General features: G+C 37.9%; 1 protein-coding gene and 1 pseudogene across 3 annotated transcripts; one reads left to right on the forward strand and one right to left on the reverse strand.

Annotated features, from left to right (window-relative positions):
- Positions 1-18,636: 18,636 nt before the first annotated feature.
- On the reverse strand, positions 18,637-28,992 carry Gapdh-ps111 (Glyceraldehyde-3-phosphate dehydrogenase, pseudogene 111; annotated as a pseudogene).
- Positions 28,993-37,271: 8,279 nt separating this feature from the next.
- Vom2r30 (vomeronasal 2 receptor, 30) lies at positions 37,272-59,778 on the forward strand. Of its 3 annotated transcripts, none has more exons than NM_001099467.1 (6): positions 37,272-37,468; positions 40,798-41,080; positions 46,418-47,230; positions 53,922-54,149; positions 56,389-56,512; positions 58,874-59,778. In NM_001099467.1, exons 1-6 carry the CDS (start codon positions 37,272-37,274, stop codon positions 59,776-59,778), a joined length of 2,550 nt encoding a protein of 849 aa, NP_001092937.1. The 3 variants fall into 3 exon arrangements, with proteins under 3 accessions (NP_001092937.1, XP_087501074.1, XP_087501038.1); XM_087644948.1 differs by having other exon boundaries at positions 59,024-59,778; XM_087644912.1 differs by having other exon boundaries at positions 40,798-41,062.
- The last annotated feature ends 6,461 nt before the right edge of the window (positions 59,779-66,239 follow it).

Consider the following 66,239-nt stretch of genomic DNA (forward strand, 5'->3'; position numbering starts at 1 on the left):
GTGCACTCTGTTTTTCTTCTGTGTGCTCTTCCTTTCATGAACACCCCCAACTCCTACACCTGTATTCATTCCCCTTTCAGAGTCATGCCAAATATTCACACACATCTCCAACACATATCACACATACAACCTATACTCTCTGTTCACTCACTGACACACGCACTTCTCCACACACACCTCACATTCTCTCTGCTTTCACTCACACACACTTCTCCTAACACCTCCCATTCTTTATTCACTAAGTGTTCTCATTCTCTTCTCATGCTCTCTCACTTTTAATGCCCCAATTTTTTATTGATACTTTAAAAGCAGGTAGAAAAATGTCATTGCATAATCATTGCCAAGTGATATTCAAAAGAAAACAACCTCCCACAAAGAATCAAGAATTAAAACTGTTCTCTAAAATTTCAAGCTTCCTCTTTTCCCAGGCCTGTGGTCAAAATGATTGCAAACTTTTCATTATTTAAACTTTAACTTTTAACTAATTATACTTCAGAGCTCAGAGTTCTGATGTCAGTTACTTGCATTTTCCCATGAATCTCTAATGAAATGACATGGGCAAAGATGTCAGGCAATGGCAAGAAAGATGCAAGTTAACCCTTAACTCAGGAGTTCTATTAGCTTTCTGCTTCTGTTCATTGCATTTAATGACTATTCTGAGAGTCCCAGTGTTTTGAATTAGTTTTACTAGTAAAAGGTTTTATGCAATCTATACTTGCTTATTAAGGAACCACCCTCAAATTTTGTATAAAATTTATTTCATATCATCAATAGATTTTTTCTTTCTTGGGGTAACAATATTTGCTCTAATTCCTTTCCTTTCCTTTCCTTTCCTTTCTTTCTTTCTTTCTTTCTTTTTTCTTTTATCCTCTCTTTCTTTTTTCCTGATTGTAATAAGGTGGAATTTCACTATCATTGTGATTTGCATTTCTCTCAACACTAGGGACTTTCATCATTTCTTCAGGTGTTTCTCAGTCAATCAAGATACCTCTGTTGTTCTCAATTAAGATAGATGGAGAAACCAAAATATTCCATGACAAAATCAAATTTACACAATGTCTTTCTACAATTCCAGCCCTACAAAGGATAATAAATGGTAAAGCCCAACATAAGGAGGCAAGCTACACCCTAGAAAAAGCAAGAAACTAATCGTCTTGGCAACAAAACAAAGAGAAGAAAAGAACAAAAACATAATCTCACATCCAAATATGAATATAAGAGGAAGAAACAATCATTATTCCTTAATATCTCTCAACATAAATGGACTCACTTCCCAATAAAAAGACATAGATTAACAAACTGGATACGCAGTGAGGTCCCTGTATTCTGCTTCCTACAGGAAACACACCTCAGAGACAAAGACAGACACTATCTCCGAGTGAAAGGCTGGAAAACAACTTTCCAAGCAAATGGTATGAAGAAGCAAGCTGTAGTAGCCATTCTAATATCTAATAAAATTGACTTTCAACTACAATTCATCAAAAAAGATAAGGAAGGACAGTTCATATTCATCAAAGGAAAAATCCACCAAGATGAACTCTCAATCCAAAATATCTATGCTCCAAATAAAAGTGCAACTACATACATAAAAGAAAACTTACTAAAACTCAAAGCACACATTGCACCTCACACAATAATAGTAGGAGATTTCAACACCCCACTCTCATCAATGGACAGATAATGGAAACAGAAATTAAACGGAGACATAGACATAGAAAGAGTAGTCATGAACCAAATGGACTTAACAGATATTTATAGAACATTCTATCCTAAAACAAAATGATATACCTTCTTCTCACCACTTCCTGGTACTTCCTCCAAAATGGACCATATAATTGGTCATAAAACAGGTCTCAATAGATACAGAAAGATAGAAATAATCCCATGCATCCTATCAGACCACCACGGGCTAAATCTGGTCTTCAACAAAAATAAGGGAAAATGCCCACATATACATGGAACTTGAACAATGCTCTACTCAACGATAACCTGTTCAAGGAAGAAATAAAGAAAGAAATTAAAGATTTCTTAGAATTTCATGAAAATGAAGGTACAACATACCCAAACTTATGAGACACAATTAAAGCTATGGTAAGAGGAAAAATTATAGCTCTGAGTATCTGCAGAAAGAGACCGGAGAGAGCATATATCAGCAACTGGACAGCACACATCAAAGCTCTAGAACAAAAAGAAGCAAATACACCAAGGAGGAGTAGAAGGCAGAAAATAATCAAACTCAGAGGTGAAATAAATAAAGTAGAAACAGAAAGGACCATACAAAGAATCAACAGAACCAAAAGTTGGTTCTTTGAGAAAATCAACAAGACATATAAACACTTAGCCAGACTAATGAGAGGAAACTGAGTGTGTGTCCAAACAAACAAAATCAGAAATGAAAAGGGAGACATAAATACAAAATCAGAGGAAATTCAAAAAATCATCAGATCCTACTACAAAAGCCTATATTCTACAAAACTTGAAAATCTGCAGAAAATAGACAATTTCCTAGACATATACTAGGTACTGAAGTTAAATCAAGAACAGATAAACCATTTGAACAACCCCATAAGTCCTAAAGAAATAGAAGTAGTCATTAAAGGTCTCCCAACCAAAAAAAGGCCAGGTCCAGATGGGTTCAGTGCAGAATTATATCAGACCATCACAGAAGTCCACACACCAATACTATCCAAAAATTCCACACAATTGAAACAAATGGAGCACTATGGAATTCCTTCTATCAAGGAACAATTACTCTTATACTTAAACAACACATAGACCCAACAATGAAAGAGAACTTCAGACCAATTTCCCTTATGAATATCGACACAAAAATACTCAATTAAATTCTGGCAAACCTAATCCAAGAGCACATCAAAACAATCATCCACCATGATCAAGTAGACTTCATCTCAGGCATTCCGGAATGGATTCATGTATGGAAAACCATCAATGTAATCCATTATGTAAAGAAACTGAAAAATAAAAAACACATGATCATTTCATTAGATGCTTAGAAAACATTTGACAAAATTGACACACCTTCATGATAAAAGTTCTCGATAGAATAGAAATTCAAGGCCCATACCTAAACATAGTAAAAGCCATATATAGCAAACCAGTAGCTAACATTAAACTAAATGGAGAGAAACTTGAAAGAATCCCGCTAAAATCAGGGACTAGACAAGGCTGCCCACTCTCTCTCTACTTTTCAATTTAGTTCTTGAAGTTCTAGCCAGAGCAATCAGACAACAAAAGGAGATCAAAGGGATACCGATTAGAAAAGAAGAAGTCAAAATATAACTATTTGCAGATGATATGATAGTATAATTCAGTGTTCCCAAGAATTCTACCAGAGAACTACTAAACCTGAAAAACACCTTCACCAAAGTGGCTGGGTATAAAATTAACTCAAATAAATCCGTAGCCTTCCTCTACAAAAAAGAGAAAGAAGCCGAGATAGAAATTAGGGAAATGACACCCTTCATAATAGTCCCAAATAATACAAAATACCACTGTGTGACTTTAATCAAGCAAGTGAAAGATCTTTATGATAAGGTCCTCATGCTTCTTAAGAAAGAAATTGAAGAAGACCTCAGAATATGAAAAGATCTCCCATGCTCATGGATTGGCAGGATTAATATAGTATAAATGGCTATTTTACCAAAAGCAATCTACAGATTCAATGCAATCCCCCCCCAAATACCAACCCAATTCTTCAGAGAGTTAGACAGAAAAATTTCCAAATTCATCTGGAATTAGAAAAAACCCAGGACATCTAAAACTATCCTCAACAATAAAAGGACTTATGAGGGATCACTATCCCTGAACTCAAGCACTATTACAGAGCAATATTGACAAAAACTGCATGTATTGGTAAAGAGACAGACAGATAGACCAGTGGAATAGAATTGAAGACAAAGAAATGAGCCCACACACCTATGGTCACTTGTTTTTTTCACAAAGGAGCCAAAACCATCCAATGGAAAAAGTACAGCATTTTCAGAAAATAGTGCTGGTTCAACTGGACGTACGCATGTAGAAGAAGGCAGATCGATCCATGCTTATCACCCTGTACAAAACTTAAGTCCAAGTGGATTAAGGACCTCCACATCAAACCAGATCCAATCAAACAAATAGAAGCAAATGTGGGGAAGCATCTCAAACACATGGGCATTGGAGAAAATTTCCTGAACAAAACCCAATGGCTTATGCTCTAAGATCAAGAATAGACAAGTGGGATCTCATAAAACTGCAAAGCTCTGTAAGGCAAAGGACACTGTTGTTAGGACAAAACGGCAACCAACAGATTGGGAAAAGATCTTTACCAGTCCTACAAGTGATAGAGGGCTTATATCTAAAATATACAAAGAATTCAAGAAGTTAGACTGCAGACAGACAAATAATCATATTAGAAAAGGGGGTTCAGAGCTAAACAAAGAATTCACAGCTGAGGAATGTTGAATGGCTGAGAAACACCTAAAGAAATGTTCAATATCTTTAGTCATAAGGGAAAAGCAAATCAAAAGAACCCTGAGATTTCACCTCACACCAGTGAGAATGTCTAAGATGAAAATCTCAGATGACAGCGAATGCTGCTGAGGATGTGGAGAAAGAGGAACACTCCTCTATTGTTGGTGGCATTTCCGACTGCTACAACCATTCTGGAAATCAATCTGGAGATTCCTCAGAAAATTGGACATTGAACTACCTGAGGATCCAGCTATACCTCTCTTGGGCATAAACCCAAAGATGCCCCAACATATAACAAAGACACATGCTCCACTATGTTCATAGCAGCCTTATTTATAATAGCCAGAAGCTGGAAAGAACCCAGATGCCCTTCAACAGAGGAATAGATACAGAAAATATGGTACATCTCCACAATGGCATATTACTCAGCTATGAAAAACAATGACTTTATGAAATTCCTTCACAAATGGATGGAACTGGAAAATATCATTCTGAGTGAGGTAACTCAATTCCAGAAAAATCACACATATTATGAACTCAATGGCAAGTGGCTATTAGCCCAAATGCTTGAATTACTCTAGATGCACAGAATACATAAACTCAAGAAGGTTGACCAAATGTGAATGCTTCACTCCTTCTTTAAAAGGGAAATAAGAATACCCTTGAGAGGGAAAAGGGAGGCAATGTTTAGAACAGAGGCAGAGAGAACACCCATTAAAGCCTGCCCCACATGTGGCCCATACATATACAGCCACCAAACTAGATAAGATGAATGAAGCAAAGAAGTGCAGGCCAACAGGAACTGGATGTAGATCTCTCCTGAGAGACACAGCCGGAATACATCAAATACATAGGTGAATGCCATCATTAAACCACTGAACTGAGAACGGTACCCCCATTTAAGGCATCTTAGAAAGGACTAAAAGAGCTTGAAGGGGCGTGAGATCCCTTATGACCAACAATGCCAAATAACCAGAGCTTCCAGGGACTAAGCCACTACCCAAAGACTATACATGGACTGACCCTGGACTCTGACCTCATAGGTAGCAATGAATATCCTAGTAAGAGCACCAGTGGAAGGGGAAGCCCTTGGTCCCGCCAAGACTGAACACGCGGGGAATGTGATTTTTGGGGGGAGGCCGGTAATGGGAGGATGTGTGAGGAGCTGTCCTCACATACTCCATTACAAGATGGCACCGGCATCTGGCAGAACGCACCTAGTAAAAAGGGCAATACGCAGGCACCTGGTAACTTCCCTACTCAAAGGGATACGTACGCTTTGGTACGTCATCTGGCATAATTGGCAGCGACCAGTCAGAGAGTGACACGTCCTAGGCGAGGATAGTTTCCTATATAAGGGACGGTTATTCCTCACTCGGCGTCTCCGCATTGTAAGCTTATGCTCTCCCTCTCAAGACGCAGTAAAAGTTGTCTGCAGAAGGATCCTGTGTGTGCTGCGTCGTTCCTGCTGGCGAGACTTAGTGCAAGACATCTGGTGCCGAAAACCCGGGAAAGACCTCACCATCATCAGCACCTTCGGAGATCCCTTGGCGACAAGGAGGATTCAGAACTGCAGGTAGGTACGTTCGGAGAGGCAGGCCTCTCTTGGACTTTGGTCTGGGGTTGTCACCGCCTTGGGAAGGATTTGTTGAGGCTATAGTATTTGTCCTGGGAGCCACCTTACTCTTTCTTATTATTATGTTCTGTTTTCACCGTTTTCGCTGTTAAAAGGACGATCACAGCAGCTGAAGGCGCGTCTCAGTCTCTCGTATATAAGTGAGCTTCGCGCAGCTCCCTTTTACCTTCAGTTTTGACTGTTGAGGAGCAAGGACACGATAAGGCCGATGTAGATAAGCAGCACTGTCCGGGGAGGCGCATGTAAGACTCCCGTACATAAGAGAGCAGTGTGTCCGTCTCTACCCTTTCACCTCACGCCTTGTCAGAAGGACGTAGATAAGCCGCCGGCATTCCTGGCCCATCATGGGATCCTCACAGTCTGTGGTCATGGCCTTGGAAACAGTGTTAAAGCAGAGGGACATCAAAATTGGAGGAAGAACACTTAAAAACTTAGTGAAGGAGGTGGAGAGGGTGGCTCCTTGGTTTGCCTGTTCAGGCTCGTTTACAATTGCCTCATGGAACAAACTTGGAAAGGACCTTGACAGAAAATTGGCAGAAGAGGATCTGCGCCTAGGGACCAAAGCTATATGGAAGCTGGTTAAGAATTGTTTAATGGATGAAACGTGTAAGGCAGCAGTAGTAGAAGGACAGGCCACTCTCGAGGTAGTCTGGGACAGTATGTCAGAAACCGAACGTAGTGAGAGGTTGGGCGCGCGCAAGAAAAAGGACGTCCCAAGAAAGAAAAAAGGCCCTCCTAGTAAGTCCGTAGACAAGGGAGCGTTGAAATTTTCAGATTCCAGCACTTCCTCCTCTACACATAAACCAGGAGGGGGAGCCAGCCTATACCCTGTGAAAGAGCTAGAAGCGCTGAACCTCGACAGTTCTGAAAGCTCTGAAAATAAAACCTTAGACTCAGAGGAGGAGGCCGAGCTAGATGAGGAAGCAGCTAAATATGAGGAGGAAAGATATTACCCCAATGAATGTAGGGGAAGTAATAGAAGGCTTCTAGCGCGGCCGCCACCAACGGCGCCCCCTCCATATGAGACACGCTCACGCGATTTCTCACTAGTCCCCGAGAGGGTGAGAAGAAAGCTGAGTATGACATTTCCTGTCTTTGAGACTCCGGAGGGAGGACAGGTCCATGCCCCTGTTGAAAATAATCAGATTAAGGAATTAGTGGAATCAGTTAGAAAGTATGGAGTCACGGCCAACTTTACTCTAACAGAACTCGACAGGTTGGCCATGACGGCATTGACACCAGCTGATTGGCAGATGATTGCTAAGGCAGCCCTTGCCACCATGGGCCAATACATGGAATGGAAAGTGCTCTGGTATGAAGCAGTCCAAACACAGGCCAGAGCTAATGCTACACCCTCTATACCTGAGCAACAGGAATGGACTTTCGAACTCTTAACAGGACAGGGCCGCTTTGCAGCTGATCAGTCTGCTTACCACTGGGGCGCCTATGCTCAGGTCTCCAGCAGGGCTATTAGAGCCTGGAAGGCACTGTCCAGGAGAGGAGGGATCGATAATCAACTTACAAATATCATTCAGGGACCCCAGGAAAATTTCTCAGATTTTGTAGCTAGAGTGACAGAGGCTGCAGGACGAATCTTTGGTGATCCTGAACAAGAAGCACCGCTTATAGAACAGCTCGTTTTCAAGCAAGCCACCCAAGAGTGCCGAGCAGCCATAGTCCCCCGAAGAAATAAAGGGCTACAGGATTGGCTTAGAGTCTACAGGGAACTTGGAGGGCCCCTTACTAACTCAGGCCTGGCTGCCGCCATTCTCCAGTCCCAGCAACACCCCATTAAAGGGACGGATAAAAGATCATGCTTTCAATGTGGGAAAACAGGCCATCTAAAAAGAGACTGCAGGATGACAAAAGGAGACAGGGGGTCTGCAACCCTCTGTGTCCGATGTGGCAAAGGCTACCATAGGGCAGACCAGTGCCGATCAGTGAGAGACATTAAAGGCAAACTACTCCCTCCTTTGGAGACTCGGCCTAATGAGATGTCAAAAAACGGGCTGGTGGGCCCCCGGTCCCAGGGCCCTCAAAGATATGGGAACCGCTTTCATAGGGCCACGACCCCGGCAGAGGAGGTTCCCCAACAGGCGACACAAAATTGGACCTGCGTGCCGCCTCAGACTTCTTTCTAATGCCCCAGATGAGCATTCAGCCAATTCCTGCTCAGACTGTGGGGCCTCTACCCCCGGGAACCATAGGCCTTGTCCTTGGGAGAGGATCTCTCGCCCTACAAGGACTGATAATCCATCCAGTCCTTGTTGAAGCTCATTGCTCTCTTGATGCTCAGATTCTTTGTTCAAGTCCTGATGGGGTTTTTTTCCATAAGTAAAGGAGATAGAATAGCACAGTTATTACTCCTTCCGTGCTCCCAGGCCACGATACAGGATACCAAGGGACCCATGGGGTCCACTGGTCATGATTCGGCATATTTGGTGGTTCTCCTTAACAACTGCCCAAAATTGAGCTTAGAAATTAATGGAAAGAAATTCGAAGGCATACTGGATACTGGGGCTGATAAAAGTATAATTTCCTCAAAATGGTGGCCTCAATCATGGCCTACCACAAAATCTTCTCACTCGCTACAAGGATTAGGCTACCAGTCATGCCCTATGATCAGCTCTGCCACTCTAACTTGGACAACTGCCGATGGCCGACAGGGACAATTTATTCCTTATGTACTTCCCCTGCCTGTTAATCTTTGGGGGAGGGATGTTATGCAGACCATGGGACTGACCTTATCTAATGAATACCCCCCACAAGTGGCCCACATGATGTCAATGATGGGCTATAAGTAAGGGAAAGGCCTAGGGCGATTAGAACAGGGTCGTCTCACACCCATTGAACCGATCGCCAACCCCCATAAACAAGGCCTGGGTTTTTCCTAGGCGCCATTGGGGCAGCACGACCCATACCATGGAGGACAGAGGACGCGGTGTGGGTTCCCCAATGGCCACTAACCCCTGAGAAATTACAGGCAGCTACAGGACTGGTGGATGAACAATTAAGATTGGGACATTTGGAGCCCTCCACCTCTCCTTGGAACACCCCAATTTTTGTAATAAGGAAAAAAACCAGGAAAATGGCAACTACTCCATGACTTGAGGGCCATTAACGATCAGATGGAATCCCTTGGACCCATTCAGCGGGGCCTTCCTATACTCTCGGCCCTACAAAAAGTTTGGAATTTGGTAATAATAGATATCAAGGATTGTTTTTTCTCTATTCTGCTTTACCCCCCTGATAGTCCCAGGTTTGCTTTTACTGTCCCATCAATTAATCATACTGAACCTGATAAAAGATACCAGTGGAAGGTCCTACCTCAGGGCATGGCCAACAGCCCTACGATGTGTCAGTTATATGTTCAGGAAGCCCTCAAACCAGTGAGGGAGACCTATACAAATTTACTGTTAATCCATTACATGGATGATATATTGACGTATCATAAAGACTTTGAATTACTCAAACAAGCCTATTCCTTATTACAAAAAACCCTTAAACAATGGGACTTACATATTGCTACAGAAAAGGTCCAAATTGCTGACACAGGTCATTTTCTAGGATCCATTATTTTCCCTGATAAGATTATACCCCAGAAACTGGAAATCCGTAGAGACCACCTCCATACTCTTAATGACTTTCAGAAGCTCTTGGGAGATATCAACTGGTTGAGACCATTTTTGAAAATCCCTTCCGCAGAACTAAAACCTTTGTTCGAAATATTGGAAGGGGACGGCCACATCACCTCCCCTCGTGTGCTAACTCCCGCTGCAACCAAGGCCTTATTAAAAGTAGAAGATGCCATAAAACAGGCCCAATTGCAACGCATTGATTGGTCTCTACCTTTTTCACTCTGTGTACTAGATACCAAGGATTTACCCACTGCAGTTTTATGGCAACAAGGTCCACTGTTATGGATCCATCCACATGCTTCCCCTGTGAAGATTATTGATTGGTATCCAGCCGCAGTAGCACATCTGACTATTAAGGGCCTAAAAGCTGCCATCTGTCATTTTGGGACTCCACCCCAATCCTTGATTATCCCATATACACCCTACCAGGTCCAAACTCTAGCCGCTACCTCTGATGATTGGGCAGTGCTGCTCACATCCTTTACAGGGAAGATAGATAATCATTATCCTAAACACCCCCTATTGTGTTTTGCAAGATCACAACCTGTTGTTTTCCCTCGAGTCACATCCCACAGACCATTAAAGGAGGGGATAACAGTGTATACGGATGGGTCAAAAACAGGGGTGGGAGCATATGTGGTAAACTCCCAAGTATTCTCACGACAATATTTTGAAACCTCACCCCAAGTGGTAGAATGCCTAGTGGTCATGGAGGTCATTGAAAAATACCAGGTTCCTCTAAATATTGTTTCAGATTCCTCCTATGTGGTTAATGCTGTTAGTATTCTTGAAACCGCCGGTATAATTAAAACCACTACTAAGGTGGCAGATATTTTCCGAAAAATCCAAATTATCCTATTAAATAGAAGATTCCCTGTATACATTACTCATATACGGGCCCATTCTGGACTCCCTGGCCCAATGAGTTCAGAGAATGATTTGGCTGACAAAGCCACAAAAATGATAGCTGTGGCCCTGGCCTCTCCTTTAGAGGCCGCTGAAGCCTTTCATGGCAATTTCCATGTCACCTCAGAAACTTTACGCCGCCGCTTCTCTATAACTAGAAAAGAGGCACGTGATATAGTCACCCAATGCCAACAGTGCTGCCAGTTCCTCCCAGTTCCTCACATCGGGGTCAACCCGAGAGGAATACAGCCATTGCAAATCTGGCAAATGGATGTTACTCATAATTCTACTTTTGGAAAATTACAGTATGTGCATGTATCTATAGACACATGTTCTGGCATTCTACATGCCACCCCACTTACAGGAGAAAAAACAACACATGTCATTCAGCACTGCCTTGAAGCATGGAGTGCTTGGGGAAAGCCAAAATGTGTAAAAACTGACAAGGGCCCCGCCTACACATCTCAAAATTCCGTCAGTTTTGTGCTCAGATGCAGGTTACCCACCTGACGGGCCTGCCCTACAACCCTCAAGGACAGGGAATCATAGTGCGTGCTCATCGGATGCTCATCGGAGCGTGCTGGCAAGATGTAGCACAGGACACAGAAGCCTAGCATAACTACCCTCTGAGCAGCACAACAAGCAGGTGAATGAGCCAGAAACACATTAAGTACACTCAACCAAAGGACATTAGTGGTGAACACAATTAGGGAAAGGCTGGGAGATGCTTAGGGGGAGGGCACACACTTCGAAAGACTAGCCATCTCAGCTAACATGGACCCCTGAGATCTCCCAGAGACTGAGCTAACAAATAGGCAAAATACACGGCTAGTATGAAGCCCAAGAAATATATACAGCAGAGGGATCCCTATTCTGGCCTCAGTGAGAGAAGATGAACCTAAGTCTTGAGAGTCTTGAAGCCCCAGTCAGTGGTGAGGACTTCATCTTGGAGATGGGGAAGAAGAAATAGGATGAGGAACAGGGGGAAGTTGGACTGGAAAGAGATAAGATAGGACTCTAAAGGAAGGATTAAAGATAATTTATAACAACAACAACAATAACAACAACAACAACAACAACAACAACAACAAAAAGAGATGAGTCTTTGTTGAAGTATGAGTGTGCTTATGCTCAGATGAGTTTAGGAAGTGTTTCTTTTCCTATTTCCTGCCACGTTGTATGTAGCAAACTTGGCTCTTTTTCTAGAATGTTGCTGCCTTTGTTCCAGCATGCATCTTGCCATGATGAAAATGGAATGATTTTGTGAATCTGTAAGCCAACCCCAAATAAACGTTTTCTTTTAAAATTATTGCCATTGTCATAGTATGTCTTCACAACAATAGAGACTCTAAATAATCCCAAGACACAGTTTACTGAGCTTCTCTGGATGATGGGATGTTTCAATCACAGAAGAAACTACTACACAGTAACAGGAGTAGATTTTTGTTAAAATTCATAACCTCAGCATTCCAGGTATTCTGCAACACATATCTAATATTGCTCACAGGATAGCTTAAGAGAGTTTGTGCCAAATACTATCTTCTGAGAAGTCAAGTCTGTTAATACAATTGATCATATAATAAATGGCTTGATTGTGGTATTTGAAGACAAAGATGCTATGGCACTGATGAGGTCAATTGTGCCAGGAAGCATCCATTAGTCATGTCTTCAGTACAACTAATCAGGTTATAAAAGTAATCTTCTTTGATTGTCCCCTGAAAGCCAGATGCTTTATTGTGCCTAGAGTTTAGAGGCATGTAGACTGCTGGATTTGTAATGGCATTATGTTTTCAACAGTGTCTATTATTTCCTAACAGAATCAAAATCCAAAAGTCTTATGATGCACGAGGCAAAATATCTAAGGAAACCAGTGTTATTGGACCTGTATTGAGAACTGTTTTCATTCATTCACTCATTCAATCATTCAATTTCCCCTCCAATCTTCTTCATTCTCCTGTCAGATTGAGTTATAGTCTGATCCATATATATATATCATCCATAATTCTGACCATAACTCAAAGTTCCCCTTTTTTGTTTTCTTTTTCTGTTTCTCACAAATCATCTTTAAATGCTCACCTGAAAGGTCTTCCACAATCCAATTAACACTGTTTTATTCTCCAAATGTGGTATCCCATGACAGATTCTTGGTTTTCTCAAAGTTAGCAGGAAGTTTCTACTGAGTGTATATGTTACAACAACTGTTTGAGGTTCATGGAACTGATTACTCAACAGATTTTGATATCCACAGAGACCCATAATGAGCAGAAATTCTAAGTCATTTATCCTGTAATATCTGCAGTGAATTATAAATGTTTAAAGACAACTAAATACCTCAAATTCCCCTCCTGAGCCAATCATCTTTATTCATCATAATTTTAGTTTGTGTGTTCCACGTCACATTTCCACTACCTTGAGTTCATTCCTTTGCAATATTTCCTTCATGTAAAGACAATTCCCTGGTGACATATGATTTACTTTTTTAATACTGAGAGATATTTCACACTTATAAACAACTCAGCACCCCCAGACTGAACACATTTAATGAGAGTGGAGGAACACAACTGTGTATCTCAGTGTACTGGCTTGCTATGGTAGACTTAGAGTGACTGAGTCTATGGAATGCACATTGAGATAAACAGGAGTTTTGGGACCAATTTGATCTCTTTTCATATTTATGTACTTCAAAATTTTAGGAAGAGTAAATGTCTGGGTGTTAGTCTCTATGTAGTAGGCAGAGATATATCAAATTTGTTTTTCTGTACTCAGTTGCAATTTCATTACAGGCACAATCACAAGTGACAGAGGTAGCATTGTGGTTTCAGATTGCTTACGAATGTTCTCCAGTTGATAAAAAATAAAAGTATACAAGAGGTTTTTGTGAACATTTACAAAAACACAAGGATTTGAGAAGGAACTACGTTTTTTATCTCTTAAAGCTGAGCTAGTGTCTTTTGAAAGATGCTAAAAACTTTGAGTCAGATTTGTAAGAAAGTGAGGGAACCCTCTATGTTTCACTGGTACAAAGTTTTAGTGACCATTTCCAACAAAAAGTACATAGAATAGTTATTTTTTAAATGTTTTTATAATATTTTATATTTGGATATGTGTTTTACTCATTAGCCTTAAGTTGTTACTTTTCCAATCTCTTTCTTATCCACTACCACTATGTCCTCCAGACATCATGTGTCTGAAGAAGAGGGAAAAACACTTGTGCTACTTAGTGAAGTGAAATGAAATATGACTAGATTTGAGACATAAATTAAGGTATGGACCAATCTTGGCCAGTAGATATTCATTGTTGTGAAATTTCCTGACACCTTCAAGTCTACTCAGATTTTTTCTAGATTGATTTTGGAAAGGTTTAGTTCATATTGTTAAAACAAATGAATTATTCACTGGAAGTATCCTATTCTGTCTGAACAAAATTTTACTTGGTATCATATGCTACCTCTGGATTTAATACATTTTGAGTCATCTTCCAGGATGATTCCTGACTCTTGAAATGAATGCTGTGATACAGATAATTGATTTTAGCTGGACATTCCAACATTTATTCCTCTCACCAATTTGAATGATCATGAATCCATAAGTTTTTACCATTAATTTTGAAAATAAAATTCCCTAATGAGTATTGAGGCACAAACTAATCCTCAATATAAAAATAAGATTATGCAGAAATATTATCAATTGTCCATTAAGCTGAATATTACTCTTAGGTCCTTCTCCAGAGTTTATATAATTCTGTAGCTACATATACTTTTCCCTGATAATTTTGCCAGGCATGGGTACTATCTTGTGAAGTGGACCTTCAATTCAATTATGAAGCCATTAGTTACTCCTTGGATGGTCATGACATTATTCCCACAAGAACAATGTTGTTATACCTCTCAAGGCCCACAATTGAGCAATATTTATGATTACTTCTAGGACTATGAAAATATCCATTTAGTTGAAGCTTACAGATAGATTCTCTGACTCAAGTGTTGGGTATCTTCAATAATGTGTACTTACCTTATGAATAAATTTGCTGCTAAATTTTACAAGTCATAAGCTTCATCCTAGGTTGTCATCAATTTATTTCATAACCTTGTAATATCTAATCTTCTGTATTTTAGAATATTCACCAAAGGAACCTAGTACCTCATATCAGACAGATTTTTTACAGAATTAACAGTTAAGGCAAAAACTTGCTGTCACAGATTATGTGCCCAAGGTCAGCCTGGTTTACAGAATGTGTTCCAGTACTGGCATTTCAGGTAATGTGTAATGATGTCATGTCATATTGTGTTAGCGGCTCGCTACTCATGTTTTTCTGATAATATAGCAAACATTCATCCACTGAGAGAACATTCGTTCCCACAACTGCATTATTAAGGCATCTATGGAATAATTGCAATACATATTTTGAAAGCTAGACTGTAAGGAAGTCGGAGTCTAGTTGTAATCTCATAATTTTCCCTCTGTCTATGGTCTCTAGAATACAAGCTTTTTCTAATCCCTTCCTAGGACTTGCTCAGCACCTAAAACTACTAGATTGTAGGGTCACTACCGCACATCTAACCTATACCTTGGAGATGTTCCTTGCTCAGTTAAAGCCTTTCTATGACTTGACACAAGCAATTATTTCCAAAAAGTGATTCATATCCATAGCAGACACCCCATGACGTCCTTCTGTCATCCTTTAGGGGCATGAGGCTTGAGGTAATTTAAATGTAAAACTGAGGACTTTGAACCTCATAGAATTGAGTTTTCTGTACGTTGAGAAATATGGGTCTATTTGCATTCTTTCACATGCAGACATCCAGTTAGTGCAGCCTCAGTTGCTGAAGATACATTGCTTTTTTTGTGGAAATATTTTTGCTTCTTTGTAAAATCAATTGTCTGTAACTGTGCACTATTATTTCTGATACTTTAATTTTTTTTATTAACTTGAGTATTTCTTATATACATTTCAAGTGTTATTCCCTTTCCCGGTTTCAGGGCAAACATCCCCCTCCCCCCTCCCCTTCCTTATGGGTGTTCCCCTCCCAACCCTCCCCCCATTGCCGCCCTCCCCCCATAGTCTAGTTCACTGGGGGTTCAGTCTTAGCAGGACCCAGGGCTTCCCCTTCCACTGGTGCTCTTACTAGGATATTCATTGCTACCTATGGGGTCAGAGTCCAGGGTCAGTCCATGTATAGTATTTAGGTAGTGGCTTAGTCCCTGGAAGCTCTGGTTGCTTGACATTGTTGTACTTTTGGGGTCACGAGCCCCTTCAAGCTCTTCCAGTTCTTTCTCTGATTCCTTCAACGGGGGACCTATTCTCAGTTCAGTGGTTTGCTGCTGGCATTCGCCTCTGTATTTGCTGTATTCTGGCTGTGTCTCTCAGGAGCGATCTACATCCGGCTCCTGTCGGTCTGCACTTCTTTGCTTCATCCATCTTGTCTAATTGGGTGGCTGTATATGTATGGGCCAGCTGTGGGGCAGGCTCTGAATGGGTGTTCCTTCAGTCTCTGTTTTAATCTTTGCCTCTCCCTTCCCTGCCAAGGGTATTCTTTTTCCTCATTTAAAGAAGGAGTGAAGCATTCACATTTTGATCATCCGTCTTGAGTTTTGTTTGTTCTAGGGATCTAGGGTAATTCAAGCATTTGGGCTAAAAGCCACTTATCAATGAGTGCATACCATGTATGTCTTTCTGTGATTGGGTTAGCTCACTCAGGATGATATTTTCCAGTTCCAACCATTTGCCTACGAATTTCATAAACTCGTTGTTTTTGATAGCTGAGTAATATTCCATTGTGTAGATGTACCACATTTTCTGTATCCATTCCTCTGTTGAAGGGCATCTGGGTTCTTTCCATTTTCTGGCTATTATAAATAAGGCTGCGATGAACATAGTGGAGCACGTGTCTCTTTTATATGTTGAGGCATCTTTTGGGTATATGCCCAAGAGAGGTATAGCTGGATCCTCAGGCAGTTCAATGTCCAATTTTCTGAGGAACCTCCAGACTGATTTCCAGAATGGTTTTACCAGTCTGCAATCCCACCAACAATGGAGGAGTGTTCCTCTTTCTCCACATCCTCAAGGCGCACACAAAGGAGGAGCCTTGACTTGAGGGAGTCCGGTCTTTAAAAAGGGCCAGCCGAGATCGCTCAGCACCACCCTAATGCGCAGGGCCCGCGGGTGAAGGCACCAAAAACATAGGCATGGGGTGGGCGCTCACCCAAGGGAAGGAGCCTTTTAACCGCACACTCAACTCTTTAACTCCTCGACACCCCCCCCCCCTTTTTCTGTCACCGTGCAGAAAGCCGGCAACTAGGACGAGGGAAAGCGTAAAGGCACAAGCACCATGGAGCACAGGAGGCACGCCGGGGAGCGGGAAGCGCCACCTCCAACTCAGAAGCGGGCACCTTGGTGGTCAAAGCCCGGAATGCTCCAGGAGCACCGCAAGGCTCACACAAAACAGGGCGCGTGCACACACCATTCGGGAAGGGTATGCACCGCAGCGGGTCTACCACCTTCCCCCCGGCACGGGGGAAGAGGGCCGCGAAGCAGTGAACGGTGTGGGGGCAAGCACCCTGGACACGTCCACAGGGACACCGCGAACCACAGCAACAAGTGTGCGCGGGTCAGTGCTCGTGCCTGACAGCCGCACCCCTGACTTCCACACACCACCCTGCAAAGGAATGGGGAGGAGAGAAGAGGGGCCCGCTGGCAGAACGAGAAGAGCGGTTGCCATTCGCGCTGAATGACCATTCGCCATGAATGTCCGTCCCTCGCCTGGCGCGGCTTAGGCCCCGGCCCGAAGAGAACGCGGCAGCACCACATCGATCCAACGTCTGATACTTTAATTTTAATCCACCCATCAATCTGTCTGTTCCTGTACCAATACTGTACATTTTAATTACTCTAAATCCATAGGACTGTTGAAATGATATTGTGAGATCTTAATGATTGCTTTTGTTTCCATCAGGATTATAGGTTTATTTGAAATGTGAATTTGTGCTAGACCAAAATATTCTAAGAGTTATCTACTGAGAATATCAAACATTTCTCTTGAATTTTCCATCATAATTGAGTAAAGAATTTTAGTGAATGCCATTATGATTCTTATGGTTAGTTGTTGTTTCTGGTGATGCCCCTTTCTTCAGTCCTGATTTTATTAATTTGAATTTCCTCTTATGACTTTTTGTTTAGATTGGCTAAGTGTGTGACTTTCTTCAGTTATTTCTTAAAGAACCAACTCTTTGTTTTCTTTGATTCTTTGTGTTTTTTCCTCTCTTTCCTCTCTTTCTCTCTTATTTATTCCCCCAGTCATGTTGTTATATCTGATAATTACTGTTCTTATGTTTCCTGAGTTCTTCTTATTCTAAAGCTTTCAAGTGGGCTGTTAAGTTGTAGCAGGCACTTAGTATAATTAAAGCTTATGTTAGCTTTCATTTTGTTCCATTGATTTGGGTATGTTTTAAACTATTTTCAATGAATTATAGGATGTCTTTAATTTTTTTGATGAGTTTTGTCTTGCTTTAATAATCATAATACTTTTTCAGCTTCCATGCGTTTGAAATGTTTCTGTATATTCTCTAATTCTTGATGCTCTGTAGTTATGCATGCTAGACTAATAATATAAATGAATTTCCTGTATCTGTAGAGATTGTTTTTATGACTGAGTATGTACTAATTTGGGAGAATAATCCATGCATGAAAAGAAGAAATTTTATTTTTTGTGATTATTTGTAATGTTCTATATATATGTTTATTAGGATATGAGGCTTGAAAATATATATTACTTTTGGTTATTTTCCATTTACTATTTTTCCTAAACAATGAAGAATTTGTTTAATACTTTTTAAATGTCTGTTTTGTTACCTACAGGAATGGCTCCAGAAGTTTGCACTTAGGGACATTGGTCTCGCTATCCTTGCTGGGATGAGGTGGATACTGTTGAGTTTCTTATTCTTCAGAGGCCATGCAGGCCATGAGGTCTGACACCTGTTGCTCTAGCCCTATTCATTCTCATACCAGGAAATGAGCTTTACAATGTTGTCATTGAGAGCAATGGCAGCCCCAACATTAAAGGTGGAAAAGTGGTAGTTGCTGTTGAAGTCACAGGAGACAACCTGGTTTTTAGTGAAGCCCAGGATGCTCTTTAGTGGGACCTCAGGTGGCTGCTTCACCACCTTCTTTTTTTATTTCATATATTTCTTTACTTACATTTCAAATGTTATTCCCTTTCCCGGTTTCCTGTCCATAAGTCCTCATCCCCTGCTACTCTCCCATACAGGTATTCCCCCCATCCATCCCCCTTACTGCCCCACATATTCTTCTACACTGGGTGTCCAATCGTGGCAGACCCAAGGGCTTCCCCTTCCACTGGTGCCCCAACAAGGCTATTATCTGCTACACATGTACTTGGAGCCCTGGGTCAGTCCATGTATAGTCTTTCAGTAGTGGTTTAGTCCCTGGAAGCTCTGGTTGTTTGGCATTGTTGTTCTTATGGGGTTACAAGTTCCTTCAACTCTTTCAATCCTTCCTCTAATTCCCCCCCAAGGGGAGGGGACAGTTCTCAGTTCAGTGGTTGGCTTCAAGCGTTGACCTCTGTATTGGATATTCTCTGGATGTATCTCTCAGGAGAAATCTATATCTGGTCCCTTTCAGCATGCATTTTTTGGCTTCATCAATCTTTCTAGTTTTGGTGGTTGTATATGTATATGAACCACAAGTGGGGCAGGCACTGAATGGCCATTCCTTCACTTGATACTCTAAACTTTGCTTCGGTAGCCCCTCCTCTGGATATTTTCCCCCTTTTAAGAAGGAGTGGAAGAATCCAATTTTGGTTATCCTTCTTCTTGAGCTTCCTGTGGTCTGTGGATTGCATCTTGGGTAATCCGAGCTTTTGGGCTAGTATCTACTTGTCAATGAGTTCATACCAAATGTATTTATCTGTGATTGGGTTACCTCACTCATGATGATATTTTCTAGTTCATTCCATTTGCCTATGAATTTCATTAAGTCATGGTTTTTGATAGCTGAGCAGTACTCAATTATGCAGGTTCACCACAATTTTGAATCCATTCTTTTGTTGAAGGGACTGCTATGAATGTAGTGGAGCATGTGTCTTTGTTCTGTGTTGGATCATCTTTTGTGTATATGCCCAGGAGTGGTATACCTGGGTGCTCAGATAGTGGAATGTTCAATTTTTCTGAGGAACCTCCACAATGACTTCCAGGGTGGTTGTACCACTTTGCAATTCCACCAACAGTGGACGAGTGTTCCTCTTTCTCTACATCCTAGCCAACGTCTGCTGTCACGTCAGTTTTTATCTTAGCTATTCTGACAGGTATGAGATGGGATCTCAGGGTTGTTTTGATTTGCATTACCCTGATGACTAAGGATGTTGAACATTTCTTTAGGTGCTTTTTGGTCATTCGATGATCCTCAGCTGAGAATGTTTTGTTTACCTCTGTACCCCATTTTAATAGGGTTATTTTGCTCTCTGGTGTCTAACTTCTTGAGTTCTATGTATATGGTGGATATTAGCCCTCTATCAGATGTAGGATTGGTTAAGATCTTTTCCCAATCCGTTGGTTGTCATTTTGTCCTAATGACAGTGTATTTTGCCTTACAGAAGCTGTGCAGTTTTATGAGTTCCCATTTGTCGATACTTGATCTTAGAGCATAAGCCATTGGTGTTTTATTCAGGAAATTTTGCCCAGTGTCCATGTGTTTGAGACTCTTCCCCACTTTTTCTTCTATTAGTTTGAGTGTATCTGGATTGATACGGAGGTTGATGTTGTTGATTTTCTCAAAGAACCAGCTCCTGGTTTTGTTGATTTTTTTGTATATTCCTTTTCCTTTTTGCTAGGTTGACTTCAGCCCTGAGTTTGATTATTTCCTAACTTCTACTCTTCTTGGGTTTATTTACTCCTCTTTTTTAGAGCTTTTAGGTGTGCTGTCAAGCTGCTGACATATTCTCTCTCCTATTTCTTTTTGCAGGCACTCAGATCTGTGAGTTTTCCTCTTAACATGGCCTTTGTTGTGTCCCATACATTTGGGAATGTTGTACCTTCATTTTCATTACAATCTATGGAGTCTTTGATTTCTTTATTTCTTCCTGACCAAGTTGTCATTGAATAGAGCGTTGTTCAACTTCAATGTATATGTGGGTTTTCTATCATCATTTTTGTTATTTAAGACCAGCTTTATTCTGTAGTGATCTGATAGGATGCCTGGGGATATTTCTATCTTCCTGTATCTGTTGAGGCCTGTTTTGTGACTGATTATATGTTCAATTTTGGAGAAGGTACCATGAGGTTTTGAGAAGAAGATATATCCTTGTGTTTTAGGATGGAATGATTTATAAATATTTTAAAAACCATTTGGTTCTTAACTTCTGTTAATTTATCTATGTCTCTTTTTAATTTCTCTTTCAATGATCTGTCCACTGATGAGAGTGTGGTGTTGAAATCTCCTACTGGGGAGTCCCAAAACCGCGGTTCCCTGCCCGCAGCAGCTCCCTACTCCCAAAGCCCGTGGGAGAGAGAGCTCACCACCGAGACAGGTGGGCACTCCTGAGACTGCAGAGCAGAAGAGACCACCAGCACAGCCCACCTCTGCCCACATCCCTGGCCCAAGAGGAAACTGTATATGGCCTCTGGGTTCCCTTGGGTAAGGGCACAGGAGCAGGAAATCCGCTGCGTCTGAGACACCACCAGAACCTGAAGGGACCAACCTGATAAACAATTCTCTGCACCCAAATCCCGTGGGAGGGAGAGCTAAACATTCAGAGAGGCAGACAAGACTGGGAAACAAGAAGAGTCTACACTCAGCACACATCTCTGACTCCTGAGGAAAACACCAAACGCCATCTGGAACCCTGGTGCACAGAAGCTCCCAGAAAGGGCGTTGTAGATCTTCCTGGTTGCTGCCACCATGAAGAGCTCATAAGGAACACCCCACAAGCAAAGTTGAGCCTTGGGACCACAGGTAAGACAAACCTTCCAGCTCCAAGCGACCTGCCTGGAGAACTCAAGACACAGGCCCACAGGAACAGCTGAAGACCTGTAGATAAGAAAAACAACAGGCCCGAAATCAGAACACTCAGTCCCCATAACTAGCTGAAAGAAAACAGGAAAACAGGTCTACAGCACTCCTGACACACAGGCTTATTGGACAGTCTAGCCACTGTCAGAAATAGCAGAAAAAATAACACCAGAGATAATCTGATGGTGAGAGGCAAGCACAGGAATCCAAGCAACAGAAACCAAGACTACATGGCATCATCGGAGCCCAATTCTCCCACCAAAGCAAACACAGAAGATCCAAACACACCAGAAAAGCAAGATCTAGTTTCAAAATCATATTTGATCATGATGCTGGAGGACTTCAAGAAAGACATGAAGAACTCCCTTAGAGTAACACAGGAAAACATAAATAAACAAGTAGAAGCCTTTAGAGACGAATCACAAAAATCCCTGAAAGAATTCGAGGAAAACATAAATAAACAAGTAGAAGCCTATAGAGAACAATCACAAAAATCCCTGAAAGAATTCCAGGAAAACATAAATAAACAAGTAGAAGCCTATAGAGAATAATCACAAAAATCCCTGAAAGAATTCCAGGAAAACACAATCAAACAGTTGAAGGAATTAAAAATGGAAATAGAAGCAATCAAGAAAGAACACATGGAAAAAACCCTGGATATAGAAAACCAATGGAAGAAACAAGGAGCCGTAGATACAAGCATCACCAACAGAATACAAGAGATAGAAGAGAGAATCTCAGGAGCAGAAGATTCCATAGAAATCATTGACTCAACTGTCAAAGATAATGTAAAGCGGAAAAAGCTACTGGCCCAAATCTTACAGGAAATCCAGGACTCAATGAGACGATCAAACCTAAGGATAATAGGTATAGAAGAGAGTGAAGACTCCCAGCTCAAAGGACCAGTATATATCTTCAACAAAATCATAGAAGAAAACTTCCCTAACCTAAAAAAAGAGATACCCATAGGCATACAGGATGCCTACAGAACTCCAAATACAATGGACCAGAAAAGAAACACCTCCTGACACATAATAATCAAAACACCAAATGCACAAAATAAAGAAAGAATATTAAAAGCAGTAAGGGAAAAAGGTCAAGTAACATATAAAGGCAGACCTATCAGAATCACACCAGACTTTTTGCCAGAGACTATGAAAGCCAGAAGATCCTGGACAGATGTCATACAGACCCTAAGAGAACACAAATGCCCACTCAGGTTACTGTATCCTGCAAAACTCTCAATTAACATAGATGGAGAAACCAAGATATTCCATGACAAAACCAAATTTACACAATATCTTTCTACAAATCCAGCACTACAAAGGATAATAAATGGTAAAGCCCAACATAAGGAGGCAAGCTATACCCTAGAAAAAGCAAGAAACTAATCATCTTGATAACAAAACAAAGAGAAGAAAAGCACACAAACATAACCTCACATCCAAATATGAATATAACAGGAAGCAATAATCACTATTCCTTAATATCTCTCAACATCAATGGCCTCAACTCCCCAATAAAAAGACATAGATTAACAAACTGGATACGCAACGAGGACCCTGCATTCTGCTGCCTACAGGAAACACACCTCAGAGACAAAGACAGATACTACCTCAGAGTGAAAGGCTGGATACCAACTTTCCAAGCAAATGGTCGGAAGAAGCAAGCTGGAGTAGCCATTCTAATATCAAATAAAATCAACTTTCAACTAAAAGTCATCAAAAAAGATAAGGAAGGACACTTCATATTCATCAAAGGAAAAATCAACCAAGATGAACTCTCAATCCTAAATATCTATGCCTCAAATACAAGGGCACCTACTCATGTAAAAGAAACCTTACTAAAGCTCAAAGCACACATTGCACCTCACACAATAATAGTAGGAGAATTCAACACCCCACTCTCAACAATGGACAGATCATGGAAACATAAATTAAACAGAGTCCTAGACAGACTAAGAGAAGTCATGAGCGAAATGGACTTAGCAGATATTTATAGAACATTCTATCCTAAAGCAAAAGGATATACATTCTTCTCAGCTCCTCATGGTACTTTCTCCAAAATTGACCATATAATTGGTCAAAAAACGGGCCTCAACAGGTACAGAAAGATAGAAATAATCCCATGAGTCCTATCAGACCACCACGGCCTAAAGCTGGTCTTCAATAACAATAAAGGAAGAACGCCCACATATACGTGGACGTTGAACAATGTTCTACTCAACGATAACCTGGTCAAGGAATAAATAAAGAAAGAAATTAAAGACTTCTTAGAATTTAATGAAAATGAAGGTATAACATACCCAAACTTATGGGACACAATGAAAGCTGTGCTAAGAGGAAAACTTATAGCTCTGAGTGCCTGCAGAAAGAAACAGGAGAGAGCATATGTCAGCAGCTTGACATCACACCTAAAAGCTCTAGAACAAAAAGAAGCAAATACACCCAGGAGGAGTAGAAGGCAGGAAATAATCAAACTCAGAGCTGAAATCAAACAGGTAGAAACAAAAAGAACCATAGAAAGAATCAACAGAACCAAAAGTTGGTTCTTTGAGAAAATCAACAAGATAGATAAACCCTTAGCCAGACTAACGAGAGGACACAGAGAGTGTTTCCAAATTAACAAAATCAGAAATGAAAAGGGAGACATAACTACAGATTCAAGGAAATTCAAAAAATCATCAGATCTTACTATAAAAGCCTATATTCAACAAAATTTGAAAATCTTCAGGAAATGGACAACTTCCTAGACAGATACCAGGTACGGAAGTTAAATCAGGAACAGATAAACCAATTAAACAACCCCATAACTCCTAAGGAAATAGAAGCAGTCATTAAAGGTCTCCCAACCAAAAAGAGCCCAGGTCCAGACGGGTTTAGTGCAGAATTCTATCAGACCTTCATAGAAGACCTCATACCAATACTATCCAAACTATTCCACAAAATTGAAACAGATGGAGCACTACCGAACTCCTATGAAGCCACAATTACTCTTATGCCTAAACCACACAAAGACCTAACAAAGAAAGAGAACTTCAGACCAATTTCCCTAATGAATATCGATGCAAAAATACTCAATAAAATTCTGGCAAACCGAATCCAAGTGCATATCAAAACAATCATCCACAATGATCAAGTAGGCCTCATCCCAGGCATGCAGGGATGGTTTAATATATGGAAAACCATCAACGTGATCCATTATATAAACAAACTGAATGAACAAAACCACATGATCATTTTATTAGATGCTGAGAAAGCATTTGACAAAATTCAACACCCCTTTATGATAAAAGTCCTGGAAAGAATAGGGATTCAAGGCCCATACCTAAACATAGTAAAAGCCATATACAGCAAACCAGTTGCTAATATTAAACTAAATGGAGAGAAACGTGAAGCAATCCCACTAAAAACAGGGACTAGACAAGGCTGCCCACTCTCTCCCTACTTATTCAATATAGTTCTTGAATTTCTAGCCAGAGCAATCAGAAAACAAAAGGAAATCAAGGCGACACAGATTGGTAAAGTAGAAGTCAAAATATCACTATTTGCACATGATATGATAGTATATTTAAGTGATCCCAAATGTTCCACCAGACAACTACTAAAGCTGATAAACAACTGCAGCAAAGTGGCTGGGTATAAAATTAACTCAAACAAATCAGTAGCCTTCCTCTACACAAAAGAGAAACAAGCCGAGAAAGAAATTAGGGAAACGACACCCTTCATAATAGATCCAAACAATATAAAGTACCTCGGTGTGACTTTAACCAAGCAAGTAAAAGATCTGTACAATAAGAACTTCAAGACTCTGAAGAAAGAAATTGAAGTAGACCTCAGAAGATGGAAAGATCTCCCATGCTCATGGATTGGCAGGATTAACATAGTAAAAATGGGCATTTTACTTAAAGCGATCTACATATTCAATGCAATTCCCATCAAAATACCAATTCAATTCCTCAAAGAGTTAGACAGAAAAATTTGCAAATACATCTGGAATAACAAAAAACCCAGAATAGCTAAAACTATTCTCAACAATAAAAGGACTTTAGGGGGAATCACTATCCCTGAACTCAAGCAATATTACAGAGCAATAGTGATAAAAACTGCATTGTATTTGTACAGAGACAGACAGATAGACCAATGGAACAGAACCGAATACCCAGAAATGAACCCACACACCTATGGGCACCTGATTTTTGACAAAGGAGACAAAACCATTCAATGGAAAAAAGATAGCATTTTCAGCAAGTGGTGCTGGTTCAACTGGAGGTCACCATGTAGAAGAATGTAAATCGATCCATGCTTATCACCCTGTACAAAGCTTAAGTACAAGTGGATCAGGGACCTCCACATCAAACCAGATACACTCAAACTAATAGAAGAAAAACTATGACAGCATCGTGAACACATAGGCAGTGGAAAAAATTTCATGAACAAAAAACCAATGGCTTATGCTCTAAGATCAAGAATCGACAAATGGGATCTCATAAAACTGCAAAGCTTCTGTAAGGCGAAGGACACTGTGGATAGGACAAAACGGCAACCAACAGATTGGGAAAAGATCTTTACCAATTCTACATCAGACAGAGGGCTTATATCCAAAATATACAAAGAACTCAAAAAGTTAGACCGCAGGTCGTCAAATAACCCTATTAAAAATGTGGTTCAGAACTGTACAAAGAATTCACAGCTGAGGAATGCCGAATGACTGAGAAACACCTAAAGAAATGTTCAACATCTTTAGTCATAAGGGAAATGCAAATCAAAACAATCCTGAGATTTCACCTCACACCAGTGAGAATGGCTAAGATCAAAAACTCAGGTGACAACAAATGCTGGCAGGGATGTGGATAAAGAGAAACACTCCTCCATTGTTGGTGGGCTTGCAGACTGGTAAAACCATTCTGGAAATCAGTCTGGAGGTTCCTCAGAAAAATGGACATTGAACTACCTGAGGATCCAGCTATACCTCTCCTGGGTATATACCCACAAGGTGCCCCAACATATAAAAAAGACACGTGCTCCACTATGTTCATTGCAGCCTTATTTATAATAGCCAGAAGCTGGAAATAGTCCAGATGCCCTTCAACAGAGCAATGGATACAGAAATGTGGTACATCTAAACAATGGAATATTACGCAGCTATCAAAAACAATGCCTTTATGAAGTTTCTTAGGCAAAAGGTTGGAACTGGAAAATATCCTCCTGAGTGAGGTAACCCAATCACAGAAAAACACACATGGTATGCACTCATTGATAAGTGGCTATTAGCCAAAATGCTTGAATTACCCTAGATGCATAGAACACAGGAAACTCAAGACAGATGATCAAAATGTGAATGCTTCACTCCTTCTTTAAAAGGGGAACAAGAATACCCTTGTCAGGGAATAGAGAAGCCAAGATTAAAACAGAGACAGAAGGAACACCCATTCAGAGCCTGCCCTACATGTGTCCCATACATATACAGCCACCCAATTAGACAAGATGGATGAAGCAAAGAAGTGCAGGCCGACAGGTGCCGGATGTAGATCTCTCCTGAGAGACACAGCCAGAATACAGCAAATACAGTGGCGAATACCAGCAGCAAACCACTGAACTGAGAATAGGACCCCCGTTGAAGGAATCAGAGAAAGAACTGGAAGAGCTTGAAGGGGCTCGAGACCCCTTATGAACAACAATGCCAAGTAATTAAAGCTTCCAGGGACTAAGCCACTACCTAAATACTATACATGGACTGCCCCTGGACTCTAACCTCATAGGTAGCAATGACTATCCTCGTAAGATCACCATCGTAAGTGAAAGCCCTTGGTCCTGCTAAGACTGAACCCCCAGTGAAAGTGATTGTTGGGGGGAGGGCGGCAATGGGTGGAGGGTGGGGAGGGGAACACCCATAAAGAAGGGGAGGTGAGGGATTATGGGCATGTTTGCCCAGAAACCAGGAAAGGGAATAACATTCGAAATGTAAATAAGAAATACTCAAGTTAATTTAAAAAAAAAAGAAAGAAATCTCCTACTAATATCGTTTGAGGTGCAATGTGTGCTTTGATCTTTAGTAAAGTTTCTTTTATGAATGTAGGTGTCTTTGCATTTGGAGCACAGATATTTAGGATTGAGAATTCGTCTTGATGCATTTTTCCTTTGGTGACTATGAAGTGTCCTTCCTTATCTGTTTAAGTAACTTTTGGTTGAAAGTCAATTTTCTTTGATATTAGAATGACAACTCCATCTTTTTTCTTCGGGTCATTTTCTTGGAAAGGTGTTTTCCAGCCATTTTCTCTGAGGTCATGTCTGTCTTTTTCCCTGAGGTGTGTTTCCTGCATGCTTCAAAATGCTGAAACCTCTTTATATATCCAGTCTGTTAGTATATTTTTTTAATTTGGGAATTGTGTCTGCTGTTGTTGAGAGATATTAAGGAATAATGATTGTAGTTTCCTGTAAAAATTCATTGTTAGAGGTGGAATTATGTTTGTGTGTCTCTCTTTTCGTTTCATTGCAAGGAAATTATATTCTTGCTTTCTCTACAGTGTATTTTCTCCCACCACATTCTTGATGTTACATCATATGTGGTGGGGTTCTCCAGGTGGCATGTCAGATCTATAAAGGATATATTGGAGGATTGAACACAGAAAAGCATGTCAGTAGCTTTGTGTTCAACCCTGGGATCACCTTACCAACACCCTTGCATCACCACTCGATGTAGGGTGATGTTCTGGGCTACTACATGGCCTTCACACAACAGGTTTCCAGAGGGGCCATCCACAGTCTTCTGAGTGACAGTGATAGCATAGACTGTGCTCATGAACCCTTCTGTGATGCCAAAGTTGTCATTTTTGACCTTGGACAGATTGTCTGAACCATTGATGGTTCCCAATGCATTGCTGACAATCTTGAGTATCTTGTCTTTTTTCCCATGGTTCACAGTCTGCCCAAACATGGGTGCATCAGCTGAAGGGGCAGAGATGATGACTCTTTTGCCCCCCCTCTTCAAATTGGCCCCAGCCTTCTTCACGGAGGTACAAATACTAGTAGACTCTATGACATACTCAGCACCAGTATCGCCCATTTGATGTTAGTGTGGTTATGCTCCTGGAAGAGTGTAATGGTCTTCCTATTGATGATGAGCTTTCTATTCTCAATCTTGACTGTGTCATTGAATTTGGTCTGAGTAGAGACATACTGGAACATGTAGACCATTTAGTTGAATTCAATGAAGGGATAATTCATGTCAACAATTTCCACTTTGCCAGATGCTTAGAAGGCAGCCCTAGTAACAAGGTGCACAATACTGTCAAATATGTTCACACAGACATTTACCATCTTGTCTACAGTACAAGGCTGGCACTGCAGGAGAAGATGCGGTTCTGTCTGGAATAAGGAGGAGCAGAGAGCAGTAACCTGCATTCCTAGAATTTCAACATTATAATTCAATGGATATCTAATAGTAAATATAACTCTTTAGACTAAAACTCCTGAAACAATCTCATAAATTATTAAGGAAATTGATGTTATATAATACAAAAGTGATTTAAAAAATTGTTGAAGTTAAACACATAAGATTTCTGGATCCACTGTTCTCATATTCATATCACAATTTAGATGACAGAAATGAAATATTTACCAATAAATAAGAAAGTTTTCTCAAACCTTCAAGGATTATATCATCTTCTTAACACTAATTGGCAATGTTACAAGATGTTATTATTTTAAACAAAAAAAACTCTCTGGGGAAAGTTGGACTATTCTGAGTCTCAATATAACAGTGTATGTAATTTTAGCAGTAAGTGTGTGTGTGTGTGTGTGTGTGTGTGTGTGTGCATGTGTATGTGTTTTCACATCTTTGAACAAAGAACGTAGTAGAGGTATTATTTGAAAACTGAAAAGAGATGAAGGAATTGGGAATGAGTGTATCATGTGCAGTTGATAGTAAAATATAGATAGAAACATCATTCATGAATTTAAAATTAAGCATTCTCACAATGTCATGAAGAGAGAAAGAGGTTGATTGAATTGAGGAATGGTTCAGTAGTAAGAAAATGTTGATTGAGTTGCAGATACTCCTAAAACATATTCTCCATTTTTGTTAGTGTGCCATATCTTAATTATGAAAAACAAAAACATGCATACTAATTCTGGACTATTGAAGATTTCATTTAAAATCTTCTTTTCTTTTTTTTCTGGGTTATTTTATTTACTTACCTTTTAAAAGTTGTCCCCATTCCCAGATTCCTCTTGCCAAATTTCTTTGCCATCCCCCTACCCCTGGTTATGTGAGGGTGCTTGCCCAACTACTTAATCACTCCTGGCTTCCTTTATGCACCTTCACAGGACCAAGAGCCTCACTTTTCACCGATGTCAAATTAGGCAATCCTCTGTTTCATATGCAGCTGGATCCATTAGTCCTTCTATGTGTATTCTTTGGTTGGTGGGTTAGTCTGTATGAGTTTGGCAATATCTAGTTGGTTGATACTGTTGTTCTTCCTATGGAGTTGCAAATCCCTTTAGCTCCTTTAGTCTTTCCCCTACCTTCTCCATTGAAATACAGATGGTCAGTCTAATGGTTCACTGCCAGAATCTGCATCTGTATTGGTCAAGCTCTGGTAGAGGCTTTCAGAGGACAGTTATATCAGGCTCCACTCAGCAAGGACTTCTTGCAATCAGCATTAGTGTCTGGTTTTTTGAATGCATATGAAGTGATTCCACATGTTGGGCAGTCTCTAGATGATAATTTCTTCAGTCCCTGCTCCACAGTTTGTTCCTGTCTTTTCTTTTCACATAAAGAATTCTGAGTTAAAATTTTTGTGAAGGGTATGTGGCCCCATCCCTCAGTCATGATAGACGATTTTACTCAGTATTTTTATGAAAGACTTCTCCATTGAAATCCCTCTAGATACAAGTCTCAGCACACTAGGACCCAGTTTATAACTTATAGTTTATAACAGGACCCAGAAGTCATACATATGAAGAGCATTGACCTTTAAGTGTACAACAATATCGAGTGCAAAACACTAAAATTGTTTGTGTGTCATTGAAACACAAAATAGGATATATTATCACCCAAACCAAAGAGTTTCCTACATATGCTCTGCTTTCGTTTAGTCCAAATCCACTGAAAGAGATTAATGAGTATATAACCAAGAGTAAACTCTCTGAGGTCATTGTTGATTCTAGATTGAAAGTAAGAATAGATGGGTAGAAAGATTTTTATGAAGAAAGTTTGCACATTAGAACTCAGTGTTGCTTCATAGTCAATAGTTTAGTCTAAGATACTAAGACAATATTTCTAAACAATACTTTCTTTCAGCCATGGCTGCAGTGTAAAATGAGCAAAAACAATGTAGGACAACATTGCCAACCAACCAGAGTTCCCAGGAATTATGCCACTACCCAAAGACTATACATGGACTGACCCTGGGCTCCAACTTCATAGGTAGCGATGAATAGCCGAGTAAGAGCACCAGTGGAAGGGAAGCCCTTGGTCCTGCCAAGACTTAACCCCCAGTGAATGTCATTGTTGGGGGGAGGGCAGTAGTGGGGGTAGGATGGGAAGGAGAATACCCATAGAGAAGGGGAAGGGGAGAGGTTAGGGGGATGTTGGCCTGGAAACCGGGAAACGGAATAACAATCGAAATGTAAATAAGAAATACTCAAGTTAATAAAGAAAGAAAAAAAAACAAAACAATAGAATACAAGCAGTATTATGTCTACCCACTATACTCCCCATGTACAAACACACGGAAATTAAAATCTAGGATGTTAAATTTGAGAAAAAATAGCATAGCATTTGTTTTTTGGGGTTTAAGATACTTTGCTTAATACCACAATTTTTAGTTCAGTCCAGCAAAGGTAAATTCCTGTTTTCAGCGACTAATATTCCACACTGTTGGGTACTTCATATTCTGTATCTGGTCATCTGTTTCAGGTAGCTGTGGTGGTCTATGTTTCAGTTACTGTGATTAGTATAACAATATTGTGGAGAAGTAAGCCATGCCCTATAAGAAGGACACCCATAAGTCTGTTTCATATTTCTTACAAAGCTCATGCTAATATCTATAGCGAACACTAGTTTCCATTCCTGTTCACATCTTCTTATGTTTTCTGGTTTCTTTCTTGTTATCTATTATAACTGTATTAAGCTATAATCTCATGGTAATTTTAATTCACATTTATGAGATAGCTAAGAGAACTCAACAGTTAAAGAATATGTTTATTTTGCAATTATTCATTTAGCTCATTAATTCACTTATTGACTGGAAGATTTAAGATTATACTTTTAATTTTACAGTTTTAAAAAATATATTTTATATGTTAGCCCTGGTATGAAGCATAATAAGGAAGGTTCATTTTCCATTCTGCTGTAGGACTGTTCAACTGATTTTTTTTTCTATACAAAAGCATTTTAACTTTTTCATACTTGTCAATTTTGGGGCTTATCTCCTTTGTTATTAGAACCTCTTTCAAAAAATGTTATCTATTTAGGAATAGACAATATTAGTTGTGGCAGGAAAGCAGACTGAAAGGATAGGCGTACATTATTATTAGTAGTAGTATTAGTATTAATATTAGAATTAGTATTAATCTTTCTTTCCTTTGTTGTGTATATTTGTATGCATGAATGAATTCCATGGATATGACATACATGTGGAACTAAGACAACTTTGGAGAATAGTTTCTCTCTCTTCACAAAATGAGGCCCAGATATCAAATTTGGGTTTTATGACAACTTTACACACTGGGGAATCTTGCTGGCACTGGCTGTACTATATTAGTTTTCCTTTCCATAGATCTGATCCTGAAACATTCTCAAATTGTTTTGGGTTCTCTGCGAATTTTGTGAAATTTGCAGACGTGAACCCAATAAATTACTTTCCAATTTTTATCTCATAAAAAAATCAATGTAGGAAAACAAAGATAATGTAGAATAGATTGGACAGCAAAAATTGTTAAATTGAAAAAAACCCTGATAATCAGAGAAGAAGATCATGATTTTCAATTCAATTATTAATATTACATTACTTTTTCATTAGTATTGAATGTTTGGAGGTAGATTCACAGGGAAAAAACCATTTACCAAAGAGTACAAATGGTGTGACCCATGGTTCCATCTGGAACTGCCTTATCACTGGAAGGGATGTCCTTGGCCTTACAGAGGCTCCATGATTCAGGGTAGGGAAATGCTAAGGAGCTGAGTTAGGAGTGGGTGTGTGTTCTTTGTTTAGTTCTATACCACATTTTTGCTTGGGTTGCTTGGTTTCTTGGTGATTAGCTTCTTCACTTCTTTACATATTTTGGATATTAGCACTCGACTGGATGTGGAGGCATTAAAATTTTTTCTTCCTTTTTTCATAATCTGTAGGTTGCAGATTTGTCTTATTGACTATGTCCTTCATCTTACAGCTTTCCAGTTTCATCAGACCCATATATCGATTCTCGATCATAGAGACTGAGATATTGGGGTTCTGTTTAAGAAATTTAGTAAATTTCCCTCTGAACCAATAAGTTCAAGGTATTTTGCCACTTTCTCTGCTGGTGATATATATGAATCTATTTTCATTTTTATACATAGTGACTGCTAGTTAGATCACAATTTATTGAAGATGTTTTCTTTTTTCCATTTTATATTTTTGTTTTCTTTTTCAAAGACCTATTGTCCCTAAGTATGTGGTTTCATTTCCGGGTCTTCAATTCTACTTCATTGTTCAATGTGTCCATCTTTCTATCAATACCATGAAGTTTTTATAACTATTGCTGTTTAGTATAGCTTGACATCAGGGATGGTGATTCCCTGAACAGTTCTTTTATTATATAAAAATGTTTTCACTCTTCTGGATTTTTTTGCACTGCAAGATAAATTTGAGAATTTATTTTTCTATGTCTTTGAAGAATTGAGTAGGGATTTTAATAGGGAGGGTGTTGGATCTGTAGAATGCTTTTAGTAGGATGGCCATTTTTACTATGTTAATTGTGATGATCTATGATCATGGGAGAACTCTCAATTTTCTGATCCACCTATGTTGATGAATTTGTTTGTCAGTTACTCTTAGAATAGGTATGTCATTGTTTCAACAGGTAGAATGTTGGTATACCTCTCAAGGCCCACTTTTGTGTAATATTTATGATTACTTTTAGGACTATAAAAATATCCAGTATACTTGAAGCTTCCACCTAGATTTCATCATATTCTTTGATTCAAGGTTTGGGTATCTTTATTAATTATTACTTTCCTTATGAATACTAATACTACTAAGCATTAGAGGTCATAAGCATAATCCTAGGTTTTTCCTCCATTTATATCTTAGCTTGGAAATAACAAACATGTCCCATTTTAGAATACTCACCAAAGGAACATAATACTTCATATCAAAAAGCATTTCTAAAGAATTAGGAGTTAAAGCAAAAACTTGCTATCACATGAAGCAATGGAGATCATCAGAACATTTAGCATAGTCCGCTAAATTATTTATATAATCAAGACATGAACATATTCTGGAACATATTGTTCTTTTGTAACTTTTTAAATTTTAAGAAATGATTTACAATAAAAATTTAAATATAAATAAATCATTTCCCTTTTCATTTAACTCTTCAATCCTTCCCGTGTATACTCCTCAAAACTCTTATCTTCATAATGTCTGTTTATAAAATATATATAAATAGAACCTGCATCAACCATACAACATAATTTATATGTACAATATTTCAGGGTGGAACATTTGGTGATAGATTACCTACTAGAAATCTCTGCCTTTGCGTAGACTATTTCCCCAATTTCACCATTCCTTGATATATAGCATTATATGTACTCCTCTGCATATGGTTGAGTCCTCATGAAATTGAACTCCTCCATGTTAGTATGCCTATCAATATCACAGCTTCCATTTTTGTTTAGGAAGCCAAATTTACGAGAGATCATGGATGCCATCTCTCTAACATGTGTAGGAGAGTATTCTTATAGAAAACTTCCTGTTTCTCTCACTCTTTCAACATTTTCACTTGCAAGATTTTCTTCTACTTTGATACCTAAGCTTTATATACAATTGTATTGTAGATATATCATGTAGTAATAGGCACCACAATAACTCTTATTCTCTGAATTTGTTTCAGTTTGGTTCTCAGTCATAATACCCACCTGTACCAATCCATATTTCTCTTAGATGATAGAGCTGTAATGTATTGTGAGCATAAGGTAAATATCTACAATGTACTTAGGATCCATGTTGGTTTAGTAAAGTGGCAATAGCAGACTCTCTTTTAAGATCACAAAAATCTCTACTTCTGGAAAATTGCCTAGATTTGCAACAAGCTATCCTTTCCCCCACAAAACAGAAAATATTCCTAAATCATTTTGTTCAGCCGTGTGTAATCTCAAATCCAAACAAGATAAATACCCAAAAACATGTAATATATATATATATATATATATATATATATTCTAGGACTTGGGTTACAAATACTGCCCAATACAATGTTATTTTCCATTAAAGAAAAATATATACCAAGAAAGAATTGGATTGAGCAATTAAAGCCAGACATACAAAAAAAAACAGTTTACAGTCTGAAGTTGTGGCACACCTCATTAATGCCAGGACTAAGAAGACAAGGAGGCAGATTATTTTCCCAAGACCAGCCTGGTTCATAGAGTCTGTTCCAGTACTGACTTTCAAGGAATGTGTAATGATGGCATGTCATATAGTGCAAGATGGTCATACTTCAGTTCTTTCTGATAATATAGCAAATACTCATCCACTGAGAGACCATCCTATATCACAACTGCATTTTAAGGCCTCTATATAACTCTTGCTATACATGTGTGGAAAGATATTGTGGAGGAGTGCAGAGTCTAGTTGCAACCTCATACTTGTTCCTTAGTCTATGTTCACTAAAATAGAAGTTTTGTCTAATTGCTTCCCAGGACTTGATCAGCATTTAACTCCACTAGAGTGAAGGGTGACTTCCACACCTCTAAGCTGTCCTTGTCAGATGCTCACTGTTCAGTTAAAACATGTCTCAGTGCTCTAGGACAGCTTATAACAGAACCAGAAGTCATACACATAAAAAATACTGAAGTTTAAGTGTGCAGCAATATACAGTGTAAAACACTAAATTTGTTTGTGTTATTAAAACACAAAATATGGTTTATCATTAAACAAACCAATGTTTTGCCTATATGTGCTCTGATTACTTCCAGTCCAAATCCACTTAAAAAGTTAATGAGAGTACAAATTTTGTTAAACTAATGATTGTCATTGTTGATACTAGATTTAATGTAAGAATAGATAGGTAGAAAGATTTTATGAGAAAAGTTTGCACCTTAGAACATAGTGTTGCTTCATAGTCACTAGTTGCTTCTAAGATACTAAGAAGATATTTCTAAACAATACTTCCTCACAGCCACTACTGCAATGTAAAATGAGCAAAAAATGTAGGAAAATAAGGGCAATGTAGAAGAGATTGTTCAGCACAAGTTATTAAATTGAAAAAAGAAACATGAGAATCAGGGGTAATGTCATGATTTTAAATTTGAATATTAAGATTTCATTAATTTTTCACTAGTATTAAATGCTTGGAAGGTAGAGTTGCAGGGACTAAACCACAATCCAAAGAGTACAAATGTGGGTTCCATGGAATTTTAGTAGAGGAGTGCTTTATCTAGCATCATTGAAGGTGGTGTCCCTTGGTCCAATTAATGCTCCATTATGCAGGGTAGAGGAATGCTAAGGAACTGTCAGGATTGGGTGGGGTTTATGGATAAGAACCCTCATAGAGGAGGAGAGGTAGAGGGGATAGTGGATTTGAGGAGAAGAAACTGGGAAGGGGGATAAAATTTGAAAAGTAAATAATTATAATGACCAATAAAATGAAAGAAAAAAGAAAGAAAGCACAGAGCATGACATTCTCTCTAGGTCTTCTTGAACCTTTAATATTTATCATGTGAATTAATTGTGGATCAGTGAAGAACTGAATACTTTTGGATACAGCTAGACTAAATATATATCTGCCTTGGTCTGTTTATTGATTCTCAGGAAAATAGAAGCACAGGCATTGACTTGATGATCTGATCATGACAACAGTGTGGCATAGTACATACTGTGCATGGTCTGTGGATCTCAATGACTTTAAAAATGAGTCTGCCTCTCCCTGACTTGGATCTTGTAATACAATGTCCTATGTGTCTCCTGTAGCTTTGATTGTGCCATTAATGAATTTCTCACTGTGAATGTCCTCATAAAATCCACTGACATCATTAAAAATTGTGTCAATATAATAACTTTGTTAAAAATTTCCAAGACCAAATTACAATAGGCTTCCTTCCAGGAATTAACAAACATGAGTGATATCATGGAGCCTGAGAATTAATAATTCTCCAAAGTATTTACGAGTCTCTGTTAATTACATGAGCTCTGGTCACCAGTTGCAGAGCCCCAGGGAAGAAAGTGCTTCAGCTTCCTCCATGGTTCAGAAGCAATCTGGAAAACAAAATGAGTCATGAATATGTAATCTCTGCTTTACACATAGTAATAAAAGATGGTTCAGATTTGATGTGCTGATATGCACGGCACTTCACAATCCACACTGCCCAGGTTTAAAGCAGGAAAAATATGTTCATTTTGATGGTAGTATTCTTCTTCCTCAACCTTCCACATCTCATGGCAAATTTCACTGATCCCAGGTGCTTTTGGAGAATAAATTTGGATGAAGATCAGAATAAAGACTTGGGTATAAGTTGTTCCTTCATCCTTGGAGCAGTTCAGTTACCTATGGAGAAAGATTATTTCAACCAGACTCTGAATGTCCTGTAAGTCCATTTGTACTTTTTATGTAAATGACAACTTCCATATTTCTAGAGTATTCTGAGGATGAAGATCAGGTAAATCCTTGAGTCCTCTGTTGTGTTACTAATCTGAACACCACTAAACAAGCTTAATTATTTTACAGATTCAATTCTACTTTCTCCTTTTTATTAATCCAATGAAGGCTTTGTTTTTCTTCCATGTGTCCTCTGATTTAAAGCCTTGAAACTGAGGAAGAAAGGGATATCTACATAGGTCTATCAAGTAATGCCCTTCTAATAACACTTTGTGTTCCACACTAGATATAGATGGCTTATTGAATTTGATCCTGTAATGTTTCATTGAGTTTTATCCCAAGTACTTGCAAATAAATGGTAATAAACTCTGCTTAAAATTCTTCCATCAAGGGTTGGGGATTTAGCTCAGCGGTAGAGCGCTTGCCTAGCAGGCGCAAGGCCCTGGTTTCGATCCCCAGCTCCGGAAAAAACTAAAAAAAAAAAAAAAAAAAAAAAAAAAAAAAAAAAAAAAAAAAAAAAAAAAAAAAAAAAAAACCTAAAATTCTTCCATCAATGTCTTTCTCCTAGAGTGTATGCTGGTTCCAGTAATATTCGTGGTGCCTCTAGTTATCAAAAACTTTACATACATGTAAATTACTCTCTGAAGTTCATTGCATGTGTTGACTTCTTGCCATCTAATGATTAATCAAGTTTGGAAAGAGGAGATGTTTGCACTCAGAAATTCATACTTTATAGAAATGCCTGAAAGTATATGTTTGTATGTCATAAGCAAGGAATATTTAGGTCATTAGAGGGAAAGACATCAAATTGTTTTAAAAGATAAAGCCTGAAAGACCTTTGGCTGTGTGATATACACTATTCATGTCTAATAACTGGCTTTTGTCTTTCATAGAGTTCAATTTGGCACTCTCCCTTTAGAGTAAAATATATTTGAAACATATGGGATTGAATGATATATTTACATTCCTGGAATAGTGAGGCTATCAATAACAGTGGTGATAGCTTATGTCCCTTGTCGCTGCCATAGGTTACAGTTGTTGTGTGGGACAGTTGCAATATTTGAGAACAGAGATACAGAAATTTTTCATTAGATTTTTGTCACTTTTTTATAAACATATCTACTCTTTTCATGTCTAACTTGGTTAATCTCTGACCCATTTATGATATCTTACGTGGCTTTTTCAGTAATTTTAGAAAATATTGGTGCACATGCTACCAATGTGTTATCAATACTCATTTTAGTGGATTGCTGAAACTTATTTTGAAACACAGCCCTTTAGTCTGCTAGGCTACACAGACAGCTTAAGCAAGACAGTTTGATGTTTCCTAAATTATCACTGAAGAAAGTAGTTTGAGCACTGCACAAAGTTTATTCTTAAATTACAGTTGTATATTAATAAAATGTTTAATTGAAAATTTTGTGTGTGTTAATGGAGAATATCATAAAATTGTCAATTATATGGAATATAGAATGAAAAGACTGCAGGAATACAATTTTTGAAAACCTAATTGTACTTACCTCAAATTTAATCATTAAATATATGCCCATATGTTTATTGTTTATTGATCATATTATATTAAATGAGAAGAATGATAGTCTCCAGTGTCAAGATATTGATCTTTACATAAGCATAAAAACAATATGGTATTATTCCTTTCCCACTGTCTTGTAGCCCACTTCTATTCCAAAAAATAAACATTCCATCAAAAGTTCTATATTATAAACATTTAATAGTGGAAAACACTAATATCACTGGAATTTATTTATTTTTCTAGTTCTTGGTAGGATGCTAGCATTGATTTTTTGTAACTGGAAATGTTGTCAAAGATGTTTACTAGAAATTAAGTTATAATGATGAGAAGTACCCACAATGAATATATTGCATTCCTTTGTAAATAGAATGTAAGGGAATGATACTTGGCTGGTGGGGCAAGCCATTAATCTCTGTAAAAATACATGGCAAAAGTGTATACCTGAACATTTGAAGTGAGTATAGTCTGTAGCAAAGTATCTTATAAAACACTCAGATAAGATTGATTAAGCTAAAAAATGAATGCTGACAGGAGACTGATATAGCTGTCTCCTGAGAGACAGAGCCCAGGCATGTCAAATATAGAGGTGAATGTTAGCCGCAAACCATTGAACTGATAATTTGATCCCAGTTAGAGAATGAGAGAAAGGATTGAAAGTGCTAAAGGGACTTGCAACCCCAGTAGAGCAACAATGCCAACCAAACAATGCTCCCAGGGACTAAATTGCTACATAAAGACAAAGACTGACCCATGACTCCAGATGCACATATAGCAGCAGATGGCCTTGTTGGGCAACACTGGAAGGAGAAGTCCATGTTCCTGCCAAGGCAGGGCAGCACAGTTTAGGGGAATATAGGGGAGCAGTAAGATGGGTGGATGAGAAGGGGAATGCCCTCAAAGGAGAAGGGGAGAGGGATGGCATGGGGAGCTTATGTCCAGGAAAACGGGAAAGGAAATAACATTTGAACTGTAAATATAAAAATCAATATAAGAAAAAATTATTATAGTGGAATAAAGTTTGATGTGGGAAATAAAATAAGAATCTTTGTTCAAAGATAAAAAACAACTGTAAAAATAAAATAAAACACTCAGATATATTGCCCTCTAATGACCTAAGTAAACCTTGATCAAATATATCAAATATATGCACAGACATGTATGATTTACAAATACGTGCTTGATATTTGAATTTATATATTTAGAAAATGTTTTCTTTCACCAAAGGACTGAAAGAAAAAATAACAAAATGAGGGTAAATATGATGGGCATGTTAAGAATATTGGCCACTTATTATATGTGATTCTAAGTACAGGAAACAATGTTGTTGAAGAAATGCTATTATGCACTGATCAATAAACAATGTTTCCAATTCCTAACCAACTCATTTAATTTCACAAGAAAATATGAACTAAATAGCTCTCATAACACACATATTTTTATATTGTTTACTAATTTCAAAATGAAGACATGATAAGAATTATTGTTTTGTCCATATCTATTGTTTGCTCTTTACTCTATGATCAAACACTCAAACCCTGAGATGGAAATCCTCTCTGTAAAAGAGGTAAATACCATATCTTATTCATGGGAGACATACTGACATGAACTTTTAATGTGTTTGCTATTTTCTAGATTATCATTTCAACCCAATCTCAGAAAAAAGCCAGTTGTTTCCATCTTTAGAGATCAGATGGAGAAAATTCTAGTACAGAATAGTGCTTATATTGAGTACAATTGATCATGTATAAACATCTGTCGATAATAAATTCTGTCCTCTTTTACAGAAAAACAACTAAAACCAACAAATATGCCTTGGTATTAGCCTTTTCAATGAATGAAATCAACAGGAATCCTGATCTTTTACCAAATATGTCTTTGGTTATAAAACATACTTTGAGCTATTGTGATGGAAAAACTGTACACCACATAGTTAAAGAAAAATTTTATAACCCTTTACCTAATTACATCTGTAATGAAGAGACTATGTGTTCATTTCTGCTTACAGGACTGAATTGGATATCATCAATAAAGCTTTTTAGAGAGTTGGACGTCTTCTTATTTCCACGTGTAAGTTATCATAGAAAAAAGTTCTTCATATCATTTTAATTAGATATTAAGAAAATTAATGGATGAGACTGGACTTATGCTTATATCAATCTATGTGGTTCCACAGTACTTATTAATGAGACTAGGGCGTAACCTCCAGAAGTTGACAGATTACAGAACAGAGGAAAAGAGGAGGCCATAAAAAATTAAGTCTGGAAAACTCATAGCGCTGAGTGCCTGCAGAAAGAAACAGGAAAGAGCATATGTCAGCAGCTTGACAGCACACCTAAAAGCTCTAGAACAAAAAGAAGCAAATACACCCAGGAGGAGTAGAAGGCAGGAAATAATCAAACTCAGAGCTGAAATCAACCAAGTAGAAACAAAAAGGACCATAGAAAGAATCAACAGAACCAAAAGTTGGTTCTTTGAGAAAATCAACAAGATAGATAAACCCTTAGCCAGACTAACGAGAGGACACAGAGAGTGCGTCCAAATTAACAAAATCAGAAATGAAAAGGGAGACATAACAACAGATTCAGAGGAAATTCAAAAAATCATCAGATCTTACTATAAAAACCTATATTCAACAAAACTTGAAAATCTTCAGGAAATGGACAATATCCTAGACAGATACCAGGTACCGAAGTTAAATCAGGAACAGATAAACCAGTTAAACAACCCCATAACTCCTAAGGAAATAGAAGCAGTCATTAAAGGTCTCCCAACCAAAAAGAGCCCAGGTCCAGACGGGTTTAGTGCAGAATTCTATCAAACCTTCATAGAAGACCTCATACCAATATTATCCAAACTATTCCACAAAATTGAAACAGATGGATCACTACCGAATACCTTCTACGAAGCCACAATTACTCTTATACCTAAACCACACAAAGACACAACAAAGAAAGAGAACTTCAGACCAATTTCCCTTATGAATATCGACGCAAAAATACTCAACAAAATTCTGGCAAACCGAATCCAAGAGCACATCAAAACAATCATCCACCATGACCAAGTAGGCTTCATCCCAGGCATGCAGGGATGGTTTAATATACGGAAAACCATCAACGTGGTCCATTATATAAACAAACTGAAAGAACAAAACCACATGATCATTTCATTAGATGCTGAGAAAGCATTTGACAAAATTCAACACCCCTTCATGATAAAAGTCCTGGAAAGAATAGGAATTCAAGGCCCATACCTGAACATGGTAAAAGCCATATACAGCAAACCAGTTGCTAACATTAAACTAAATGGAGAGAAACTTGAAGCAATCCCACTAAAATCAGGGACTAGACAAGGCTGCCCACTCTCTCCCTACTTATTCAATATAGTTCTTGAAGTTCTAGCCAGAGCAATCAGACAACAAAAGGATGTCAAGGGGATACAGATTGGAAAAGAAGAAGTCAAAATATCACTATTTGCAGATGATATGATAGTATATTTAAGTGATCCCAAAAGTTCCACCAGAGAACTACTAAAGCTGATAAACAACTTCAGCAAAGTGGCTGGGTATAAAATTAACTCAAATAAATCATTTGCCTTCCTCTATACAAAAGAGAAACAAGCCGAGAAAGAAATTAGGGAAACGACACCCTTCATAATAGACCCAAATAACATAAAGTACCTCAGAGTGACTTTAACAAAGCAAGTAAAAGATCTGTACAATAAGAACTTCAAGACACTGAAGAAGGAAATTGAAGAAGACCTCAGAAGATGGAAAGATCTCCCATGCTCATGGATTGGCAGGATTAATATAGTAAAAATGGCCATTTTACCAAAAGCGATCTACAGATTCAATGCAATCCCCATCAAAATACCAATCCAATTCTTCAAAGAGTTAGACAGAACAATTTGCAAATTCATCTGGAATAACAAAAAACCTAGGATAGCTAAAGTTATCCTCAACAATAAAAGGACTTCAGGGGGAATCACTATCCCTGAACTCAAGCAGTATTACAGAGCAATAGTGATAAAAACTGCATGGTATTGGTACAGAGACAGACAGATAGACCAATGGAATAGAATTGAAGACCCAGAAATGAACCCACACACATATGGTCACTTGATTTTTGACAAAGGAGCCAAAACCATCCAATGGAAAAAAGATAGCATTTTCAGCAAATGGTGCTGGTTCAACTGGAGGTCAACATGTAGAAGAATGCAGATCGATCCATGCTTATCAGCCTGTACAAAGCTTAAGTCCAAGTGGATCAAGGACCTCCACATCAAAGCAGACACACTCAAACTAATAGAGGAAAAACTAGGGAAGCATCTGGAACACATGGGCACTGGAAAAAATTTCCTGAACAAAACACCAATGGCTTACGCTCTAAGATCAAGAATTGACAAATGGGATCTCATAAAACTGCAAAGCTTCTGTAAGGCAAAGGACACTGTGGTTAGGACAAAACGGCAACCAACAGATTGGGAAAAGATCTTTACCAATCCTACAACAGATAGAGGCCTTATATCCAAAATATACAAAGAACTCAAGAAGTTAGACCACAGGGAAACAAATAACCCTATTAAAAAATGGGGCTCAGAGCTAAACAAAGAATTCACAGCTGAGGAATGCCGAATGGTGGAGAAACACCTAAAGAAATGTTCAACATCTTTAGTCATAAGGGAAATGCAAATCAAAACAACCCTGAGATTTCACCTCACACCAGTGAGAATGGCTAAGATCAAAAACTCAGGGGACAACAGATGCTGGCGAGGTTGTGGAGAAAGAGGAACACTCCTCCATTGTTGGTGGGATTGCAAACTGGTACAACCATTCTGCAAATCAGTCTGGAGGATCCTCAGAAAATTGGACATTGAACTGCCTGAGGATCCAGCTATACCTCTCTTGGGCATATACCCAAAAGATGCCCCAACATATAAAAAAGACACGTGCTCCACTATGTTCATTGCAGCCTTATTTATAATAGCCAGAAGCTGGAAAGAACCCAGATGCCCTTCAACAGAGGAATGGATACAGAAAATGTGGTACATCTACACAATGGAATATTACTCAGCTATCAAAAACAACGACTTTATGAAATTTGTAGGCAAATGGCTGGAACTGGAAAATATCATCCTGAGTGAGCTAACCCAAACACAGAAAGACATACATGGTATGCACTCACTGATAAGTGGCTATTAGCCCAAATGCTTGAATTACCCTAGATGCCTAGAACAAATGAAACTCAAGACAGATGATCAAAATGTGAATGCTTCACTCCTTCTCTAAAAGGGGAACAAGAATACCCTTGGCAGGGAATAGAGAGGCAAAGATTAAAACAGACACAGAAGGAACACCATTGAGAGCCTGCCCCACATGTGGCCCATACATATACAGCCATCCAATTAGACAAGATGAATGCAGCAAAAAAGTGCAGGCCGACAGGAGCCGGATGTATATCGCTCCTGAGAGACACAGCCAGAATACAGCAAATACAGGGGCGAATGCCAGCAGCAAACCACTGAACTGAGAATGGGACCCCTGTTGAAGGAATCAGAGAAAGAACTCGAAGAGCTTGAAGGAGCTCAATACCCCTTATGAACAACAATGCCAATCAACCAGAGCTTCCAGGGACTAAGCCACTACCTAAAGACTATACATGGACTGACCCTGGACTCTGACCTCATAGGTAGCAATGAATATTCTAGTAAGATCACCAGTGGAAGGGGAAGCCCTTGGTCCTGCTACGACTGAACCCCCAGTGAACGTGAGTGTTGGGGGGAGGGCAGTAATGGGGGGAGGGTGGGGAGGGGAACACCCATAAAGAAGGGGAGGGGGAGGGATTAGCGGGATGTTTGCCTGGAAACCGGGAAAGGGAATAACACTCGAAATGTAAATAAGAAACACTCAAGTTAATAAAAAGCTCTCTTTGTAAAAAAAAAAATTAAGTCTGGCATGGTGGCAGAAAGAAACTTACAGCCTTGAGTGACTGGCAGTCAGAGAGTTTCTTTTTATACAAATCTCATTAAGTAGAGATTGATTCATGTTGTTCCAAAACCTAGAAAATATTTCTGTTCCCAGATATGTTATCATCACCTTCATCATAAGTTTAGGTTATCATTGTTAAACATTCAAATAACACATTTATAACTTACCATCATGGTGGTGTTATAAGTTTTGTTATCAATGATAAACTGGGATTGAATAGAATTTCATTTTATAAACATTTTCTCTATAACCCAACTTTTAATTACCTGGAGTACTTTTTTACAAAGGCATGATGACAAACCATTTTAACCTGGCAGCTCCTGACATTTCAGTGTCACTAGACAGGATGAAAATATCCAATCAAGTCTGTGAACTTAACTGATTTACTAGCAGCAAGTGTTTGACCAATCATTAAGGGTCTGTCCATTGTCATTAGAACTTCTGTCAAAATTTTAATCAACATACTGCTACAGTTAGTATAAATCATTCCTTTAATTATATAATGGTTAAGTCATATCTTTTTGAATTTATTATGTCTTACCTTTTTCATTTGTTTCCTCCTCATAATTTATGAGCAGACATTCATAAGTGAACATTTCTAAGACAGAGGAGTTATGGGATTCTGATACCTCATTATTTCATATCTTTCCACATGATTATTTTTCCATCATTTTAAGATACTTTGTATGTTAGAGATAACTCCATTCAATTTAACTTTATTTCTGTCTAATTGCCTCAAAAAATACAACTTATGAGTGTGACATATTTGCAGCAAAATTTCTTGGTTATTTAGTAGGATGAGGTTTTTAATATGATCTGCTGCTAACACTTTCATGCAGCCAATTTGTTTCACATTTTTAAATTTACTTTGATCTCATGATCTGTTTCCCAATAAGGACAGAGACAGATAGTCACAGAGTATTTGGTAGCCTTATCCTCAGAAGGAAAGTTATACCATGTTTATCTGAGTCACATCCTCCAGTAATACCTACAAGTAGGGAAAGATAAGAATATGTGTTCCTAAAAGCTAAAACAGTGTTATGCATCAGACTTACCTGTGAAATGGTAGAGGATGCATTTCTGGATTAAGGGATAAATGCCCTTTCAAAAAATATATTAGCCAAATACCCCCAAGTTGTAAATATATTATAATCTCTCAAATTTTTGAATACACAGATGTCAAGACAAAAACTGAATGACAGAACAGAAGTTATTATAATATGCAAATGTGTTTTGTTATATTTTGACAATAAGCTGTGCTTGCTGTTTCCATTAGAAATGGATGTACCAGGCTTCCAAATTTTCTCCTTTGAATCTGTGATGAGAGGAAAAGTCATAGGTAATCAACAACTGTTTGTAGGTAAATATAATTACAAGTTTTTTAAACTACACTCCACCTCATGCTGCTCTCTGTATTGTAGTTCCTTCAGATTTCCTATGGACCTTTCCATTCCATCTTCAGTGATAATGAACAATTTCCATATGTCTATCAGATGACCCCAAAGGACACATTACTACCCTTGGCAATGGTCTCCATCATACATTACTTCAACTGGAACTGGGTTGGCCTTGTCATCTCAGATAATGATGAAGGCAATCAATTTCTCTCAGAGTTGAAAAAAGAGACCCAAACCAAGGAAATTTGCTTTGCCTTTGTAACCATGATGACAATCAATGACCTTTCATCCTATCATAAAACAGAGATGTACTACAATGAAATTGTGATGTCATCAACAAATGTTATTATCATTTATGGGGAAACAGATAGTATTATTGAATTGAGCTTCAGAATGTGGAAATCTCCAGTTATACAGAGGATTTGGATCACCAAATCAGAGTTGGATTTCCCCACAAGTAACGGAGACTTAAGTCATGACATATTCTATGGGACTCTCACATTTTTACACCACCATGGTGAGATTTCTGGATTTAAAAATTTTGTAGAGACACGGTACCATCTCAAAAGCAGAGATTTAAATCTGTTAATACCAGAATGGAATTACTTTAACTATGAAGCCTCAGCATCTAACTGTAAAATACTGAGGAACTATTCATCCAATTCCTCATTGGAATGGCTAACAGAACAGAAGTTTCAGATGGCCTTTAATGATGAGAGTAATAGCATATACAATGCTGTGTATGCCATGGCCCATGCTCTCCATGAGAAAAATCTGCAAGAGGTTGATAATCAGGAAATAAAAAATGGGAAAAGAACAAGTACTCACTGCTTGAAGGTAGAGTTTCTTTATTTTTTCTATTTTTATTGGATATTTTCTGTCTTTACATGTCAAATGTTATTCCCTTTCCTTCACTTCTTTCCCTCCCCCTACTTCTATGAAAATGCTACCACTCATCCCCATCCACTCACAACACCATATCACTGCTCTACTTTTTCTGTCTCATACAGAATTACTTGCTTTGTTGAGTATAGGCTTTCATAGTAGGATATTTTTTTTTTAATTTCTACAGTTACTCTTATGTCTCCCTTTTAATTTCTGATTCTGTTAAGTTGGATACTGTCTCTGTTCTTGATGATTAGTCTGGCTAACGGTTTAGGTATATCTTATTGATTTCTCAAAGAAATAGCTCCTGGTTTTGTTTATTCCTTGTATAGTTCTTTTTCTTTCTACTTGGTTGATTTCAGCCCCTACGTCTGATTTTTTTTTTGCTTCTGTCTACTCCTGCTGCATCTGTTTACTTCTTTTTTCTTGAGCTTGCTTCCAGGTGTGAGGTAAATTGCTGTCAACCTGATTGTGTATGCAAGTTGTGCCTTCCTTTTCATTACATTCTCAAATGTTAATTTCCTTCTTTATTTCTTCCATGACCAAGTTATCATTGAGTAAAGTGTTGTTCAACTTCCATGGGTATGTGGGCTTCCTGTTGTTTTGTTGTTTATGAAGACCAGCCTTAGTCCTTGGTGATCTGATAGGATGCATGGGAATATTTCCACTTTTTTGTATCTGCTGAGGCCTGTTTTATGAATGATTATATGGTCAGTTTTGGAGACGATCCCTTGAGATCCTGAGAAGAAGGTATATTCTTTTTGTTTTAGGATATAATGTTTTACAGATATCTCTTTATTCTGTTTAGTTCATAACTTCTGTTAGTTTCAACGTGTCTCCATTTAGTTTCTGTTTCCATGATCTGTCCATTGATGAGAGTGAGGTCTTAAAGTCTCTAACTCTTATTGTGTGTGATACAAAGAATGATTTAGCTTTAGTAAATTTATTTTATGATAGTGGGTTCCATTACATTTGGAGCATAGACGTTCAGATTTGAGAGTTAATCTTGGTAGATTTTTTCCTTTGGTGCATATGAAATGGCCTTCCTTAACTTTTTTGATATCTTTGGTTCAAAGTTGATTGTATTCGGTACTAGAATGGCTACCCCAGATTGTTTCTTTTGACTATTTGCGTGTAATGTTTTTCCACCCTTTCCCTCTGAGGTACTGGCTGTCTTTGTCATTGAGGTTTGTTTTCTCTACACTGTAAAATGGTGAGTCATGTTTATGTATCCACTCTGTTAGCCTATATCTTTATATTTGGGAATTCATTACATTGGCGATAAGAGATATTAGGAAGGAATGAGTGTAGTCTCCAGACTTGCATTGGATATTTCCATCTATTATCTTTGTAAGGCTGGATTTGCGGAAAAATGTTTAAATTTGGTTTTGTTATGGAATATCTTGTTTTCTCCAACTTTGTTTATTGAGATTTTTGCTGGGTATAGTCTCCTGGCTGGCATTTCTGTTCCCTTAGGGTCTGTATGGCATCTGCCTAGGGTCTTCTAGCACTCATCTTTATGTTGAGACTCAGATACAATTCTTTTTTTCCTTTTCTATTTTTCGGAGCTGGGGACAGAACCCAGGGCCTTGCGCTTGCTAGGCAAGCGCTCTACCACTGAGCTAAATCCCCAGCCTCTGATACAATTCTTATAGGTCTGCCTTTATGTTACTTGGCCATTTTTCTTTACTGCTTTTAATAATCTGTTTTTGTTTTGTGGATTTGGTGTTTTAACTATTATATGATGGGAAATTTTTTTTTTTTTGGTCTAATCTGTTTGGAGTTCTGTAGGCTCCTCAATGTTCCTTAGGCATCTCTTTTTTAGGTTAGGAATGTTTTCTTCTATAATTTTGTTGAAGGTATTTTTTGGCCCTTTTAATTTGTGAATCTTCACTGTCTTCTATACATATCATCCTCAGGTTTGGCCTTCTTATGGTTACCTGGATTTCCTAAATTTTCTCGGATAGAGCATTTTTATATTTGGCATTGACTTTGACTACTGTGTCAATATTTTCAATAGTACCTTCTGCCCCTGAGATTCTTGTTTCTATATCTTGTATTCCAAGTGAGTCATGTATCTATGACTCCAGATCACTTTCCAAGATTTTCTATTTCCAGAGTTGTTTCCCTTTGTGATTTCTTTATTGTTCCTCTTTCCATTTTTGGATCCTAGATGGTTTTGTTCAATTCCTTCACCTTATTGGTTGTGTTTCCTGGTAACTCTCTAAGGGATTTTTTTGTTTTCTCCTTAAAGGCTTATATTTGTTTTATTATGTTCTTCTGTATTTTTTAAAAGTTGTTATTTATGTCCTTCTTAAAGTTTTCTCTCATTATCATGAACTGTGTTTCTAAATATGAATCATGCTTTTTTGTGTGCTAGGTTATCTAAGACTTGCAGGCCAGATGGATTCTATCCCAGGATCCTCCATGGTTCCTGTCCACTATGTGCTTCTCATGGATCCCTCTTTGTACAGTTATTGTAGCAAAACTGGTGACTCACATGCGGATTTAGGAGTGAGAGCACTTCTGAGAGACCAGTTCTCTCTGGGCAGGTTTTGGGTCCAGAGGCTGTGCAGATGGAGACCACAAGAATCTGTACAGTTTCGTCTAATAGATGATGTTTGATATCTTCAAACACCTAGCCATTTAGAATTTTTCAGATGCACCCACTTAATGAAATCAGAAAGATTTTCCAAAATAGATTGGTTTCTGAACATTTTTTAAAGAAAAAAAATCTAGTGACTGTGATAAATGTGAAAGGAAAATGAAGGCAAAGTTTATTAATTAAATTTTGTAATTTCATAGGGAGCACCTTAATATCCATCATCATATCCCTTCCAATGTTCAATATAAACAGTACTACTTCATGAATTTTCTCTATGTTGAAAGGAGAAGTTTTTATAGATACACATCAGTTGTTTAGAAATCATTTTAAGGATTGGTTTTCATTAGGGTACTCCAGTGATTCTGTCCACAGTGAATCCTCTGGGTAACTTATTTGGTTTCTGAGAGTAATTAAAGAAGAAATAGTGTTAGTAGTCTGTTCTATCTATAAAAATATATTTATAGGTGTGGATGTGCCTTTCTCACTGTGAATAGGTGTATTTGTTTAGACTTCCTGTGTATCTGTCAATTTTGCTTTGGACAAGCATGGTTATGTATCTGTATGACTGTGGATGTGTGCAAAATTTTTTCTATTTATGAATTTCTTTCTATAAGTGTTTCCAGAAAAAGAGTGTATGTTTCTTTGTGTCATTGTCAGATCATATGTCTTAGTGTACCATTATATTTATTTTGTGAGTATTTGTATGAGCTTATACATATTTGTATCTGCTTTACTGTGTATGTGCCTACCTATTTCTTTGGGCTTGTCTTGGTTTTACCTGCCTTTTAGTAATTACGTGTGAATCTAAATGTCTCTGGGTATAAATATCATTCAAGACTGGTGCTTAGATTTTATACATCTCCCTGTGTGTTGCTGTATTTCTGTATTTGTGTGATTGTGTATGAATGCCTGTGTGTGCGTGTGTTTATATGTGTGCAAGTGTATGTATTTTGTGTAATTTCATATCTGTGTGCATATATACATATAAATACATATATATATATATATATATATATATATATATATATATATTGTGCCTGAATATATACATCTGTGTATCAACACATATATATCTTTGTGTGGAAATATGTGAAGAGCTGTATTATTTGTGCTACTCAGAAAAGCTATGAGCCTCTCTATGTTTTAATGTGTTTGTGTGTGTGTGTTCACGCATGTGTGTGTGTGTGTGTGTGTGTTTTGCATATATCTGTTTGTTTCTCTATTTTTGTCAGTTTGTGTTCGGTAGTACTGTCTGAGAGAATAGAAATTTTTGGATTATTATGATAATTGCATTTTTAGAATATTTTATTTTTTTATTTTATTGGCTATTTTAAATACATATTTTAAATTTTATCCCCTTTCCTATTTTCCCCTCCAGAAACCTTTTAACCCACACACTCCACCAGCTTCTATGAGGGTGCTCTGTCACCAAACCACCCACTACCTCTCAACTGCCTAACCTGACATTCCCCTATACTAGGGCATCAAGACTTGACTGTAACAAGGGCCTCTCCTACAAGTAATGCCTGAGAAAGGCATCCCCTGTTACATTTGCAACTGGAGCCATTGGTCCAGGCTTGTGTACTCTTGGGATGGTGATTTAATCCCTGGGACCCTATGAGTTCTGGAGTTCATGGTCTCTTGATATTGTTGTTCTTCTTATGGGGTTGCAAACTCCTTCATGTCCTTCAGTACTTTCTCTAACTCCTCCATTGGGGACCATGTTTTCAGTTCAATGTTTTATTGCAAGCATTGGTCTCTGTATAGGTCAGGCTCTTGCAGTGCCTTTCAAAATACAGCTAAATCAAGCTTGTGTCAACAAGTACTTCCTGACACCCATAATAATTTCTGGAATGGTGTCTGTATATAGGATGCATCCCTCAAGTGTGACAGTCTCTGGATGGCCTTTCTTTCAGACTCTGCTACACAATTTGTCACAATATTTCCTCCTATGAACCCTTTGTTCCCCCATCTAAGAAGGTCAAAAGCATGCACATTTTTTCTTCCTTCCTCTTGAGATTCAGGTCGTCTTTGAATAATATCTTGATTATTCCTTGCTTTTGGGCTAATAGCCACTTTTTCGTGAGGGCATACCTTGCACATTCTTTTGCGGTTAGATTACCTCATTCAGGATGATATTTTCTAGTTCCATCCATTGACTTCAGAATTTCATGAAGACATTGTTTTTAAAAGCTGAGCAGTATTCAATTGTGCAAACGTGTCACATTTTCTGTATCCACTCCCCTGTTGAAGGACATCTGGATGTTTTCAGTTTCTGGCATTATAAATAAAGCTGCTTTGAACATAAGGAGCATGCATCCTTGTTATATGTTGGAGCACCTTTCAAGTATATGCGCAGGAGTGATATAACTTGGGCCTCAGGTAGTACTAAGTCCAATTTCCTCAGGGACAACCAGAGTTATTTCCTCAGTTGTTGAACCAGCTGGTATTCCAATGGAGGAATGTACGTCTTCTACACATCCTTGCAAGTGTCTACCATAATCAGATCTTAGCCATTCTGACCAGTGTGAGAGATGTTTTGATTTGTATTTACCATATGACTAAGGATTCTGAATACTTCTTTAGGTGCTTCTCAGCTATTCAGTATATCTCCATTAAGAATTCTTTGTTTAGCTCTATAGCACATTTTAAAGGGGTTTTTGATTCACTTGAGCCTAACTTCTTGAAGTCTTTGTATATATTGGATATCAATACTTTATTGTCTGTAGAATTTTTTAAGATATTTTCCCAATTGGTTGTTTGCTGTTTTGTTTTATTGACAGTGTCCTTTATCCTATGGAAGCTTGAAATTTTATGAGGTACCATTTGTTCATTCTTGATCTTAAAGCATAAGTCATTAGTGTTCTGTTAAGGAAATCCCCCCTGTGCCCATGTGTTTGAGGCTCTTCCCCACATTCTTTTCCATTAGTTTCAGATTATCTGCTTTTACATGGAAGATGTTGATCCACTTGGCCCACTCTCTACCTACTTATTCAATGTAGTACTTGAATTACTAGCCAGAACAATTAGGCAAGAAAAGGAAGTCAAAGGAATAAAAATTAAAAAGAAGTCTAAATATCACTATTTGCAAATGTTATGATAGTATACTTAAGAGACCACATAATTCCACTAGAAAACTCCTACCACTCATAAACAGCTTCAGCAAATTGGCTGGATATAATATTGTACAAAGAAATCAGTAGTCTTTCTCTACTCAAAGAATAAACAGGCTGAGAAAGAAATTAGGGAAAAGTCACCCTTCAAAATAGTCACAATTATTAAATATCTTGGTATAACTCTAACCAAGCAAGTGAAAGATCTGTATGACAAGAAATGCAAGTCTCTGAAAAAAGAATTGAAGAATAACTCAGATGGTAGAAAGATCTACCATGCTCCTGGATTGGCATGATTAATATAGTAAAAATGCACATCTTGCTTAAAGCAAAATAGAGATTCAATGCAAACCCATGAAAATACAAAGTCAATTTTTCACAGAGTTAGAAAGATAAATTAGCACATTCATTAGGAATAACAACCACAACAAAAACAGAACAGTGAAAATTATTCTCCACAATTAAAGAACTTCTGGGGGAATCACCATCCCTAAAGTCCAGCTTTATTAAAGAGAAATAGTAGTAATAAAAAAATGCATGGTATGAGTATAGAGGCAGGCAGGTAGATCAAAGGGATAGAATTGACCACCCAGAAATGAACCCACACATCTATGGTCACTTGATCTTTGATAAAGAAACTAAAACTATCCTGTAGACAAAAGACAGAATTTTCAATAAATGGTCCTGGTTCAACTGGAGGTCAGGATGTAGAAAAGAATGGAAATTGATCTAATTTTTATTGGCATGTGCAAAGCTCAAGTCCAACTGGGTAAAGGACCTCCATATAAAACCTGGTAATTTCATGTCTCCTATTGCTTTTGTTGTGATTTATCTTTTATTCTTTAAATGATGTTGCTTTAATTATAATAAATTTTATGATTTAAAGGTATGGTATGCACATTTTTGTGCAATGGTTATCTTTCAGTTAAACTCCTTTCTCAGAAAGACTCACTTTACTAATCCTCTTGGGGACAAAGTGATTATGAAACAGAGAGAGAGAGTGCAGGAAGACTATGACATTGTTCACATTCAGAATTTCTCACAACGCCTTCGGATTAAAGTGAAGATAGGAAAGTTCAGCCCATATTTTCCACATGGTGGACGCTTTCACTTATATGAAGAAATGATTGAGTTGGCCACAGGAAGTAGAAAGGTGGGTGTATATTAACTTACTGATTTATACTACACAGCAGTAGCATGACAATATATTGAAATGAAACATTTTGTCCTATCAGAAATATTATCTAAAATATAATGAATATAAAACCATTGTTCATCACTGTTTGGTATTCTTTATTTAAAGTGAACTATATTCTCTTTATATCATTGCTGTTATTACACAGTATTCTTCTCTGTAACTTAAAGCTCTGGAGCACATTCTAATACAAGTGAGACTAATGTTACATAATACAAGTGTTACATAATGTTACATAATTCTAACACTTTTCACTATACTATATTTTCCATATAATACAGGGATATACACCAAGTTCACTAATGAATACAATTAAAAATTCATATTCAAAGAAACATCAATTTTTAATAAACTTTAAGCTGCACTTCACACTTTTAAGTTAGATGATTGAAATACAAAGGAATAAGTGTACAGAACTTGTACAACAGACAAAGAAATAGCTATTAAAACCCATCATATACAGCAATAACAGCAACCAGAAAAAATAATTTTCAACTATAGATGAATATTTTGGTAATATTCTATAAATGTAATCAATGACAACACAGATTTTTTTGTATTTGAAGATATTCCTTGGTACTTTCAGAAGGTGTGGAGACTCATTCACAAACAAGAGGAGAACTTTTCTTAATAATATTGAAGGAAAACTTAAAATGTGTACTAATAGGGAAAAGGAAATTAGATAACAATATCTTTGATTGATATGTATGCAATAATTATTGAATAAAACCCGTACCAAAGGAAAAAAACACACAACAGAAAGATCATACTCTGAGAACAGAGATAATTTAATCCAGAGATGCAAACATGGTTGCATACATGCAGATTTTTTGAGTGTAATATAGCACACAACATAGAATTACATTATTTTCTGTAAGCATTCAGAAATGTCTGTTAACCAAGCTCAAAATTCATTCAAGTTAAAGAAATAAATCAAGTAATAGAACAGAAGGAACACATAGTGATATGACATTTTCTTTCTTAAACCTCTTCATTATTCATGCAGAGAAAATTATTATCCATGAAAGTCAGAAATAAGAGGTAGTTTTATTGGTTCATGTTTTTATCCAAGTAATTTAGATTCAGTGGTCTGAAAATCACTGTTTCTTGCCAGTCTCCCTTATAATGTGAGGCTAAACCTGCCATATGTGATATGAAAATACTACTTTAAAATAAATTAATATGAAGCATAAACATATGCCCTTTTTGGTACTCTAATTCAAAATAGTCTTTAAAATAGTACAGTGTTAACATAAATTTAGAGAAAATTATGGGGTAAAAAAGAGAAAATATACTCTCATCTTTATTATGAGAACTAATCTACAAATACTTTAAGGTAAAACTCTGTTTCCACAATTTGAAAATGATAGGAAGAACTCTTCACATCTTCAATTAATTTTAAACAGTCTAATTTTTTAATCCAGCCTTTTCCAGTATTTTCAGCCACTGTGCAGCAGTTTGACCACATAAAACACTCCATATTTATCACTTTATTATTTCCAATTATATTAAACCAGTATCTGCATAGTCCACTGTTTATTCTTACACAATTTTTCGTGCTTTAAAATGGTAATTTATTCAAGATCATGTTTCTTATCAGTGACTGAAAGACATGCTGTTCCTCACTCAGATATCTTCAAATACTAACTTGCTTCTTTGTTGCTTTAATTAAACTTGATCATAAGGAATGCAAAGAGGAAGGGTGATTTGAGGTATGACAGTCAAAGAAAGGCAAGTGTGGATATCTGGAGATTGGAACGAAGGGGACGATCTCAAAAGCACACTATTTACTGTATGTACTCCCCACAGTGAGATGGGAAATCTTATATTAATTACTAATTAAAAATGCATGAAAGATATTAGGGCAGGCTTGTTGGCCGAGAAAATATCCCAACTAAAGTTCCCACTGTCTGTTCACAGTACTTAGTGCAAAATTGAAAATAATTAACTAAGAAAACATCAGGCTGAAAGCTCTAGTTTTACACATATCTCACCATCAGATTTTTTTTCTGAATAATAAGACATTGAAAATTATCCACCATTTCTTCAATGTATTTCCAATATTCATAGCTAGTCAGAGTGAAATGGAAATCAGTTGGTATACATAAAACAAGCTCATTAAATTATAATATAATAATATAAAACATAAAGGAAGTAGCTAAAACTCATTACTAGTATGTGTCTAATTTTTTCTCAGATGCCATCCTCTGTGTGCAGTGCAGATTGTAGTCCTGGATTCAGAAAAATCTGGAAGGAAGGAATGGCAGCCTGCTGTTTTATTTGCAGCCCCTGCCCTGAAAATGAAATTTCTAATGAGACAAGTGAGTGTTTGCTGCTCTGATAAATACGGCAAATATATATCCTACTCTTGTGCCCCCCAGGGATTATGAAGTCAATTAAGGACAACTGAAAATATAGGATATATAATTTTTCTAATTTACTAGTTGTAGATATAAAAGTAATTAACAAAGTCATGCCAAAACAACAAACAAACAAACAAACACATATAACTTTTGCCTTGAACCACATATTGACTCATTGAAAATTCATAGCATATTACATTTTCTCAAAAATACTTTAGTAAATAAAGCTGCAATATAAGGGAATTCTCCACAAGATTTTTCACAACCATTAAACTATTGTAAAACAACATGTGCTTTAGATTTTAGTCACAATTTCTAACAAAATTAAAGTAGTCATATTTCATCAATATATTCCTCATATACATGAATATGCACACCATCTACATATAGGGCTCATGAAGGATTGAATGTAATAGAAAGTCTATTGGATTAGATCATGAGACTGCTAGGTACACAAATCCATGTTGTCTTTAAGATTAATATAGAAGACAAAAGTATTTGAAAATTTAAGAGAAAATCCTATATACATAAAATTCTGAAAACCATATTTGAAGCCAGATGTGATATGAATTCAGAAAGTAGAGAATAAAGGTTAAACCTTGATTTAGAATGTATGATGAGACTCAAGCTCAGCATATTACATCCACACCTATTATTAAAATTATTATTTAATTTTAATTTATTTAATTTAAATCATTGTTTGCTAAGGCTTACAATCTGATTTAATTCCCATTATTCATGAAGTAGAACCAAGCAATGTATTCAGAAGTTCTCTTTTGAAATCATGAATTGCAACATTAGGCTATGCTGGAAAATAATTTCTAAAATATACTGAATTTGTTTTAAATGTAAAAACAAAAAAGAATTAATATTTACATCAATGAATTTCAAAAAAGTCCATAAAATATTTCATGATATTAATTTTTATGTGTGTGGGATTTGTAATACATGTACAGGTACACATAAGAGGAAATAATACTCCTGTCATTACATTTTACATGCACTCATGAGACACCAGTGCTGAGATATGAACTCAGGTTTGCTGCTAGACCAAAATATTCTATTTATAGTAAAACCAACTTCTTAGGCTTTTAGGTGACTTATTAAATAATAGCTCACCACAAAGTCATTGTTCTACATAAGAATTCTGAAAACCAAAGACTCACATCACCATAGTCTGAGATGACATAAAAATTAATTTCAGACACAACCACAGTTAATATTGTAGCCATGAAGGGAATTACAACTTTGGAATGGGATGCTATTGCTTAAGAAAGACCATCTGCATTACACTTGCTTAAGGATTCCACTGTTATTTTACTGATTTTTGTTTCTCAGTACTGATTTTTATCCTTGAGTACATTCACAGATACTAAGACACATAGGAATGGAGACGAGACAAGGATGAAAATGCTCAGCATTCCAAATGAAGAAGGGATCAAAGTGAAGTACTTATTAGTACCAAGTATTTACAGAGGTTTTTTTTGTTTTTTTTTTTGTTCTGTTTTGTTTTGTTTTGATTTTTTGTTTTGTTTTCTGGTTTTTCTCCAGTGCTAATATTAGTGAATCTCAGGGACAATAACCCAAACTTTTGTTTACTTATTGGCAGATAAAGAAACATCTGAGTGTTTATTTCTTAAATGTTTTCTACTTTTCAAACATCATTATTATATCTCCTCTCAAGTTTAATTAAAGCAACTTTTTCTTATGACTTATGTGAGGAATCATCTAAATTCAAATTGCAATTTTTTACTTTTACATGAACACATACATATAAATATGTACACATAAACACAGACTACCTGTTCAATTTAGTGTTGCTTTTATGTCAATTACTTAGTTATAGTGATTTCTAAAGTACCTATTATACGTATTGGTGAAATAAGAGTCATAATATGTCACAGGGAACAAATTCATAAAGCAGTCAATTATCTCAGGAAACAGTGAGTGTAGGGTTTTGTATTTATAAAATAAACCCAGCAGCATTGTGGTTTATGAAATTATATTCTCTCAGTTAAACGTTCAAATTGACATCAACATAGAACAGAAGGTGGGTTTGGAAATGTTTTCTTTCTGATAACATTAAATATGATGTAATCAACAATGTTAAATAGACAACAAAATAATTTCTTGCTATTATGTTTCTTTACAACTTTATGAACATTATGAACTGAAAGAAATGCTTTGCAGAAATGTCCTTGAGATTATATTGTCAGCACTGGGGCAGCATTAACATGCTTCTTTCAACAATCTTACTTGAAATACCTTGTCATTAAAGTTTCTAAAACAATACTAACTAAACTCTTCTTTGGATATCAGATATGGATCAGTGTGTGAATTGTCCAGAATACCAGTATGCCAACAAAGAAAAGAACAAATGCATTCAGAAAGGTGTGATTTTTCTAAGCTATGAAGACCCATTGGGGATGGTTCTTGCCTTAATAGCCTTCTGTTTGTCTGTCTTCACAGCTGTGGTATTTTGTGTCTTTGTGAAGAACCATGACACTCCTATTGTGAAAGCCAATAACAGAATCCTCAGCTACCTATTAGTCATGTCACTCATGTTCTGTTTTCTGTGCTCCTTTTTCTTCATTGGCCATCCTAACAATGCTACCTGTATCTTACAGCAAATCACATTTGGAATTACCTTCACTGTGGCTGTTTCCACAGTTCTGGCCAAAACAATAACTGTGGTTCTGGCTTTCAAAATCACAGACCCAGGAAGAATGTTAAGAAACTTCCTGGTATTGGGGGCACCTAACTACATTATTCCCATATGTTCCTTATTGCAATGTATTCTGTGTGCAATTTGGCTAGCAGTTTCTCCTCCCTTTGTTGATATTGACAAACATTCTGAGCATGGCCACATCATAATCGTGTGCAACAAGGGCTCTGTTATGGCGTTCTACTGTGTCCTAGGATACTTGGCCTGCTTGGCCCTTGGAAGCTTCACTATGGCTTTCTTGGCAAAAAATCTGCCTGACACATTCAATGAAGCCAAATACTTAACCTTCAGCATTCTAGTGTTCTTCAGTGTCTGGGTAACCTTTCTTCCTGTGTACCATAGCACCAAGGGCAGAGTCATGGTTGCTGTGGAGATCTTCTCCATCTTGTCATCCAGTGCAGGGATGCTTGGATGCATATTTACACCCAAAATCTACATCATTTTAGTGAAACCAGAGAGAAATTCTATCCAAAGGATCAGGGAGAAATCATATTTCTGAATATTTCAGGGATTCTGTCAAATGTAAACTTGGTATATACCCACCAAGTATTTGTTTACAGTACATGTACACAGTTTTAGAATCACTGTTACTGGTACTTCTAGTGATGCCTAGAAGTATCATATCTACCAATCTTGCATATGTTGTCCATAAAATCTTGCACTCTTTCACCTCCTTGATTTCCTCTGGGAAAACTAAAATTCTCAAATTGTTATTCAAATTTTATTCAACATCATGGTTTCATGGAGATTTGCCCCCTGGTAACATCAAATAAATTTGATGAGGGAGTTGAATCTGTATTCTTACATAGAATATGAGTTCCAGGACAGACAGGAATTACACATCAAAACCATCTATCAAGTAAAATGATCAATTAGACTAAAAAACAAACTAAGGATCAACAAGTATACATTTTCTGATTTCAAGAAGGAGTACATACATGGCAGAATATTGTCTGTTCTTCCAGTTGCTCTTCAAGATATTGACCAATAGTCTTAGGAAAATTCTTTTCTGATCTAAAACAAAAAAATGTTATTTCCAACAGTGGACAGAAGTCTTCAACCAGTGTGTTTGAATTAGGGAATAGTTGGAGGATCCTTAGAAGGAGGGTGACCCATAGGAAGACTGGCAATCTTAAATAACCTGGAAACAAAAATTCTCAGAATCTGAGCTACTAACCAGGCAGCGTACACCAGCTGATACGATGCCCCCAACACATATGCAACATAAGACTACCTGGTCTGGCCTCAGTAAGAGAAGTCTCACCTAACTCCTGAGAGACATGTGGCTGAAGGAATTTGGAAGGTGTGGGGATTGGGTAGGTGGGGATTTCCTCTTCAAGTTGGGGGAGGAGTTATGACATGAGGAAGAGTCAGGGGGAAGATTAGGAAAGGGTTAATGAGTCCACAGTAAAAATAAAATAATAAAACATAAAAAACTAAAACAAAATTGAATTAAATAGGCTTGTAGATATATCAACATGCAATTATATTACAGTAATGGAAGAGATAGGTAAAACTCCTGATATTGATATAAAACTAATTTTTCTTAGAATCTGCCCTAGGTGTGCCATTCTGATTGAGGTCCCGTAATTACAAAATTCTGGAAGAAAGAATTGGGAGGTAGATGCTTTTATTATACGGCTTCCTCAAAAATGAATTTTCCAAAAAGACAATTGAGTTCATGCAGCTGCACTAAATCTTCACATTTGTTAATTCTCTTCCCACAATGGGATACTGTATGGGTCTCAAATGCATCAGCATTAACCAAAAAGAAAAAGAAATAAAGGAAAAATCATTTCCCTAAGTTAGTCTTCACAGACTATTAACCATGTCCCCTTAAGGAATACATTCTGCAGAAACATCCACTTTTTCTCACTGAAAATCTGTGGATGTTGTTATTTTCGCAAAGAAAGATTTGATAATTGAACTGCGTTTTAAGGGATTTCTATGCAAATTTATTATACTAACTGATCTCCTCTAAAATTACATTCATATCATATTTCCATGTTCAATTTTTATATTTATTTATTCTTTTTGACATTTAACTATGAGTTCCTATATATTCTATGGACAACATGTAAGTGAATGAGACAGTGGAGAATAGAAAACGTGAAAAAGGTACCTGTTGGATGTAGGAAATCAAGATTCAAGACCTCTGTTAGATTAGTGAAGAGGATAAATGATTAATTGTAACATTAAAAAAAACTGCTAGTGAAGAGTCTTAAGATTTTATTCACGAACTAGGCACCTACATTGTCTAATCATGATTCCTATTCTTGCACATACATCTTGCACATGCATCAAGAAGCAAGTTGGGAGGAAAGGGTTTATTCAGCTGACTTCCAAGCTTTCATCACCAAAGGAAATCAGGGCTGGAATTCAACCACATCAAGAATCAGGAGCTGATGCAGAGGCCATGGAAGGATGTTTCTTACTAGCTTCCTTCCCCTGGCTTGTTCAGCTTGCTTTCTTATAGGACCCAAGACATCTAGACAAGGAACAGCACTACCCATAATGGGCTGAGTCCTCCTGCCCATATCAGTCATTGAGATAATGCCTTACAGCTGGATCCCATGAAGGCATTACCCACTTTAGGCTCCTTTTTTTCTGTGATAACTCCAGATTGTGACAAGTTGACACACAAAAGTAGCCAGTACACCCATTTAAAAAATTCACATGATATGATATCTGAATTTGGAGATAATTTTTGATCCAATATGTATAAAGTAAAAGGAATCTTATGTTTGATATATTATTCACACCCCATTTACTTTGCTATAGAGCAATGGATTAAAATGTTATTTCAGAGTTAGTCAAAATTATTCAAATTGTGTTGTCATCTATAAAACCAATATTATTCAAAAGATTAATTGTTTAGTGTTCATTATCTTTAAATTGGAAACTAGTATATTTAGCCTGTAATAATTTATAAGGAAATCAATATCTTTTACGTACAATTTTGGCCAGTATGATGCCAAAGCAGTTAAGGCCTTAACACTAAATATGATGAACTGAGTCCACCTCAGAACTATTTAACACAATGAGGAAGCCTAACCCTAGAAGGTGCCTTTTGAAAACCATACATTCTTATATAATATATACCCAAAATTATTACTCAGAGTGACAAAAAATGCTTTCAAATAAAGCAAATAAGAATCAAAAATATTTAGAAAAATAAATACACCCAAATTTTCAAATAATTGTTTTTATTGTTTTATTTAAATGTGTTTGTGTCATGGTATGCATTCATTGATAAGTGGATATTAGCACAAATTCTTGAATTACCCTAGGTGCACAAAACACATGATACTCAAGAAGGATGACCAAAATGTGAATGCTTCTCTCCTTTAAAAGGGGAACAAGAATACCCTTGGGAGGGAATAGGCAGACAAAGTTTAGAACAGAGGCTGAAGGAACACCCATTCAAAGCCTGGCCCATGTGTGGCCCATACATATACAGCCACCAAACTAGATAAGATGGATGAAGCAAAGAAGTGTAGGCTGACAGGAACCGGATGTATATCTCTCCTGAGAGACACAACCAGAGTATGGCAAATACATAGGCAAATGCCAGCAGCAAACCACTGAACTAAGAAGAGGATCCCCATTGAAGGAATCAGAGAAAGGACTGAAAGAGCTTGAAGGGGCTTGAGACCCCATATAAACAACAATGCCAACCACCCAGAGCTTCCGGGGACTAATCCACTACCCAAAGATTATACATGGACTGGCCCTTGGCACCAACTGCATAGGGAACAATGAATAGCCTAGTAAGAGCAGCAGTGGAAAGGGAAGCCCTTGGTCCTGCCAAGACTGAACCCCCAGTGAATGTGATTGTTGCGGGGAGGGCGATAATGGGGGGAATATGGGGAGGGGAACACCCATATGGAAGAGGACGGGATGTTGGCCTGGAAACCAGGAAAGTGAATAACAATTGAAATGTAAAAAAGAAACACCCAAGTTAATAAAGATGGAGAAAAAAGTGTGTGTGTGTGTTTGTGTGTGTGTGTGTGTGTGTGTGTGTGTGTGTGCGCGCGCGCGCGCACAGTATGTTACAAGAGTGCTTGTATGTGTGTTCAAGTACAGCTGCAAGTGAGAGTCATACAGTGATTATGGAGTTAGACCGAGAGACAGGTTTGAAAAACCTAACATGGGTGTAGGAATAGATATCAGATAATCATCATGGACAGTACATTCTTTGCACAGTTGACACAAATGCTCAGGCCCATAAAAATATTAACTAGGCAGTTGAGATACCACTTGGACCTCAAGGGACCCAGTCAACAGTTCTCTGCCCCCAAATCCTGTGGGAAGGAGAGCTAAAGCTTCAGATGGACAGACATGCATGGGAAGCAAGAAGAGACTACACTCTACCCACATTTCTGACTCCAGAGGAAAACACCTAATGCTATCTGGGACCCTGGTGAATGGGGGCTCGGGGAAAAGGCAGCACAGACCCTACTGTTTGCTGCCCTCATGGAGAGCGAAAAAGCAGCGACCCATGAGCAACTTGAACCCCGGGACAACAGGTAAGACATATTTTTATGCTCCAAGCGACCTGCCTGGTGGACTCAGGACACAAAGATGCAAAATTCCTCTGGGACCAGACACTTCCGGATTTTAGATGGAGCCCCAACCTCGCTAATCCTGGTCCACAGCTCACTGCTCCCAAACACCTTGGGAGAGAGATCTCATCACCCAGACAGGTGGGCACTCCTGAGACTGCAGAGTGGGAGAGACCACAAATACTGCCAACCCAAGCCCACATCTCTGGCCCAAGAGGAAACTGTACAGGGCCTCAGGGAACCAGAAGATAGGGGCAGTAGAGCAGCAGGTCCCTTGCAGTCTAGACACTGCCGAGACCTGAAGGGACTTGGTCAACAGTTCTCTGCACCCAAATCCTGTGGTAGGGAGAGCTAAACCTTCAGAGGGGCAGACATGCCTGGGAATCCAGAAGAGACTATACTGTGCAAACATTTCTGACTCCAGAGGAAAACACCTAACGTCATCTGGGACCTTGGTGCATGGAGGTTCAGGGAAAAGGCAGCACAGGCCCTCCTGGTTGCCACCCTCACCGAGAGCATAAGGGCAGCCTCCCACAAGCAACTTGAGCCCCAGAACCACAGGTAAGACAAACTTTTATGCTCCAAGCGACCTGCATGGTGAACTCAGGACACAGGACCATAGGAACAGCTAAGACAAGTAGACAGGAAAGACTACACGCCTGAAAGCAGAGCACTCTGTTCCCCTAACTGGCTGAAAGGAAACATTAAAACTGGTCTACAGCACTCCTGACACACAGGCCTATAGGATGGTCTAGCCACTGTCAGAAATAGCAGATCAAGGTAACACCACAGACAAGCTGATGGCAAGAGGCAAGCGTAGGAACCCAAGCAACAGAAACCAAGACTACATGGAATCAGCAGAGCCCAATCCTCCCACCAAAGCAAACACTGAATATCCAAACACACCAGAAAAGCAAGATCTAGATTTAAAATCAAATTTGATCATGATGCTGGAGGACTTCAAGAAAGACATGAAGAACTCCCTTAGAGAAACGCAGGGAAACATAAATAAACAAGTAGAAGCCTATAGAGAGGAATCACAAAAATCCCTGAAAGAATTCCAGGAAAACAAAATCAAACAAGTGAAGGAATTTAAAATGGAAATAGAAGCAATAAAGAAAGCACAAAAGGAAACAACCCTGGATACAGAAAACCAAAGGAAGAGACAAGAAGCCATAGATACAAGCATCACAAACAGAATACAAGAGATAGAAAAGAGAATCTCAGAGCAGGAGATTTCATAGAAATCATCAACACAATGGTCAAAGATAATGTAAAAGGGAAAAAGATACTGGTCCACAACATACAGGAAATTCAGGACTCAATGAGAAGATCAAACCTAAGGATAATAGGTATAGAATAGAGTGAAGACTCCCAGCTAAAAGGACCAGTAAATATCTTCAACAAAATGATAGAAGAAACTTCCCTACCCTAAAGAAAGAGATGCCCCTTAACATAAAGAAGGCTAGAGATCTTCAAATACATTGAACCAGAAAAGAAAATCCTCCTGTCACATAATACTCAAAACACAAAATACACAAAACAAAGAAAGAATATTAAAAGCAGTAAGGGAAAAAGGTCAAGTAACATATAAAGGCAGACCTATAAAACTTATTCCAGACTTCTTACCAGAGACTGTGAAAGCCAGAAGATCCTGGACAGATGTCATAGAGACCCTAAGAGAACACAAATGCCCTCCTATGTTACTGTATCCAGCAAAACTCTCAATAAATGTAGATGGAGAAACCAAGATATTCCATGACAAAACCAAATTTATACAATATCTTTCTACAAATCCAGCCCTACAAGTATAATAAATGGTAAAGCCCAACATAAGGAGGCAAACTATACCCTAGAAAAAGCAAGAAACTAATCATCTTGGCAACAAAACAAAGAGAAGAAAAGCAAGCAAACATAACCTCACATCCAAATATGATTATAACAGGAAGCAATAATCACTATTCCTTAATATCTCTCAACATCAGTAGTCTCAACTCCGCAATAAAGAGACATAGATTAACAAACTGGATATGCAATGAGGACCCTGCATTCTGATGCCTCCAGGAAACACACCTCAGAGACAAAGACAGGCACTAGCGCAGTGTGAAAGGATGAAAAACAATTTTCCATGAAGATGGTCTGAAACAGCAAGCTGGAGTAGCCATTCTAATATCGAATAAAATCGATTTTCAACTAAAAGTCATCAAAAAATATGAGAAAGGACACTTCATATTCATCAAAGGAAAAACCCACCAAGATGAACTCTCAATCCTAAATATCTATGCTCCAAAGACAAGGGCACCTACACACATAAGTCAAAACACACATTGCACCTCACACGATAATAGTAGGATATTTCAACACCCCACTCTCATCAATGGACAGATCATGGGAA

Source organism: Rattus norvegicus, chromosome 1 (assembly GCF_021556685.1).
Source record: "Rattus norvegicus strain SHRSP/BbbUtx chromosome 1, alternate assembly SHRSP_T2T, whole genome shotgun sequence".
In the NCBI taxonomy this organism is placed as follows: domain Eukaryota; kingdom Metazoa; phylum Chordata; class Mammalia; order Rodentia; family Muridae; genus Rattus; species Rattus norvegicus.

Coding starts and splice junctions, on each gene's coding strand:
- Vom2r30 (NM_001099467.1), top strand. CDS start 37,272: ATGTTCATTTTGATGGTAGTATTCTTCTTCCTCAACCTTCCACATCTC. Junction 41,081..46,417: donor ACGTCTTCTTATTTCCACGT/GTAAGTTATCAT, acceptor TCTGTATTGTAG/TTCCTTCAGATTTCCTATGG. Junction 56,513..58,873: donor TGAAATTTCTAATGAGACAA/GTGAGTGTTTGC, acceptor TTTGGATATCAG/ATATGGATCAGTGTGTGAAT.